Genomic DNA, 72089 nt, shown 5'->3' with positions numbered 1-72089 from the left:
GCATACGTTGAAATGCAAAATATTCACGATTCCATTCTACGAACACCGCGTTTCATCATGTATTCATACATTTATGACATTATCATATTCCGTCCATCCATAATTATAGCTTCTTCTTGTCCACCTACCCAATCTTCACGTGCAATTAACTCGCAAAATTTTTCTCATAAGAGATTTAAAGGTTTATTACATTCCCAAGATTATCATATATTTACCGATGGCGTAGGGGCAGCATTATTTCATCCCCAAACCCACACAAGTTTTAAATATCCGTTGCTGAATAGTCTAACTATATTTACAGCGGAACTCTATGCCATATACCAAGCACTTTTATATGTTCAACAACTGAATTATCGAAAAATAAATATTTCCCAAAGTGTGCTTCAAGCTCTACAATCTTTTTCACAAAGTTACAATATGTATGCATATGAGGTTAAATACCCCCTTTTTCAACTCGAGAGGTCTGGTGTTTCTATAACGTTACTTTGGATAAAAGGACATAGTAACCACGTGGGTAATGATACAGCCGATTTAGCAGCCAAAGAGGCAAGTACTGATATCGCACATTTATTGCAAATTAAAATCCCGGTTTCCGATTTCTTCTCACGTATTAAAAGGGATGCTCATCAAGCGTGGAATACACTATGGCGACTTTCTGCCGGTACGAAGGGACAACTCTATTATCAAATGCAGCCCACCATTCCGAAACAACCATGGTTTGTCAATGGTACGTACACGCGACGCCTTAATATTAATATTATAAGATTACGCTTTAATCATTCGCTCGCACCTATTTATCAATATCGATTTAACATAGCAAATAGCCCATCTTGTTCTTGTGGATATAATAATGGAGACAGTGATCATTTAATTTTTCAGTGTCCCCAATATGCGCCTCAACAGAGATTCTTAATGAGGAAATTAATCAGACTTCACGTACCTTTGCCAACGCGAGTTTCAGTCTTGCTATTCCAACCTTCACCACAAATCATCACTATTCTTAACGATTATCTTGATTCCACTCAAATAAAGTTGTAATTACGCTATAGTCGTTCAGTTGTTTCACGACTACCTGGAAGTGACACATCTATAAGTTGCCAGTGCATTCCTTACATCACCTTTTTGTAGGTCATATAGCGTTTTCTTCTATTACATGCTATTACGTAATTTAGTGTTTCTAAAGACTATTAGTGATGCGTGTGTAACCTAAAAGTGAATTAAGTGCAATATTAATAACGGCTTGTGACTGGGAGATAGAACATTCAATCCCAACCAACCTCCTCAAGAAAGAATCACCATCGAACTTTAGAGTGAATTCATGGCGTTCCAGATCCAGCCTCACAGTACGTTCGTGTGTCTCGTACGGTGCGGATCGTTCTTTGGTTGCAGTCTGGTGTTTGCCTGCGGTGACAAGTAGTGTGTGAACGTTTGGCGAGTGTGTGTCTGTGTAAGCTTTGGCGATGGATACTAATAGTGGAGGAGATGAGGCACCGGATCCCTCATCCAATGCCAATGTTGGTCGTGAAGAAAATGTACCGATGCAAACTGATTTGATTAATCTCACTTCAAATATGAATTCATTACAGCAACCTTTACAACCTCAACAGTCTAATGAAGATCAGCCACCTCCCCCACCTCCCCCACCATCCCCACCTCCTGAGGAGTTGGAGGTTTATCAACAGGCTCATTTTGGTCCATTTATTGTCTTTGTTGAATCAACTAAGTCGAAAAATATTGGTGGGCTACATCCCATGACGCTTGGGCGAATGTTTTACGATAATGATATTTTTGTGAAAGGTATAACGCCCAAAGGACGAAATAGATTATTGGTGGAATTTAGTTCCGCGATCCAAGCTAATTCTCTTCTATGTCATTCAATACTTGCAACTCACTCTCTGATTCTGACATTCTTAAATACCTCAAATCTGATATTCGGGTCAAATCAGTCAAGCGGCTTAACCGTAAGGTTGTGGAGCCCAGTGGAGAGACCTACGTTCCTACTGGAACAGTTAAGATTGTTTTTCGCTCTCAGACTCTTCCTCAATATGTCTCTTTGTTTCAAGTGCATTTAGAAGTTCACCCTTTTATATTCTCACCGATTATATGTTCAAAATGTCAGCGATATGAACACATGATTAAAAACTGTCAGGCTAAGTCACCCCAATGTGGGCATTGTGCGTTACATCACCTTACATCTGAGTGTCATGAAAATATTCGCCGATGTGTTCACTGTCATCAGGCACATTATACTGGCTCATCAAACTGCCCTACTCATCAACAGCAAACTGCCCTTAAAAAGCTTATATGTACAGAAAATCTATCCTTTTCCGAGGCGTCTGCTAGAATACACTCGACCCAATTTGACATGTCCAATAATACCCATCATTTCCACCTCTTTCTTCTACTAGTTCCTCTTCACCTGTGGAAACCTCCAGGAAACGTAAATTTACTCAGGTGGTTACGAAAGAGTCCCGTCCCATTCCACCACCTGGTTTTGATAAGTCTGGGTATCTTAATCTCATCAGACCCACTCCAGTGTCTTCCCATACCTCGGGCTTTCCATCCACTTCATCTTCATCCTCCCCGTCCCCTATTCCGTCTACGTCCCGTAATTCTCAGTGTTTACCTTCAGCTCCTTCTCAATCATCTAGTTTCCCTGTGCTACGCCAAAAGGTTCATCTCCAAAGTGGCATTCATCAACTACTTCTACAACTTATTCAATTATTAGGGGACCAGCCACATGTTGCACATACACTTTATAAGCTTCGTGACTGTGTGCACACTATGTTCTCTTTAGATGCTACGAATCCTGCAGTGGAATGCTAGGCGTATTCCTTCTAAACGGTATGAGTTACAATTTTTGATAAACGAAATTTCCCCTTTCATTATAGCATTACGGGAGACTTGATTTTCCCCATCCTCTGAGTTTTATTTAAATGGCTTTAATGTTGAGCGTTGCGATGGTTTTGGTTTCGGTGGTGTTGCTTTATTTATTCACCATAGTTTATCCTATCAACGTATTCATATCTACTATTGTATACCCCATACATTTGTTATCGGTATCTCATATAATCGCCTTTCAATTATTAACCTTTACTGCCCTCCAGATCTTTCTATTTCTCATATTCAATGGTGTCGATTCTTGCAGCAATTTTCTCATACCGAGTTTCTCCTCTTAGGGGACTTCAATATCCATCATTCTATGTGGGGAAGCAGTAGTGATACTTCCCTGGGTTCCTACTTCCTTACTGCTTCTCAATCGCACGACTTCGTCATTTTAAACGATGGTTCTCCCACGCTCCTCACTCCCCCCGGCTATCCTCGAAGTGCTGTGGATTTATCATTAAATCGTCCTGCAATGACTTCGGTTGTAACTTGGCATCGCCTTTCTGATACACATTCTAGCGAACATTTCCCTATTATTCTTACGTATGGTCTTGGTAGGTTTCCTAGTTCTTCTTCCACTCCTACATGTATTAGTAATGTTCGCTCCTTCCGTCACTTTGATAGAGTATCTTTTATTTCTCATGTTACCCATCGTATTGAGCTTATTTCGGATACTATTTTGTCCTTTTCTACTCTCTTTCTATTTATACAAGATTATCTCGATCTTTACCATCCCTATAACCCTCTTTCTTCTCACTCTGCTCGTCCCTCTTCCTTTTTACGATGGTGGGACTCAGAGTGCCATAATCTGGTTCTTAAACGACGCCGCTTATTTTGGATATATAGGAAAAATATTAGCCCTCGCATCATTATTTCCGTTTTAAACTATATATTGCTTACGCTAGACGAGTTTTTCTTTCTAAGCGCCGTGCTGCATGGCGATCCTTCGCTCATACTTCGTCTTCCCAATTATGGAGTGCAATTCGCTTACTTACCCGAGCTTCTCAATACATTCCACCCTCTGTCACCCCTCCCCAGATCCTATCTTTCTCAACTCACTCGCTTCTGATTATGTCGTGCCCGACTTTACTCTCCCCCTGTCTCCATGCTCTTCCCACTTTTCTGTATTACTCCAACCTATACACCTTTCTGAACCTGAGGCCACCTTGTGTAACGCAAAGAGTTCGTCTCCAGGCCCTGATTATATATCATACGATATGCTCCGGATCCTCCCTCTACGTGCTAAACAAGCTTTATTGGCTCTCTATAATAATATACTTTTCACTACTTCTGTTCCTCCCTCTTGGAATGAATTTTTTGTGCCTATCCGCAAACCTTGTCAACTTCACACTGACGCTAACAGCTTTCGAGGGATTGTCCTTGGTTCGTGTATCCGCAAGACGTTTTTAAAAATTCTCCTTCAACGACTCCTGTGGTCTCTTGAATATTATAATTTGGTTCCCAAATATCAATTCGCCTACTTTAAAGGTCGTTGTGCTCAAGATGCTATTAACATTTTAATTATAGACATCTTATTAGCACAAATTCGTAAGGATTGTCTTATTGCTATACTTTTGACGTAAGAGGAGCCTTTGACTCCATACCACTTCATCTTCTCTGGACTAATCTCGCACAGAAAGGTTTTCCTGCTCATTTTCTCCCTATCTTGCGTAATTTGTTTATGTATCAGAAACTTTCATTTAAATCCGCTTATTCTTCTCTTCCTTGTCGTCTGTCATCTGTCGGTGTTCCTCAGGGAGACATTTTAAGTGGTCTGCTGTTCGCCCTGTATATAAGTAATCTTGAACAATTGGTTACACAAAAAGCTCGCATTCTCTTTTATGCTGATGATATAGTTCTTTATTATTCTCATAGTATTGTCGATGTGTGTCGTCACCATATATATCAGCTAATGGCTTACTTTCCATGGTCTTCAACTTTCCACCTCCAAATGCTGTGCAAAGTTTTTTTACCTCTAAGCGTAGGTTTAATTCTGATCCATTTGTTTTCGATTCTCATGTCATTCCTTTTTGTTCCTCCCATAAATACCTTGGTGTCATGCTAGACCGCTCGTTATCTTGGAAACATCATATTACTCAGTTACGTAATTCTTCTGATATGCATATTAAAATTCTCCAAGCTGTTACTAGACGATCATGGGGTGCTGACCCTGGCACAGCTCAGTTGTTATATTCCGCTACTATTCGCTCTAGACTCGACTACTGTGCGCATGTTATAGATACTGCGCCGGATTCTTTTCTTAACCACTTAAATACACTGACTGACAGAGCAAGTGCAACACCAAGAAGGAGTGGTCAGAACTTTATGCCAATTGCAGGGTAGACTGACGTCACTGAGGTATGCTCATGATGTGAAATGCGCCGCTGTGCTGCGCACGTAGCGAACGATAAATGCGACACGGCGTTGGCGAATGGCCCACTTCGTACCGTGATTTCTCAGCCGACAGTCATTGTAGAACGTGTTGTCGTGTGCCACAGGACACGTGTATAGCTAAGAATGCCAGGCCGCCGTCAACGGAGGCATTTCCAGCAGACAGACGACTTTACGAGGGGTATGGTGATCGGGCTGAGAAGGGCAGGTTGGTCGCTTCGTCAAATCGCAGCCGATACCCATAAGGATGTGTCCACGGTGCAGCGCCTGTGGCGAAGATGGTTGGCGCAGGGACATGTGGCACGTGCAAGGGGTCCAGGCGCAGCCCGAGTGACGTCAGCACGCGAGGATCGGCTCATCGGCCGCCAAGCGGTGGCAGCCCCGCACGCCACGTCAACCGCCATTCTTCAGCATGTGCAAGACACCCTGGCTGTTCCAATATCGACCAGAACAATTTCCCGTCGATTGGTTGAAGGAGGCCTGCACTCCCGGCGTCCGCTCAGAAGACTACCATTGACTCCACAGCATAGACGTGCACGCCTGGCATGGTGCCGGGCTAGAGCGACTTGGATGAGGGAATGGTGGAACGTCGTGTTCTCCGATGAGTCACGCTTCTGTTCTGTCAGTGATAGTCACCGTAGACGAGTGTGGCGTCGGCGTGGAGAAAGGTCAAATCCGGCAGTAACTGTGGAGCGCCCTACCGCTAGACAACGCGGCATCATGGTTTGGGGCGCTATTGCGTATGATTCCACGTCACCTCTAGTGCGTATTCAAGGCACGTTAAATGCCCACCGCTACGTGCAGCATGTGCTGCGGTCGGTGGCACTCCCGTACCTTCAGGGGCTGCCCAATGCTCTGTTTCAGCAGGATAATGCCCGCCCACACACTGCTCGCATCTCTCAACAAGCTCTACGAGGTGTACAGATGCTTCCGTGGCCAGCGTACTCTCCGGATCTCTCACCAATCGAACACGTGTGGGATCTCATTGGACGCCTTTTGCAAACTCTGCCCCAGCCTCGTACGGACGACCAACTGTGGCAAATGGTTGACAGAGAATGGAGAACCATCTCTCAGGACACCATCCGCACTCTTATTGACTCTGTACCTCGACGTGTTTCTGCGTGCATCGCCGCTCGCGGTGGTCCTACATCCTACTGAGTCGATGCCGTGCGCATTGTGTAACCTGCATATCGGTTTGAAATAAACATCAATTATTCGTCCGTGCCGTCTCTGTTTTTTCCCCAACTTTCATCCCTTTCGAACCACTCCTTCTTGGTGTTGCATTTGCTTTGTCAGTCAGTGTACTATACAATTTAAAGCCATGAGAACTTGTGTTGTAGCATTGTTGTCTACCCATACTAATGCTCTCCTTGTCGAGACCGGTGAGCTCCCTCTTCCAATTCGCCGTAAAATGATAACATCTAAATATTTACTTAAAAGATTTGCCCTGGCTCAACACCCATTGCTTCCTGAATTGCAGTTATTAGATGAATACTCCCTTATTTCACAGGCTCGCCGTCGTAAGATTCCTGCTTGGTTGTATGCATATCAATTTCTTCTCTCCTATAAAAATACTATCTTACGCACTCCTTCTTCTCCCTTTTATACAGTACATTTTGACTGTTTATTTTTTGTCCCTTCTATCATTATCTCCCCTACATCTTCCTTTTCCTCTTCTATTCCTGGTTCTTCGTTAACTGGCCCTCCTTTTAAAAAACTACGTTTTGCTCTAAGTGAATCAGGCGTCATCATATGTACAGATGGCTCAAAAATCTTTTCTGGCGTTGGAGCAGCGTTCTATATTGTCAATACCAATGTTGCTGAACTCTATCGTTTACCCAGTGACTTTTCTATCTATACTGCGGAACGTTTTGCTATTCGTCAAGCTCTCATGTACATTAAGCATCATTCTATACCTAAAGCAGATATTTATACGGATTCTCTCAGTGCCTTTCAGTCGCTCATGTCCTGTCATCTTTCTTTTAACTGGTATTTGTATCATGTTAAAAGTCTCATTTATACCTTGTATCAATCTGGGGTGGTTCTCACTTTTGTCTGGATCCCTAGTCATATAGGTATCTATGGGAATGAACAGACGGATTTATTCGCTACGCGAGCTGCTCGTGATGGAAAATCCGTACTTCAACTTGCAGTTCCTCTACCCGATTTTTACGCTTATCGTCAGTGGCAAGAAGATTGGACTCGATCAGCTTCTTATAAAGGTCGCTATCAATACAATATCCAGCCTTGTATTCCTCCCTATCCTTGGTATTTGAAGGGTAATTATTCTCGCCGTCACATTACCAACATTATTCGTCTTCGCTTTAATCATGCCCTTACTCCTCTGTATAAACATCGCTTTAACTTCTCCCGCCACTCCTCCTTTATATGTGGTACTCCGAGTGCTGATGTAATTGGATGACTCTCATATTCATTTGTAAATTACTGTCTTTTTAATGTTCGCACGGTAACATACTCCTGCATCCACTGGTTTTTTTTTTTTTTGCTTTTACGCACTTCTTTTGTTATGTTTCGCGCTACTTTAGCTGTGTACATAGACATGATCCTCAACTCTGTTCTTGTGACCTTGGTAGTGCAACGAAGATATGTGTCGTAGTGAGACTAATTGCGTGTGATTTCGCATTATAAGTGTAATATCACGATAATAAGTGTTGTGGCTGGGTGAAATAATAGAGCCCATAAACCTCTCCAACCACAATAACAACAACAACAACAGATCCAGCCACCATGCAGGATGGATGACGCCTTCCGAAAGACTTCCTCCAGGCCACGAGGAAAGTTGGTCAACATGGAAGACGCTCAACAGGTTGCCAACATGAAAAAGTGGGGTTTTGTTTGTGACTCCACTCTATGTGAATGTGGTGAAGAACAGACGATGAGCCATGTTCTTATTTGTAACTTGTGTCAAACTACTTGCTCTCTACAGAATGTGATCAACGGTACCCAGGAAGCATGTAAATTAGCCGCTTATTGGTCAAACTACATTTAATTAATTTTGTATTTATGTAGAGTTTAAATCACATCATTACCTGCCATCATCAGAAATGATTAATGATTATAGTACCAGATTTGATATTGCCCTGTATAATTGTAAGTATAATGTATGTTTCTGATACGATTAAATAAACAAATAAATAGATATTGAAATACTTATTGTCCACACATCTGATGCAATTGGCTATACAAAGTCTACTACGGCCATCCTTTATAAGTTATTCATACAAAATACTAACTTGTTGAGGAAATAACTGGCTATATCTGCAAAACAAGATGAATTTATAAATAAACATGAATGTCTGCAGCAGATTTCTCCTATTTAAATATTGTGACCAATGCCTATTACTCCAGCTGTCCAAAAACCTGCAGTATGCATGAAATGTATGACACACTTCATCTTTTTCTTTCCCACTAATATATAAATATACATATATACTTTACTAATTGGATTTCCTTGGCAAATGCTTCATATATTTTATCTTTTGAGTTTACTTTGAGTTTTTTACTGACAAGTGAGCAATGGCATGTGGGTATTTTTTGTTATTTGTTTTATGATGTACTAACACAGGCAGGTCTTATGGTAATTGTACCGGGCGGTACACCTCTATGACGCAAGTTCAAATCTTGCGCCAATTGAAACTCCTCTACAGGAGAAGCTCTGAACTTTACAACTGAACTAATTCTACGTTTTATCAGAAGATGTCACTGACTGTTTTTGATTTGCTTTTGTTTTTCATGGATCAAGAAGTGTGGACATTCTCTAACAGATGTCTCTACCAAAAACTATGATAACACACTCTGGTGTAAAGGCATGTACCTTCTTGAAGAAATTTTGTATTCATAAGTTTTGTCTTTACTAAATTTTGTTCTGTGGTTTGTGGGTTGGCAGAATTAATCCTTTCTATCCGCCTGTTTTGAATTTAGCCAATCCCGAATTTCTTTAATTAATTCTCATCCAATCATGTATGTCTTCTTCGATATGGATATGTAGCTCTAAGCTATCCAACAAAGTTGAGAAGGTGTGTCTACTCATTCTTGAAAGGTCTCAAATTTTCCACGAGGGTATAAAAACTGCTGATTTTCTTGTCTCCGGGCCACTAGTATAACATCTAACTCAGTGTGTGAATATGTAGCAGGGGGCGGGAAGCGCCTCGTTCTTCAGATAGCAGATCTTCAACAAGGTAATGGCCTTTTAGCATCTTTATTTCTTGCTAGCTCAGCAGTCTAGCTCTCGGGGAGGGTTCGAAACCTTTAATATGTAACCTATTAAACATGTAAACCCTTTTCCTGGTAAACTTCAGTTTTCTTGAACTTTAATTCGGGGATAGAGAGCGCTTCACCCTCTCGAGCTCCTCTTCATTTTGAATTTGAGGTGACTATGTTTTCATAACGGTTTTTCTCTTCCTTCTTAATGTGTTAAATTTATCTTGTATACTACTCACCTCCATAGATTGGGATTAGCCCCTGTGTGATCGTCCTAGCGCCACTTAAGTTTTAAAATGTGTATTTAGGAGTGCAAGTTCACGCCTCCAGTCCTCTCCGTACCTTGGGCCAGTAACTTAACCTATTGTTTTTTGCTTTTTCTTCTTGCGAAGGCCCTGTAGGTTGGGTACAAGATACCCCTGTTTCACTGTACGTGTACCTTGAGGGCAGTTAGTGTTAAGTTAGTTTATGGCCTCTTAAATAGGCTTGAAAGATCGAGAGCGGGTCAGCTCTTTATGGTGTTGTGGTAAAAGTGCCTTAGCAAGGCTTGAGATGTAAAGTCGGGAGCTAATGCTCCATGTAATTAAGGGTTTTCTGCCCTTTGGGATTTTGTGATTGTGAGCTGAGAACTCAGAAATTATACTTGGTGCTCGAAGCCCAGATCGTGTAATAAACCCCTGAATAGTGTGATTTCTTTGTACCTGATTTTGGCTTGTTGTTGGCTTGTTAAGGTTTCAAATTCTATGTAAACTTTTGTTAACTCTTGTTGTCTATTGAAAATATAACCTTTATTTAACTTTTAAATTCATCTTTCGGACTTGTAGTTAGACCCATTCCAGCCCGCACCTTCTTTCACCTCTGCTGTTCCACAGATACCTCGAAACAGTAACAATGGGATAGGACCTGTTCGAGTCTGTGCGATATAAGACCAGAGCAAGATATTTTTAAAGAAGAAAATATTAGTCATAAATTGTTCTCTTTCTTTGCAGATGATTGGTGAAACTGCAAAGCAGCAGGCTGAGGCAGCAATGCTTATGACCAAGGCTCTCTACAGAGGCTGAAAATGGATGTTTACAAAACAAAATAACAGGGAGGCTAATTGCAGCAATTGAAAACCAGTCTGTAGTTATAGAGCGATTCATCAATGTTGTTGAAAAAATTGATAAATAACTAGACTAAAGTAATTATTTCTCTATTCTTTATGTACTCTCATTCAGAAGGACGTAGCAACTTTGTCTAAGGATTCTGGTGTGTAATATGGCTCTTAGAATACCTACGTTTTCACACTGCTTCCTTTCACTCTCTCTGTGAACTTGCATTTGGGAAATAACGGGTTCAAATCCTACTGTCGGCAGCCCTGAATATTGCTTTCCATGTGTTCCCATATTCTACACTAGGGAAAAGCTGAAGCTGTATCTTAATTAAGGGCCATGGTTGCCTCCTTCCCAGACCTAGTTCTGTCCTATACCATCATTGTTGCCATCTGTGTAGATGCAATGTAAAAAGCATAGCATTTTAGATTCTTGTATCTTTCAGTACCGGTACTAAGTTGGTAAAAACATGCAAATGAACTAGACACCTCTGTTTATAATTAGGATTGCGGTTTCATCTTCCAAGCTTGAAATCAGGCAGAGAGAAATCTTACATAACTTCCTCTCATCAGCGGTTACCAAATGACGAAGCATGTAAAATGTGGTTATAAATATCTATTAAATTTTAAAATTATTTATGTAACAAGGTTATTTTAGACGAAGGCCTAAAATGTAATCCACCGAGCAAGTGGGCGTGTGGTTAGGGTCGCGCAGCTGTGAGCTTGCATTCGGGAGATAGTGGGTTCGAACCCCACTGTCGGCAGCCCTGAAGATGGTTTTCCGGGGTTTCCCATTTTCACACTAGGCAAAAGCTGGGGCTGACCCTAATGAAGACCACGGCCGCTACCTTTAGAATCTCTCACCCTTCCGTCGCCGAAAACCTTCGATGTGTTAGTGCGACGTTAAAACAAACAGTACAAGAAAATGTAATGCCCAAATATCTATGAAACAATCCGTGACCCAAGTTCTTGCAACATAGAGTATTTAAGACAAAAATCTAATGCTAATTATGGAGAGCATCATCGCCGACTCCGTCCCCGTCATCCATCATCACATTTATGTGAAGAGATAAGTACGGAAAATAATTTATCATGTCTTGTCAAATATAAATGCAAACGCGTTCACAACAGATTGTCAATGTTGATTGATTTTAGTATATTGTGTCTTGTGGCAACTAGATGAAATTCTGGCAGTACATTTGTAAATAAATATTTTCCTCCTCTGATCCTATTAATGACTTCGCCATGCAAGTCGGTCGTGCTGTTAGGATCGCCTTGCTATGAGCTTGCATTCGGGAGATAGTGGATAAATTAATGTATTATTTGGGTCCACCTTTTCAATACAAAATGTAAATGGTTTAAATTACATAAATGATTAGGGACTAGTTTCGGCCTAGTACTAGGTCATCGTCAGCCTAAAGCAAAATTAAAACACAAAATATCGAAGAAATTAAACAATGTAAAGACACGTACGGTTTCGTAAAAGTGCATACCATGTGAGATATTATGCAGCAATATGTTAAAAAATAACTCTCTGAAAGAGATTCATAATAAGTCCAGTGCATATTTAAAAGGTGTTATGGAAAGGAATCCTTGAGTTGCTGGAATATGCTGGCTCCTTTAAGATGCAGGTATCCAATTGAAGAACCACTGAGCCAAAGTTACGTCGTTTATTTACAAATAAAGTCCAGTGCGCCGTATGGCATTAAAAAGTCCAGTGCGCACTAAAAAGATGTTAAAGAAATAATTCTTGAGTTGCTGGATAAGGAGATTAGAATATGCTGGCTCCTTTAAGATACTGGTATCCAACTGAAGAACCACTGAGCTGAAGTCACGTCGTTTATTTACGATTAAAGACCAGTGCGCCGTGTAGGATTAAAAAGTTGATAGGGATGGAAATTTTTCAGTTGTTGGTCAAGGAATTCAACATATGCTGGCTTCTTAAATTTGCTGCTGTATATTCGAAGAACAACTGAGATGAAGTTACGTCATTTTTTAAGATATTCATAGACGTAAAAACACATGGATGCTGGAAAGGCTCTTCAGTTTTTTGGAACTTGAAGGAAGGTAATTGTTGCGCGTGGAGGCTTAGGAATCCAAAGATGCCCTATATTATGTTAAAAAATAGAGATCCATAAAAAGGTCCCGTGCGCCGTATAAATGTAACAAGTTGTAAAAGTAATACTTATATTTTTCAATTATTTTATTAGGGTTGTTTATAGTCGCTTTAACTCCAAGGTCTTATCGTGACTCTTACATGTGATTACAGAATAATGCTAATAATAATAATAATAATAATAATAATAATAATAATAATAATAATAATAATAATAATAATAATAATAATGTAATTATAAAAATGTAAAGAAAAAAATAAGTATAATGTAATTACATTTTGGAGTGCAAGCCAGTGTCTTTGAGGAAGTTGATGACTTGATGACTTAGTGCTGGTGAAGACAGTGTCAGTTCCATTTCTTTAGGTATGTTGTGGTGTTGGCGCCAATGGTCATACAGTTGACATTCTGAGATGATATGCTTGACAGTGAGAGAGCAGTTACATTTGCTGCAGGTGGGAGGTTGTTACTTTTCTAGGAGATAGTTGTGGGTGATCTTCGTATGTCCTATCCTTAGTCGGGAGATTAAGACTTGTTCATGTCTGGCGAGGTATTGGAGAGGATATGTTCTCGTAGATATCATTTTAATTTTTTGGAGGTTGCTAGTGGAAGTTTTAAGCCAGTTCATTTTCCATTGTTCGTGTAGTTTGATTTTGATATAAGCGATGATACCAGAATGTGGCGTGGAAATTTGACGGTCGTTGATTGGAAGACTAGTAGCTTCTTTTGCTGCTTGATCAGCTGATTCATTGCCTGGTATTCCTCTGTGAGATGGTATCCACATAAAAATAACATTTTTTCCTGCAATCTTGATCTTGTGGTACAGCATTTGAATTTCTTTAACAAGTAGGTGTGTTCTTGATAGATTTTGTATTGATGATGTTAATGCACTTTTGGAATCAGAGAATATTGTGAATGAGTTATTGTAGCTTGCTTTTGAAATGTGAATCATGGCCTGTTTAAGAGCATACAGTTCACTTGTAAAAACTGTGAAAAGATCTGGTAGTCTGTATAGCTTACTATAGTCTTTATATTTCACTGCACAACCATTTCTCTCATTGAATTTTGATCCATCAGTATAAATTGCACTATATGATGAGTATCTATTACGAATTTCATTAAATAACTGTTGGAATTTTGCTGTGTCAGTTTGAGCTTTAAGATTGTTGTTCAATTCCCAGTTGACTGGAGGCAAATGAGTTTTCCATGGAGGGGTATCTAGTGAGTTGTGTGGAAATAAAATGGGTGGAAGGCTGAGGTTTATTTCTTTGAGAAGATTGGATATTCTGATGTTAAAGGGTTGGGGTTGAGATCCAGTTAGTTTTCCTTTGGGACCGGGCGAGTTGGCCGTGCGCGTAGAGGCGCGCGGCTGTGAGCTTGCATCCGGGAGATAGTAGGTTCGAATCCCACTATCGGCAGTCCTGAAGATGGTTTTCCGTTGTTTCCCATTTTCACACCAGGCAAATGCTGGGGCTGTACCTTAATTAAGGCCACGGCCGTTTCCTTCCAACTCCTAGGCCTTTCCTCTCCCATCGTCGCCATAAGACCTATCTGTGTCGGTGCGACGTAAAGCCGCTAGCAAAAAAAAAGTTTTCCTTTATGTCTCTTTGAAATTAGGTGTTTTTTCAAGTGTTGGTTATTTGTACCAGCTATCTTGATTGCGCATGTCAAACTCAGCTGTTTACGTCTGATTTCAAGTGGTGGTTCGTTGGCTTCAATCTCTATACTAGCTATGGGGCTGGTGCGGTGGGCTACTAGGGCAATTCGAAGAGCTGAAGATTGGATGGTATCAAGGATCTTAAGAGTAGATGGTCTGGCAGAACAATATACTATACTGCCATAATCCAGTTTGGCTCTGATTGTGGCTCTGTATGTGTTCATTAGGACATGGTAGCCTGCTCCCCAGTTTTTGCTGAGAGAATTTTCATGATATTCATTCTTCTTTGACACTCGTCTTTAAGATTTTTAAGGTATGGGGTCCAGGTGGTCTTGTTATCAAATAGAAGTCCTAGAATTTTAATAGTTTTAACTGATTCAATTTTATGGTCTTCCATATATAATTCAGGGTTAGCGATAGTATGTTTATTTTTGGAGAAGAGAATACATTTGGTTTTAGTTTTAGAAAGTTTGAATCCTGTGGTTTTAGTCCAGTTTTGAATATTTACAATTGATTCTTGTAATAGGAGTTGAGTCGTTGTAATGTTTTTCCCTGGGCAGAAGATTATCAAATCGTCAGCAAAAAGGCAACACTTAACTGGTGAGTGGATGTTAGAGACTATACCATTAATTGCCACAAGAAACAGTGTTACACTGATAACTGATCCTTGTGGGACTCCATTGTTGATTACTACTTCCTTTGACAGCATTCCATTTACTCTAACTTGAATTCGGCGCATCTGGAGAAAATTATAAATGAAATATAGGATATTTCCAGATATATAATGTGTCATTAGTACTTTGATTACATAGTCTTTCCATACCATGTCGTATGCCTTATTAATATCTATACTGACTGCTATTAGGTGTTGGTTATTGAGAAACGCTTCCTGTATTTCAGATTCCAGACTTATCAAAGTGTCTGTTGTGGAGTGTGCTTTACGGAACCTGTTTTGTACATTACTGAAACAATTTTTGTGCTCGAGATACCAGCGTAATCTTTTGTTGACTATTTTCTTTATGAGTTTACACATCGCATTAGTTAAAGGAATAGGGCGGTAATTTTCTGCAATTGAGTTGTCTTTCCCTGGTTTGGGTATTGGAACTTCAATGGCATTTCGCCATTGGTCAGGAAATGTCTTAGAGCTCCATATGTGGTTGAAAATGGCCAGAAGATAATTTATTGCACTTAGTGGAAGCTGTTTTAGAAATTCATAAGGGACCTATCTGGGCCAGGACTAGATTTGCCACATTTTTCAAGTTCAGTAATTATTTCCTGCAGTTGAAAAGCATCGTTTAGATTATAGTTGGGTTCCTTAGATCAACGGATTCACTAGATTTCTTTGTATGGAGAAATTCGGGATCATAATTTTTGTCACTAGAGATCTCGGCAAATGTGTCAGCTAATTTATCAGCGATGTTTTGAGGTTTGTTTATGAAGGTTCCATCAACAGAGTTTCTGAGGGAAGTAATGTAGAAGTGATTATATTTGCCATTTATTCTTTGAAGTGTATTCCACATTTCCTTTTGTGGGGTTTGGGAACTTAGCGAGGAGACAAATGATAGCCATGAATTCTTTTTGCTGAGTTTAATTTCTTTTCGAGCGATTGCTCTATATTTCTGAAATTGGGCTTTATTTTCAGGTGTGGGTTTCCTTTTGTAGAGGTAGAAAGCATGATTCTTATTCTTCTTTCTTGCTAGGGGCTTTACGTCGCACCGACACAGATAGGTCTTATGGCGACGATGGGATAGGAAAGGCCTAGGAGTTGGAAGGAAGCGGCCGTGGCCTTAATTAAGGTACAGCCCCAGCATTTGCCTGGTGTGAAAATGGGAAACCACGGAAAACCATTTTCAGGGCTGCCGATAGTGGGATTCGAACCTACTATCTCCCGGATGCAAGCTCACAGCCGCGCGCCTCTACGCGCACGGCCAACTCGCCCGGTGATTCTTATTCTTAATACCCTCCTTACAAGTGTCATTCCACCAAGGTACTGTTTTCTTAAAGGAATTTGAAGTTACTTTTGGAACACTCATGTCTGCAGATTTAACAAGAAATTCTGTGAAATCTTGAACAATGATATTTATGTGCTTAGATAGGGAAATCATTTGGGGGGGTTAAGTCTTTTAAGTGATTATTGACTGTCTGCCTAAATTTTGTCCAATCTGCCTTATTTAAGTTCCATTTAGAGTTGTTAATAAATGAGGAGTTGACAGAAGAATTTTCATTATTGATTAGTATTGGGAAGTGGTCACTATTTCCTTGGAGTTTTGAATAAACAGACCAGTTGAAAAGGGTTGCTACGTCCGGTGTGCAGATGGTTAGGTCTATACTACTACAGGTGCCGTGGGCTAAGTCAAAGCGAGTTGGAGCAGTAGAGTTCATTAGAATTAAATCAAATTCATCAAGTATCTTTTCTATCTCTTTTCCTCTTGCATCAGAACTATGGCTACCCCATAACGTGTTGTGGCTGTTGAAGTCGCCTACTAGGATGAATGGTTTAGGTAGTTGGTGGCTAAGGTTTCGTAGATCGTCACCTTGAAACAAATAACTGTTTGGAATATAAACATTGCAGATACATAGAGAAGGTGGTAGATGGACTGAAATTGCTACAGCTTCCAAATTAGTGTTAACAGTAATTTCTTTGGCATAGACATTGTTTTTGATATAAGTAGCTACTCCTCCACTCGCATGATTCACATTAGTTCTATTTTTGTGGTAGACACTGTAGAGTCTTAGATTGGCAGCAAAGTCGTTCTGAAAGTTTGTTTCTTGGAGACAGATAACAGATGGTTGGTGTTTGTTTATTAGGAGTTGTAGATATTCTAACTGTGATCGATAACTGTTAAGATTCCATTGGAGTAATGTTGCCATAATAATGATCAAAAGCAGAACGAGGTTTATCGCCATTGTTATACTGGGAAGGAATTGTCGTCACTGGAATAGTCTGTCGTTACATTGATATGCGTTGGGTCTTCACTTTGACTGGCGGATTTCTGTAGTTTTTTTTACTATTCGAGTGCTTTTGTTTTTTATGCTTTTATCGGTATAGTAAGGATAGAGTTTTTGAAGGGCTTTAGCAAGACCTTCTATGTCTTGTGTGTAGTTTGAAGCAATTTCTGATATGTCCTTGGCACCAACTGTATTTTCAAAGAGGGACTGGAGCTGTAGGTAGCTGAGGGGGAATATTGATGGGTCGGCTTCCAGAACTTGTTTTACTGGCAGGAGCACATCACTTATTGATTTTTGCGTGTCTGTCTTGGGTTTCTTGGAAGTGTGATTTGTCTTACGGTTTTCTATTTGTTCAGGAGAGGCCAGTATGGATTTGTTGCTATCAGGAGGATTTGGATTAGTTGTTTCACTGCTAGCTAGTGAAATTGGCCTTTTACATCCAGAAAAATTCACTGTTGTAGGGGTGGCGTGTGTTTCCATAGGTGCTGCAATTTCTCTCTCAATTTGAATTCTGGAGGAGGGAGGATCATTACAGACTTGGCTAAGTGCTAAGTCAGGGTTGGTCATTGAAGTGGCTTCTTGAGTAGGCCTATCTTTTGGGAGTGAGCTCGAAGAGCTAGAAGTACCGATGTCTGTTTTAGGGTTTTCGACCTGTGACTTTTGTGAAATCTCTTGGAGCTGAGGAAAATTATTCGAAGAGGATTCATCTTTTGGAAGTGATACGTTGTTAGGACAATCTTTGGCCAGATGTCCTTCGGTATGGCAAAGAAAATAAGTGGGTGAGTCGGATGATAGGTAAATCCAGTAGTTTGTACCATCGTATTCGAGATGAAGGGATTCGGGGAGTTTATCAAAGTCTTCATTCTGAATGTACATTTGTCTTCGAAAGCTTAAAATGTGGGAGAATCCTGGAATTGACAAACCTGCTCTGATTGGGGTAATCCTAGACATGATTTTCACACCGAGTTTTAACAATTCCTCTTCAATAACATAGTTTGGGATCACAGGACAGACGTCGGATAATATAATACTCTTGTTTTTTTGTTAAAAGGGGTCGTATTTCCAGTGATACATTGTTTATTAAGATCTTAGGGTTTGTCAATATTAGATCTTCGACATTTTTCCTACTAGAGAGAAAGATGCATATCCTTCCGTTCGATATACGTGAAACAATCCGAATGTTGCTAGGGGTTGTAAGTTTACCTATAGCTAGCACATAATCCTTGATACTGATCTCGTCATGAGATTCGATTACAATAGCTTGTTCTTTTTTTTTTTTGCTAGGGGCTTTACGTCGCACCGACACAGATAGGTCTTATGGCGACGATTAGCTTGTTCTTTGGAGGGGTACGACTGTATTGCAGCAGAATAGCTGAACCTTGAATTACGTTCGTTACTAGGCCTACTTGTGACGGTTGTCATTTGGTTACCTGATGCACTGTTAGGATGTGGAGGGTTATTTACGGTGTTGTTATTACTATTTGTTGGCTTGCATAGTGTCTGTTGAGGAAAAATATCATTGCTTTTTTCATTCACTGAATTCGATAAATGCCGACCTCTATCAACAGTGGTGGCCATTTTGAGTGGGTCAACAAAGGGTTTTAGGTTATCTGTATAGTTCTTCACTTCACACAAGGACCACGGAAATAATGTCAGGTATCTTACTTACAGGAATGTAGTAGGTGATCTAAATATTTATTTCTGATCACTCTTGCACTAATGTAACGATTACGAACATCTATTAAATACCAAAACTTGAGCAAGGTAATTACTCGCGAACATCATCAGTCACTGCCTTCTCGATCCTGAATACTTAAGCTGTTGCTCATAGAAATCGAAAAACGTTGGTTTCCAAGCGATGCTGCTGTTCATTCAGAGATCAATTGAAATTACAGTACTGTAACATTGTCTTGTCAAGATGTTTATAAACTTGAAATAAATGTCGATGCGAAGTAAGATGCTAGAAGAAAGCTCTTCTGTTTCTAGAATCTTGAAGGACGATGGATGTTAAGCGAGGAGGATTAACATATATGGAGTTAAATAAAGGTAGATAGAAATTCGCAGTTCAATGCGGACCATACATTTGACTCTGAATAAATGACGGCAAGGAAAGAAAGAAATTTGGTCAGGTGGAAGAAAATATTTAAATAAAATATGTCAAAAGGGAATTAACGCGTGTTGTAATAAGCTGAAGAGAGAAATGGGGGTAGGTAAGGTTCAAAGGAAATCTCAAATCTCAAAGGTAATTCTCAAAATTATGAATAAAGGACCCCTCCTTAACATAATAGAGAATTGCTTTATAAATCTAAACCAATATTTTAATCCAAACTTCAATCTTAATGACATTTCCGAAAAATCGAATATTCTTTTTGACCTGCTCATTCAGCTTTTCAGCCAATCAAAATCTAATATTAAAGGTCCGATTTTTCATTCTATTTATAGTACTTTTCTTAAACAATCTTCCATATTCTCACATCCCTCAGCCACACCTTAATATCCTCTCCCCCTCCCCTATTCTTCTCCTTCCGTTATTTTTCTCCCTTCACCTCCTCAAGATTTCCTTTAAACCTCACCTACCCCCATTTCTCTCTTCAGCTTATTACAACACGCGTTAATTCCCTTTTGACATATTTTGTTTAAATATTTTCTTCCACCTGACCAAATTTCTTTCTTTCCTTGCCGTCATTTATTCAGAGTCAAGTGTATGGTCCGCATTGAACTGCGAATTTCTATCTACCTTTATTTAACTCCATATATGTTAATCCTCCTCGCATAACATCCATCGTCCTTCAAGATTCTAGAAACAGAAGAGCTTTCTTCTAGCATCTTACTTCGCATCGACATTTATTTCAAGTTTATAAACATCTTGACAAGATAATGTTACAGTACTGTAATTGCAATTGATCTCTGAATGAACAACAGCATCGCTTGGAAACCAACGTTTTTCGATTTCCATGACCAACAACTTAAGTATTACTTTTACAACTTGTTACTTTTATACGGCGCACGGGACCTTTTTATGGATCTCTATTGTTTAACATAATATAGCGCATCTTTGGATTGCTAAGCCTCCATGCGCAACAAGTACCTTCCTTCAAGTTCCAAATACTGAAGAGCCTTTCCAGCATCCATGTGTTTTTACGTCTATGAATATCTTAAAAAATGACGTAACTTCATCTCAGTTGTTCTTCGAATATACAGCAGCAAATTTAAGAAGCCAGCATATGTTGAATTCCTTGACCAACAACTGAAAAATGTCTATCCCTATCAACTTTTTAATCCTACACGGCGCACTGGTCTTTAATCTAAATAAACGACGTGACTTCAGCTCAGTGGTTCTTCAATTGGATACCAGTATCTTAAAGGAGCCAGCATATTCTAATCTCCTTATCCAGAAACTCAAGAATTATTTCTTTAACATCTTTTTAGTGCGCACTGGGCTTTTTAATGCTATACGATGCACTGGACTTTATTCAAAAATAAACGACGTAACTTCGGCTCAGTGGTTCTTCAATTGGATACCTGCATCTTAAAGGAGCCAGCATATTCCAGCAACTCAAGGATTCCTTTCCATAACATCTTTTTAATATGCACTGGACTTATTATGAATCTCTTTCAGAGAGTTATTTTTTAACATATTGCTGCATAATATCTCACATGGTATGTACTTTTACGAAACCGTACGTGTCTTTACATTGTTTAATTTCTTCGATATTTTGTGTTTTAATTTTTCTTTAGGCTGACGATGACCTAGTACTAGGCCGAAACTAGTCCCTAATCATTTATGTAATTTAAACTATTTACATTTTGTATTGAAAAGGTGGACCCAAATAATACATTAATTTACTCTATTGTATTCACAGTTAAATACGGATCTATCATTATGAAACTCATTTCATTTAATTTCCGTGGTTTCCTATTTTCACACCAGACAAATTTCCCATATTTCCCATAAACCGAATATCTTGAGAATCCTTCATATTATGAATTAATGAACCAGCACATATAAATAAAAGAGCCTTAAATAATGCATGCGTTAAAAGATGAAAAAATGCTAATTTAGGAAACCCTATAGCTAAAATTCTTATCATTCTAATTAAATTTGGTCTAATAATCAAAAATATTATTGACAACACAAACATTAATACTAAAATAATAAATCGATTGATAGTCAAATCACCATGTATATATTCATCTCTATAAAAAATCACTAAAGCTGAAATAAACAATACAATGTACGTTAATTAAGGCCACGGTCGCTTCCTTCCCATTCCTAGCCCTTTCCTATTCCAACGTTGCCATCAGACCTATCCGTGTCGGTGTGACATAAAAAATATAAAAAGTAATCATGAATTTAGATTTTTTGCATAGTCCATATGAACGCCGAACATTGCTAACATAGAAATATTGTTCAGTCTTGTAAACTGGCGAAGGTGGTTGTTTTATTGCGATTTTCTTAAGGTGAACAACCGCGTTGCCATCAGCACAAGGGAAATTGTGAAGATGACTATCAAAATGAGAAAAATCACTAATGCTCGAAGAAAAAGAAAAAAAGAGCCTCTTTATACTGGATGCCCCAATATCACAGAATACCGAGCTCGATAGCTGCAGTCGCTTAATTGCGGCCAGTATCCAGTATTCGGGAGATAGTAGGTTCGAACCCCACTGTCGGCAGCCCTGAAAATGGTTTTCCGTGGTTTCCCATTTTCACACCAGGCAAATGCTGGGGCTGTACCTTAATTAAGGCCACGGCCGCTTCCTTCCCACTCCTAGCACTTTCCTGTCCCATCGTCGCCGTAAGACCTATCTGTGTCGGTGTGACTTAAAACAACTAGCAAAAAAAATCACAGAGTCTAAAGAAAACATGTTCTTTCTGAAAACGGACGAGACCCTGCGTGGCAATGTGCGCTCACGTCCACTTCGCAGTTTCGTAAGCTTCGCACTGTCCTGCTCTGCAGCCAACTGCTTCTCAATGTGTGCCCGGCTTTAGAGGCAGCCTTGCCCAGGGAGTGGCGCCCATGTCTATGTGAGTCCCAGAGGGGGTGTATAATTTCACTGTAAATTAACTTCTCCCCCCCTGAAAAATGTACATTTTAAATCTTTTTTTGAATTCTGTTTGTTACAACAAGAATGGTAAACATTAGAATGTTATTCCAATTGGATGAGAGGTTCATGAGAGACTATCCCTTTCTTAAGAAGGGTCAGACGAGGTGCGATTTATCCTGATTTATTGCCTTATTAGTGGAACCTTCCTCTACCAGAGTTATGTGCTGACTGAACAAATTTGTCAGTTTGTACACTCCTTAAGTGAACATTGTCGTATTGGCTACCTATAAGAAAAACAGTCTCCAATAAGTACAGAAGTGGTATAAACTCGAGCTACTTAGAGCGATGACGAGGGAGGAGGGCTTCAAGTAAGTTATATTTTTGCTCGGGTTTCAAATGCCAGAGTGAAACATGAACAATTGGCTGCAGGTGCGGAGTTGCGATCGCTACGTTATTTTATTGCTCAAGGTCTGGCAGTGAGAATGAACAGTTTGTTAGGGCTTGCAAGGTAAGAACGGGAGGGCAGCTCTGGTTAAGGTGTTCGATACTCTGCTCCTCTACACCACAGTCGTACACTGCTGAGCTGATCTAGCCCTGCTTGTGCTGGAACTAGTTGCAACAGCCATGTCCAGTCCTAAGCCTGTTGAGGGAGCACCAAAGAATTGTTCTTAAAATTACGATTTACTTTATGTTGCACACACACAGATAGGTCTTAAGGCAATGAAGGGCTAGGAATGGGAAGGAAGGAACTGTAGCCTAAAGTTACAGCCCCAGCATTTGTCTGGTGTGAAAATGGGAAACCATGGAAAAAATCTTACGGGCTGCCGACATAGGGGTTCGAACCCACTATCTCCCGAATGCCAGCTGACAGCTATATGGCCCAAATTGTGCAGCCACTTGCTAGGTACCAATGCTTTCTTCATCATCATTGTACAGTTCCAGTTTCCCGGGTGCTGTTAATGAGACTCTTCCACGTTTTCCTGTCCATATACAACTTGTCATGGAAATCATCATCCAATGTCCATCCTCTGGTAACTAGATCAACCTTGATCATGTCCATCCACTGGGTTTTAGGTCTTCCCGCAGGTCTTTTCCCCTCCACCTGTCTTTTCAAATTTATTTTGGACTAGCTGATGTACCCGTGCTTCGCTACGGGATTCTCTGAAAGACTGACTTGGCGGTTCTCCTAACTGAATTCAACATAGGTCATTACAAAAACGTCAGTAGGAATGTAGCGATTGAAAGAATGTTATCATACAAAATACTCGATCAAATGAAAAACCGCACACTTTCTCACTTTCAACGAACAGTACAACGGTGCCGACCTAACAGTCCAAAGTTTCAGAGCTGGAACAACCAGGTTGCAGACTGCCATGAACACTCCTCTGTCATTATTCCATTAAATATGCACACTACTCATTCCAATCAGTGCCTCAGAGTAGTGATTGAATAGCCCGAATGCTATGATGAACCAGTGTGTTACGTACCTGCAGTATCAAAAAATGTATGAACCAGAGGAGTGGCATGTTAAAGAAGAATGTTTTCCAACTAAATAGCTATTGCCCGCCAATGTTCAGTCAGGCTGTTATACTCGGTACGCAGTAGTAATCCCATCTATCGGAGTTGAGCGGTACGAAGAACATCACAACAAACAATGGTCAATGTAAAGTTATTGTTGATCAGTGTTATGCGCTTTGGATATTGTAGGCCTTCTGAAATACCACTCTTATCATAGTCGGTACTGTAAAACTGAATCGGAAAGTGTATTGTCTATAACTTTTGTTATGTAGTACCGTACTTTTCAATAGCACCAATAACATAGGTACCGGTATTTAAAAATTACATTTCAGGCGCCTTCCCCTAAACTACCATTTCATCTTGGGAAAATAAAATTATTTACAGCTTAGACTGTAGTTTCTTATTCCCCGACTCTATATAGCTGTTTTCATTAAATTCTGTTAACTCATTTTCTCGTGGCTCGGCGTTGATATGGACTTAGCAACAAAAATACAAATTCATTAATATCTGTGTTATCAGAGCCGGTACGGTAAAAATGTATAAGACATAAATGATTGGAAATTGAATTCTATATAACTTTAGTTATATAGTATTTATCGATAGGACTGCTAATAATATAAATATTCGATAATTAAATTTAAGGCCTTCCCCTAAACTACCATTTTACTCAGCGCGAATAAAATGATTTATAGCCTAGATTGTAGTGGTTCATCCCCCGACTTTACATACCGATTTTCATTAAATTCTCTTCAGCCGTTTTCCCGTGATGCGTGTACATACACACAGACAGACAGACAGACAGACAGACAGACAGACAGACAGACAGACAGACAGACAGACAGACAGACAGGCAGACAGACAGACAGACAGACAGACAGACAGACAGAAATTACGGAAAAGTAAAAAGTACATTTTCTTGTTACTATGGACATGACCTATACAGAAATACCATTATTTTCAAATTCTGAGCAATGTACAGACAAAACTCTTATTTTATATATATAGATATAGATGTTCTTGTAGGCTCCATCATCATCATCACATACCTGGAACACCGTAGTCTGGATGTGCTGATTCAGGGGTGTCTTTATTCCAGCTTCTTTCCTCGCCTCCTCATTTCTTAACTTGTCCATCTTGGTCTTCTGGATGGTGAATCTAAGAAATTTCATTTCTGATGCTTGCAGTCTTGATGAATCTCTTTTTATGAGGATTTCTTGGAAAGATTGATGACAATTTTGCTAGCATCCGTGTTTGTGCGAGAGACTGCCAGTTGCTGAGCCAATCGGGGGAACTTACATTTCTGCCTGAATGACATCTGGTTGAATTTTCGTTCAGCCTGTATAGCAGTAATGCAATCGAAAGACAACTACAACTCCTGTGAGAGAGTGTTGCTTAAAAGCAGGTTTATGTGAAACAACTCTCAGGAGACTGAGTCCAGATCCTTACGAGTGTGATGCACTCCCTCAATAACAAGAACCTTACTAGTGTGCTGATATATTCTCCTGGCCTTAGGAGTATTTAATGTGTGCTTCATCTCCACACAGTTGGGAATTATGTTATGGTCCCAGCATCTCAGTAAAAAGCATAAAGGAGAATGGATTTCTTTCTCCTTAATTTGCTGAGTTCAGAAGCCTTCCTAGAAATATCTAAAGATGCGGAGCACAGTTCTCTGCGAAACGTAAAGAGTTTCACCTTGTTTTCTTGACATGGCTAAGCCCAAAAGCCCATTATTATGTATAGAAATCAAATTGCTTGTCTGCGATTGTCAAATCTATAGCTGTCATTATCCACGTCATGAGGATCTTTCTCAGATTCATGAGGAGCACACATTATAAAGTTACACCCTGGTAAGAATTCGGGTCGCTGGGGTCACCTTCTCTGTTATATAACATTTCGAGTGTTCTTCTTCTCTCCATCAATCCAGTATAGTACTTTGAAGGATGATACAGCAAGGGAGTCATCACTCCTGATATAATAATATAATAGGCTATAATGACATAATAACTCTGATGTGCTTATTGAGAATATCGTCAGATTCACCCAATTTCCTGTCATTACATTTTTTCATTACTATTTCCACTTCCTCCATCTTACTTACTTTTTCCAGGCTCCTCAATTTTGACTGTCATATCTAACTTCACTTGGTATATTCTTGCTGTTTTCCAACTCCAACGGTATTAGAGCCTTTGAGGCCTAGAGAACCTTTTATTTTCACACCCTCAGCCTTTGCTTTTCTTTGGCTGATACCTTAATTTTTCGAAGTGTCAGATCCCTTCCATTTTTCTCTCTTATTAGTGTCATATAAAGGATGGTTGCCTAGTTGTACTTCTCTTAAAACAATACACCACCACCACCTCCTCCAAGGTGAATGGTTCTGTTCAGTGTCTCTAGATTCTAAAACATGGAGAAATGTGTCTCCCATGCATCTATACCAATAGCTCTTGGGAATTTTGGCAAATGTTGTTTCAAAATTGAGAAGGGCTCTCTTTCTGCCTGTTCTAATATTCTTCTTCTTGGTAAAATCTAGACTTGAACTCTTTGACAATAGTCTTGTACTGTTTTCTCTTTTCTACATCTTCTAGTAAAGCTTGTCAAGTTTTATGGAAGGCTATGATACTTTCTTTCCTGCCTGTGTAGCATACTGAGTCAAATCATGATTTTGCTTCCATGTGATGTTAATTCCAAGGTACATTTAAGTCCTTAATAATATGCTATACCTGCACCACTAATTTATTTATGCCATCCATCTCTCCCTCTCTCTCTCAAAATTCCTGGTAATTTCTGTATGAGATTTTCCAGCCTATCTTTACCTAATCTCTTGGATATAGCTTTATTAATATTGTACTGAGGAAATTCAGAGTCCAAGGTTAAGATCAGTCAGCTCTATTGTAAGGTGTTTCCTGATAGTGACATTTCATAGGCTTTCAGTTTTGCATGACCTTACTCCTTTTAGGTTGCTAAAGCAAATGTCATTGGTGCTGCTACTCCTTTGATAGATGTATGCCTTCTTTAAGACTGAGTAATGAGAACTTTGCTCTCAAGGTAGTTTAGAAGTATCTCAGATTTTTGTCAGTCCTGCATTTTAGAACTCTTCCAATTATTATAACCTGTGAGGGAGAAAGTATTTTACTCAGACTATGTATCACCTCAACATCCTGCAGTTTTAGTCGTATATACAGTAAAATCACATTAATACGTTTCTGCAGGGGACAAGGGAAAAATAATGCATTAAGTGAGAAAACGTTCTACTGAATATACGTATAAAAACCATCCATCAGGGACATGGTAACACTGGATACAATTTTTTCCAACATGAGAGCATTTTACGCCGTGTACCCGCGAGTAAAGTGAAAATTATATCTAGGCCTTACCACTTCTAAAGATGAGAGGAAAGTATTAAAAGATGTGAAAAACATGAGAGAACAAATATGAAAACCTTTTCCGCTGGGGCTTATAAAATAACAACAGTGCACTGAAAGGTTTGAAAAACAGACAACAAATATGAAAACATGTGCACAGGGTCCAATAAAAATATCAAAGTATTATTGCAGAACACACTTTCTCAAAACAAATTTTAGTAGGAGCCTTTTATTTCGGACCAGTGGGTTATTAAACATTATTTTCTGCTCACACTCTTAGATAATAAATTGTAAGTTATAGTACACTCGACCTATATAGCCTGTACACACTGGCCGCCATTTTAAATCCAAGAAAACTTTGACCAACTCAAGTGATCGAGTTGAAACTTGAAGGTGCGAGTTTGAACATTCGCGATCTATGCGTGCTTGAAGATGCAGATGCAGTCCACTTTCTGAAAGATTTTAATTTTGTCTACATCAGTAAGGAATTTCACGACTTTTTCCTTATCCATACCTAGTCTATATCAAAACAAATATGCAGTATGCCAGTCAACTTCACATGATAATGTTCCTAATCCAGATATTCGCTACACTTCACCGTACCACTCAACACAAAATAAATTTATAACATCTGAATGGAGTGCGAAATACAAGCACAACCACATTCACTGCATTATTCAGCAATCTTGCTGCTAACTGGCAAGCAAAACTGAACATTCCTAAAGCTTGCTCCCCAAAGGTGCAACTTATCCTGTGATGTTCAGAAATTCAAGGCCTTCTCTCATAATCATGCAACTATGGTGACAGCTCTGACCTGAGTTGGAAATAAGATTTTTTCACAAGGGAAGACAAATAACATTTTCAGGGCTAGGAAAAGTGTGATCGTACTAAGCGGTAGTAGCGAAATCTCGTAATGCAATAAGTGAGGTATTTTTGTAGAGATTACTAAGATGAGAACTGGAACTTTGGGTTCACGATGTGCTAAGAACGAAAACCTGTTAATAAGCAACACATTAACAAGGTTTCACTGTATATATACAGTTGAACTTAGTTATAACAACATCGGTTTCAGCAACAGCTCGTCTGTAATGTCATGTTTTCTGTGGTACGGACACATTCCTCATAAGAAATGTGTTCTTCAGCCTTGCTTAATACAATAAACATATAGGCGTATACCTCCCATATAACGCCATTTTCATCCTCAGTTTGGAATAAGATTTTCTAAGAACTGAAGTATGTTAAGAAATATTTTGTTGAAATCTAGCAACCTAGCAAATTATTTCCTGTCCCCTTTTGTCATAGACCTCAGAATGTAGCCAGATTCCCCACCCCACTGTAACCCATCTGAATTCTTGCAGTATTAACTGTACCTACGTGCGGTCAGTTTCGACTGGAAGTTTCCTCTAAGTGCACACATTTTAATGCAGTATGGCTATGAAAAGAAAAGTTTTAACATTGGAAGAAAAAGTTAAAATGATTCACCAAACTGAGAACGGAATTGAAAAAGCTGATGTGTGTTGAGAGTTTGGCCTTGTTAATTCCACAGTCCAAACAAAGAGCAAGGATAAAATTGTTGCTGCATTTGAATAGAATGGTTTGAATATTAAGTGGCTACAAAAACCTGAACGGAGCAACATGGATGAAGAGCGTTTTAAGAGGTTTAAGCAACAGAGAGGCTACAAGGTACCCATTAGTGGACCTCTCCTGATGATGAAAGCAGAAGAATTTGCCAAGAAATTAAAAGATGAAGATTTGTGTGCAGCAGTGGCTGGATTGACAGATTCAAGCAGCGTCAGAACATTAGTTTTCGCGAAGTGAGAGGCGAAGCATATAGTATGAATGCCGAAACAACCCAAGAATGGCTTACTACCGTGTGGCCTAAGTTGTGCAAAAGATATGCCGATTACAACATCTTTAATGACTGACACCTTAATTTTTCAAAGTATCGGATCCCTTCTATTTTTTCTCTCTAATTAGTGTTATATAAAGTGTACCGGGTGGTACACCTCCACGCCGCTAATTTAAAATGTGCGCCAGTTGAAACTCCTCTGCTGGAGGAAGTCTGAACCTTATTGACGGTATAAATTTTCAAGTTTCTCAGAAGATGTCACTACCTGGAAATTTTGGAGTTTTTGAACTGTGTCATTTTCGACGTATTTTTGTTTTGCTTGTAGTAAGAAGTGTGAACTTTCTCTTCTAGAGGACACTACTGAAGATCAACAATAGTGCACCCTAGTGCGGAGTGAAAGAACTGTTTTTCGGATAAATTTTTATTTCAAAAGTTTGTTTCTTGTTAGATTTCTTTCTGTTATTGTTTAAGTTGGCTGTATACCCCTCTCTTTCCCCTTGTTTTGTATTTAGCCAATCCCGAATTTCTTTTATTAATTTCTGACCAATCGGATGTATCTTCCCCCAACTGGAATATGTTGCTGTATCCTACCCAATAAAGTGCTTGTGGGAGGGTGTTTTCATTCCCCTAACGCCTCGAACCTTCCGCGAGAGTATATAAGCTGCTGATTTCTGGGTCTCTGGGCCACTTCTGTTCCATCTTTTCGTGTGTAAAGTACATAGCAGGGGGCGGGAAGCGCCTCTTTCTTCGGCGGCAGTCAACAACCAGGTAATGGCCGATTAATTACTTCTTTTCTTGCTTGCTCAGCAGTTTAACTCTCGGGGCGGGTCCGAAGTTTTTCCATTATGTAACCTTCCTTAAAATGTAAAGAAACTTGTATCTATTCCATCTTTTAAACTGCATATCGGGATAGAGAGTGCTTAACCCTCTCGAGCTCCCAATCATTTTGTTTTGAGGTGAACTTATTTGTCTCAACCTATTCTTCGTTAACGTAAAGCAAATTGTTCTTTTCTTTGGGATTAGCCCTTGTATTAACGGCCTAGTGCCAAGTAGGTTTTAAACAAAGTGTATTAGGAGTGCAGTTCGCCTCCTCTCAAATTGTTATTTTAGAGGTCATGTAATTACCCCTTTTCATTTAATAGACCTCAGTAGGTTGGCTATGTTACCCCTGTGTCTATGTCCTGAGAGGACAACTTGAAGGTGGAGTTTGGTGTGGCCTTTGAGAGGCTTAAAGTTTGAGAGCGTGTGGCTCTTTCTTGAAAATTAAGTGTTGTATGCCTCGAGGAGGCTTTTCTGTGTAATTTGGAGCAAGTGCTCTTGAACATGAATGGGGTTTTCTGCCCCTCTGGTAAAACCCATTTTGGAGTAAAGTTGGGCTATTGCCCTATAAGTGTGAAGTCGGGGCGCGAAGCCCAAATCCAGTAAATATTGTAACTACATTTTGTTGACTTGCTACTCTGTACCTGCCGTACTTGTTATTTCTTACGTTTGAAAAGAAAATATAACCTTGTTAAATTTTAAATTAATTTTACTTTCGTAGCTTGAGACCTGTTCACCACCCCGCACCTTCTTTCACGCATAACTACCACAAAAACACGGTAACAAGTGGTAGCAGAGCGTGGTTGAATGGGTCTCAATTTAGCCCCTTTTGACGGCTAAACCTTGCTTTGATTCAAACTCTAACAATTTTCTCAGTTGCTGGAATTTTCTGATTATTTTTTTAAATTGTTCTGTCATCATGCCCGGCCCTCGCGATGTTCTCCATCTTAACTATTTGCGCAAGGAGGAGTTGATCTATGAATTGACTATTAGAAATGTGCAATCTGGAGGCACGGTTGTGGTAGACACAAACAAGCTTAGAGAGTCCCTTGATTTGCCCATTTCCATCCCCACCTTGGGAGAGAAAGAAATTGACGACTCTCTTTCCACGATCGTCGAGAATATTACTGGGCTAGCATATGTAGTTAGTTTTTTTGATGAAAATGATCCTTCTCCTAATCAAATTAAGCGTGTGCAAGCCAGGCTGTTTCATTTTTCAAATAGAGTTAACGATCTGTTGTCTCTAAAGTTGAATGACGTTCAGAAGAAGGAAGCTAGTACGCTGCTTGAAAATATTTCTGAATTATCTAGCAAGGTCACTCAATTGTTAACTGGGGAGGTTCCTCCCAAAAGCGATCTACCCACCACAGTGAATGTAGGTATCGAGGAAGAGCCTCCTAAGGGAGAAGTAAATAGGAAAACCATCGCTGCTCAAACAACCTCAGCCCCATTGGACGAGTCTGAACGCCGTGCATCGTTGAATAATATACGTTCGGAATTAACTTCCTTGCCATTGAAACCTTTACCTACTATGTCACCAGGATTTAGCAGCTTGCCTCATCCATTGGCAATGTTGCTCAGAGGTACCTCTAAGTTTTCCGTTAATACCACCAGTGACGTAATTTCATTTTTAAGATTTTTAGTCGAATTTCAGGATCATGCCCTTGTTTTTTCTCTTTCCCCATGTCAGATTTTGCAAATCATCTATCCCTATGCAATTGGTATTCTCTCAGACAAAATAGTTAGATCCATTGCCGAGCAATCATCAATTGAAGACTTCCACGCCCACTTGCTACCTAACTTCATCCCGGCTAGGGCAAGGTCCTCCCTTATTCAGAAGTACTATTATCGTGTACAGCGTTTGGATGAAAATTTGGCTGATTTCATACAAGACATTAAATTCTATACTAAGGTGTTTGCTCTTCATTTTCCTGAAGACCAGATTGTACAGGCTATTGTAGAAGGAATTTCACCACCCTATAGGTCATATTTGTGTTTCGCGGCGTGCCCGCAAACTTTCTCTGAACTTGAAGCGTTGGCCGTCTCAGCGGAAGAAGTGAGATACGCCGATTCCTTGCGTGTCGCGAAAGAACCCCCGCCTTCTTTTAGTAATACTCGGCCTCCACCTCGCCGATCAGTCACACCTCGTAAATGTTATGCTTGCGGGTCGCCCGACCATCTTCGCAATAAGTGTCCACTGATCAAGTCTAGTAGGGCAAATAATGGAGCTGGTTCAGCACAAGGCTGTTTTAAATGTGGGGCTTTCTCACATATCGCCAAGAATTGCCCAAACCCAAATAGCACCCCCTCCTGCTCAACTTCTGGTGCAAATTCCACCAATGCCAATAATAAAATGTGACTAGCGGCTTCGGCTGAGTCGACTAATTCTGCTTCCCAAGGCTCAGCCCCTGGCAAAAAGGTCGTGAATTCAGGGAACGTTCAATTTGTAAATCCATCTTTCGAATGCCCCAAAGAATGTCTTAGGATTGCGGCGGATACCCCCGCACCTGTTCCTTTTCTTAAGATTGAGTTAAATAACGAGCCTATAACCGCTCTATTAGATTCAGGCAGTGTTTGTTCAATTATTTCGGACCAATGGTATTCAAAATTGAAGTCTGTTTGTAAATTACCTGACTATGACGCATCTCCTGTTCAATATGTTTCGGCTAATTCATCCCCATTAGAAATTCTAGGTTCTGTAAATGCCAAAATTCGTATTTTTAAATTTACATGGAAAATCAAACTGTTTGTGGCTAAGCACTTGTCTTGCCCCATCATACTGGGAGCGGATTTCATTTCTCACACTGGTCTTGTGCTCGATCTCCAGAGTAGGTCGTGCACATTCAAATTTGCGTCCAATTGTAAAATTCCCTTGTTAAAGTGTAATTCTGTATCATGTTCACCTATTTCGCCTACCCAGGATGAGATGTTGTTAGACCTTAGACATCTACCTGAGGAGCAGGCTGAGAGTATTCGTAAGTTGTGTCAGTCGTTTCCAGAGGTGTTCTCTGATACTCTTGGTGTTACTGACCTTATCGAATACAAAATTGAGGTCACGGATTCGATTCCTGTCCGTTTTCCACCATATAGGCTATCTCCACCTAAAATGAAGGCATTGAAAGAAATCATCGATCAAATGTTGAAGGATGGTATTATTAGGCCCTCTAAGTCGGCGTATTCTTCGCCTATTTTTCTAGTCCCGAAACCCCAAGGAGGCTTCAGGCCTGTCATTGATTATAGGTCTCTCAATCGGAAGGTGGTGTTGCAATCTGTGCCCCTTCCTGACCTTCATTCTTGTTTTTCGTGGTTTCGTAAGGCCAAGTTCTTTACTATCTTGGACTTGAATCAAGCCTACAATCAAATTCCTCTAGGCGAAGAGTCTAAACATCTTACTGCGTTTGCCACGGACTGGAATTTATACGAATACAACCGCGTGCCTTTCGGGCTCCCCACGGGAGCAGCTGTACTCACTAGGCTGCTAGATAGGGTCTTCTCCGACATCAAATTTGAGTACTTATATCACTACTTGGATGATGTCTTCGTATTTTCGGAGACCTTTCAAGAACATCTAGATCATCTGCGAGAAGTTCTCAATCGCCTTCGTAAGGCTGGGCTAACTGTCAAGTTGTCCAAGGTTGCCTTTGCTAAGCCCTCTATGTCATTCCTAGGGCATATTGTGTCACCTGATGGTGTAGCAGTCGATCATTCTAGAACACAGGCCATCCGTGATTTTAAACCTCCCAAGGACATTAAAGGTATCGCCAGGTTCATTGGTATGGTGAATTTCTTCAGGAAGTTTATTCCTAACTTCGCTAATAGAGCGGCGCCCTTAAACCTTCTTCGTAGGAAAGGCATCAAATTCGAGTGGGGACCTTCTCAACAAGCCGCCTTTGAAGATCTTAAATTAGCTCTCTGTAATGCCCCTGTCCTTGCTATGCCTGATTTCTCAAAGAAATTCATCGTCCAAACCGACGCGTCGTCGTCAGCAGTAGCTGCAGTCCTTCTTGAAGAGACTGAACTAGGGAGGCGACCCATCGCCTATGCATCTAGGACTCTGTCGGCTCAAGAAGCCAAGTATTCCATCTATGAGCTCGAAGGTTTGGCAGTCTTATTTGCCTTGGAAAAGTTCCGTCTCTATCTGGAACATGTCAAATTCGACTTGGACACAGATAATCAAGCCTTAAGCTGGGTCTGAGGTAGGCCGCGTCGTACTGGTCGTATAGCCCGTTGGGCCATCCGTATTTCTGCCTTCCAATTCGATGTCAGGCATATCAGAGGTACCGAAAATATTGTTGCTGATGGACTCAGCCGTATGTTTTCCAACGACGTCGAGACCCACGAACCGGTCGACAGTTCATCACCTCCCGAGTCCATACTATCTGGTGTTAATGCCATCTTAACAGATGCTCCCATGCTCTTTAGGGATATCGAGAAATACCAACGTGAAGATCCGACGCTGGCTCCGATAATGGAAACCCTTTCTTCTGGGGAACATGTTGTCCCTTATGTTCTGAGGAATGGTGTTTTATGTTGCCCTTCGAGGCATGATAAGATGATGAAGGTTGTCGTTCCAGCTGTTCTTGTACCTATGATCTTCAAGTATTATCATGAGACCCCATTAGGAGGGCATCTTGGTATCTTTAAAACTCGTGAGAAGATTCGTGAAATGTTCATCTGGAAAGGTATGGACGGTGAAATCCGTGAACTAGTAAAAGCTTGTAAATCTTGTTTGCTCAGTAAACCCACCATGTCCACCAAGGTAGGCCTTTTGTCTTCGCATCAAGCGTCGCGCCCCATGGAACGCCTGTATATTGATTATGTAGGACCCTTCCCCCAGTCGAAGGGAAATGCCAACAAGTTCATCTTTGTATGTGTAGATGGCTTTACTAGATTTGCCTGGTTATTTCCGACTAAGCTGGCTACCGCGCAGTCCACCATTACTTGCCTAAATTCTATTTTTGCTTCTTTTGTTCCGTGCCAATATATTGTATCTGATAATGCTAAGGCTTTTACATCATTTATTTCGTAAATTCTGCTTTGACCTGTCCATCTCTCATGTGACATCTTCTGCTTATTACCCTCAACCATCTCTGGCTGAACGGGTTAATCGTAATCTCAGGTCCGCGCTTATTGCCTATCATCATGAAGATCATTCCAGGTGGGACACGTCCCTGCATTGGTTAGCTTTTGCTTTGAATTCGGCGGTTCATGTATCTCACAAGTTTACTCCAGCCTCTTTGATGTTCAAGTTCGTTCCCAACACGCCGCTCTCTAACCTCTGGTCTCTGAGTGACATTCTACCCGAGACAATAGATCCGGATAATATTAAAAATCTTTGGAAGAAGGCTAAAGCCAATCTTAAAGTCTCTCATGAAAAGGTTAGGGAAAGATATGATCGTGGACGGAGACCCACCCATTTGAAGGTAGGTGACCAGGTGATGGTCAAGAATTTTGTTCCCGCGGGCAAGCTTGCCCCCAGATTTCATGGGCCGTGTATCATTCTAGATTTCCTTACGCCGGTCACATTATTATTAAGCAATCCAGCCACCGAGAGGATATTTAGGGTTCACCTGTCACAGGTGAAACCGGTATAATTTCTGTGGTAACTTGCTTCATATAATCGTGAAAGGAATATGAAGGTTATATTTTTTTTTTGAGTTTTCACTTTGAAGGCATTCTGCCCCTTCTATAATATTTTGTTTCATATGTAAGTTTTTGTAAACCTTCCCTGCGCGGTTAAACTGCCGTCCTATCCTTGCAACGGCCATTACCACGCTCCCGTCTCCTGCTCCACTATACACAGTGGCTCGCATATGAAATGAATTTCTGCACGCCGCTGGCCCCTCAACCTCTCCACAAAGCCTGTGCCCTCAAAAAATGATGATGGTCCAACAATTCTGCCGCCTAGCTTTAATGTTTCAGTGCCCCCGCAGCCGCGCGGCGCCGTGCTGCGATTGGGTTAGAGGAAGGGCCCCCTCTTCCCCAGCGAGGACCACATGTACACGGCGAGCCGGAGCTCTCCTCCCGGCCAAGGCTGATGTGCGGCGCACGACCTGCTACTTGCCCGCAGCCTGTATATGTTCACCGCGGGCGCGGCGTGCTTCAACACCTCTGCTCCCCTCATAGTGCGGGCGAGCGGTATCTCAGGGTACTTGAGGGGTCCGAGCGGCCTCCTCTGGACGCAAGCTGCAACGGCCGGTCTGGCCATCCAACTTAATCAACATCAACTACATGGACAGTTACTATCAGCAATGACTACACTTGGGAATTCAACAACAAAATCTGGTGGACTTAGAAAATGTTTCCTCAACCTTAAAACTAAAGTTTTCCTTCTCAATTCAACCTTCTACAAACATTAAGACAGTTCTTCCGCTGTTACTAAAATAAATTTTGAAACTGAATCAAACTAAATTTCAGCCATTTCGATAAATGCTTCTGCAATCAATCTTCATATCCACATCATAACTTGGACCTTGTTTCAAACAGATTTCATGTGTCACCCCTGGAGGAACTTTTGGGGGGGGGGAGGTCTGTACCGGGTGGTACACCTCCACGCCGCTAATTTAAAATGTGCGCCAGTTGAAACTCCTCTGCTGGAGGAAGTCTGAACCTTATTGACGGTATAAATTTTCAAGTTTCTCAGAAGATGTCACTACCTGGAAATTTTGGTGTTTTTGAACTGTGTCATTTTCGACGTATTTTCGTTTTGCTTGTAGTAAGAAGTGTGAACTTTCTCTTCTAGAGGACAATACTGAAGATCAACAATAGTGCACCCTAGTGCGGAGTGAAAGAACTGTTTTTTTGGAGAAATTTTTATTTCAAAAGTTTGTTTCTTGTTAGATTTCTTTCTGTTATTGTTTAAGTTGGCTGTATACCCCTCTCTTTCCCCTTGTTTTGTATTTAGCCAATCCCGAATTTCTTTTATTAATTTCTGACCAATCGGATGTATCTTCCCCCAACTTGAATATGTTGCTGTATCCTACCCAATAAAGTGCTTGTGGGAGGGTGTTTTCATTCCCCTAACGCCTCGAACCTTCCGCGAGAGTATATAAGCTGCTGATTTCTGGGTCTCCGGGCCACTTCTGTTCCATCTTTTCGTGTGTAAAGTACATAGCAGGGGGCGGGAAGCGCCTCTTTCTTCGGCGGCAGTCAACAACCAGGTAATGGTCGATTAATTACTTCTTTTCTTGCTTGCTCAGCAGTTTAACTCTCGGGGCGGGTCCGAAGTTTTTCCATTATGTAACCTTCCTTAAAATGTAAAGAAACTTGTATCTATTCCATCTTTTAAACTGCATATCGGGATAGAGAGTGCTTAACCCTCTCGAGCTCCCAATCATTTTGTTTTGAGGTGAACTTATTTGTCTCAACCTATTCTTCGTTAACGTAAAGCAAATTGTTCTTTTCTTTGGGATTAGCCCTTGTATTAACGGCCTAGTGCCAAGTAGGTTTTAAACAAAGTGTATTAGGAGTGCAGTTCGCCTCCTCTCAAATTGTTATTTTAGAGGTCATGTCATTACCCCTTTTCATTTAATAGACCTCAGTAGGTTGGGTATGTTACCCCTGTGTCTATGTCCTGAGAGGACAACTTGAAGGTGGAGTTTAGTGTGGCCTTTGAGAGGCTTAAAGTTTGAGAGCGTGTGGCTCTTTCTTGAAAATTAAGTGTTGTATGCCTCGAGGAGGCTTTTCTGTGTAATTTGGAGCAAGTGCTCTTGAACATGAATGGGGTTTTCTGCCCCTCTGGTAAAACCCATTTTGGAGTAAAGTTGGGCTATTGCCCTATAAGTGTGAAGTCGGGGCGCGAAGCCCAAATCCAGTAAATATTGTAACTACATTTTGTTGACTTGCTACTCTGTACCTGCCGTACTTGTTATTTCTTACTTTTGAAAAGAAAATATAACCTTGTTAAATTTTAAATTAATTTTACTTTCGTAGCTTGAGACCTGTTCACCACCCCGCACCTTCTTTCACGCATAACTACCACAAAAACACGGTAACATAAAGGATGGTTGCCTAATTGTACTAAGCATTTTTTTCAGACTGACACCAGACAAAACTCTGGATTTGAAAGATGATAAATGTGTTGGTGGCAAGTTATCATCTAAATAAGAGCGAATAACAGTTCTAGTTTATGCTAATGCAAATGGAACTGAGAAAACTGTTCATGAATGGGAAGTTAAAAAAATTCTGAGATGCTTTAGGCATGTAAAATATCTGCCAGTATACTACAGTGCTAATAACAAGTCCTGGACGACTTCTAAGTTGTTCGAAGCTTAAATGAGACGTTGAAATCGGAAGTTTGGAATTCAGAAAAGAAAGATCCTGGTTCTTGTTGACAACTGTCCAGCGCACCTGTAATCTCACGTCTGGAGAATATTAAGCTTGTTTTTCTTCCTGCAAATACAAAAAGCATATTGCAGTCGATGGGTCAAGGAGTAATTAGGTCTAAAATGCCACTATCGTAAGCTGATATTGTTGAAAATGACAGAATCCATTGAGAAAATGCAGGATTATTCTATTACACTGATAGATGCGATCAGATGCAATAAATGCCGCCAAAACTAAAGATACGTTCAATGACAGTGATGATCTGCTGTTATCTGCATTTCTGCGAGAAACTAATTGTGATATGCTTAATCAGTGTGACTATGAAAGGTATGCAACAATAGATAATGACCTAGTTACAACCAAAGTGCAAACTGAAGACGAAATTGTAAATGAATTGAAAAATAACATTCACAGTGACAATGAAGTGAAGGAAGGAGATGATAAAGAAGAAGAAAAGATGAATATGAAGAACAAGAACAAAAAGAAGAGGAGGAAGAAGAAATGACTGAAGTGCCTGTCCCTAAACTGAGTGACACTTTAGAAGCCATTAGAATTGTGAACATGTTCTATGAAGCTAGGCGAGGTGGTGGTGGTGTTTACTGTTTTAAGAGGAAGTATTGTATAACTAGGCAACCATCATATATAACACTAATCAAAAAGAAAAAAATGGAAGGGGCCCGACACTTCAAAAAATATAGGTATCGGTCAAAGAAAGACAAGGGCTACGAAGGGCATGAAAATGAAAGACTCCCTAGGACTTGAATGCTCTAATACGGTCAGGGTTGGAAAAGAACAAGAGTTGACCAAGAGAGGTCGGATAGGATAGATGAAAGTGAGCAACTTGATACAGGTAAGTGGAAGCAATGCCAGGACTCAGCTAAGTGCACCATGGTTACCAACCCGCAGCCCCAAGTTAAGAGTCCCTAGGGCCCCCTGTAGTTGCCTCTTATGACAGACAGAGGATACCATGGGTGTTATTCTACTGCCTACACCCACAGGGGTATGAAGCTAGGGAAGGGAGTAGTGAAATTACTAATGAAATAATGACCATAGAATGTAATTTAGAAAAGGTGTATTGGGCAAGTAGGAGACAATAGAGCACGATGACTGATTACTTCACACCTAAGTAAAGAAGTTTGGTGAGTACTGGACGAACTGTTTTAATACAGAATATTGTATTTATAATGGTACATGTATTTTATCATGTTCATGGATTGCTTAAAAGTGAATATATAAATCTAAAATAAGCCTAATTAAGTTTATGTTACTGTATTTTTCATTTTCCACCTCACTAGACTGATAATACGAATCTCGGTTACAATGACACTATTTTTTTCAGGTCTCTTGGATGTCATCATAACCAAATTCTACTGTATATAATATTAGATTAGGAAATGAAGACTTAAAGGAAGTAAATTAATACTGTTACTTGGATAGTAAAATAACTAATGATTGCAGAAGTAAGAAGGACACAAAATACAGACTTGCACAAGCAAGGAAGGCCTTTCTTAAAAAAACAAATATCTTCACTTTGAACATTGATATAGGAATTAGGAAGATGTTTTTGAAGACTTTCTTCTGGAGCATGGCATTGTATAGAAGTGAAACATGGACGATAACTAGCTCACAAAGAAAGCAAATAGGTTTTGAAATGTGGTGTTACAGAGGAATGCTGAAGGTGAGATGGATAGATCGAGTTAGCTAAATTTGACAAGAAGAAGAGATAGAATGATAGGACACATTTCAAGACACCTAGAACTTGTTCAGTTGTTTTTAGAGGGAAGTGTAGGCAGTAAGATCAAGGTATGTATACGATAAGCAGATTAGAGCAGATGTAGGATGTAGCAGTTACATATGAATGAAAAAGAACAGGACCTGGTGGCATGGAGAGCTGCATCAAACCAGTGTACGGACTGATGACTCAAATAAAAACAACAAGAATGCATGGTACAGTGTGCATGGCATTTTCTAGAGTCAAGAGGCCAAGCACATTACCACAGGAGAATCCACTTCATTCGCGCAATATAGTATAGAGAGAGGTGTTAGATTACAATGTTTATTAACATTTTTCATAATTAAGATTGTACTTCTTAAAAGCAAAATAATTATATTTCTTATTCAAAAGTTATAATAAGGATGTAATTATATATGAATTATATTTTGTTTTCATGATCCTTTCTTACTGTTCATCAAATATAAATAAAAGTTCACAATGAATTCGAGCACAGCCCGGTCAACTAGGAACTAAACCTAAAGAAGGAAGTACAAACTCTCTTCTATTTGACTTGGAGAATGTTATCGCTGCTTGCATGCACATACATACATACATACATACATACATACATACATACATACATACATACATACATACATACATACATACATACATACATACATACATACATACATACATACATACATACATACATACATACATACATACATACATACATACATACATACATACATACATACATACATACATACATACATACATACATACATACATACATACATACATACATACATACATACATACATACATACATACATACATACATACATACATATCCCACGTCGTTCCATCTTAAGCGATGGGTCGGCGAACGAGGTTTCTCCACCAGTTGCGGTCTCTGAACTTCTTTCCTTCTTTGATGCTTTCCAAAGTATGTCCTCGCTGTTGAATGTCAATCTTCACCATGTCCTTGTACCTGAGCCTTGGTCGCCCTATTGGTCTTTTGTCTTCAAGTTTTAGATCATACATTTTTTTCGGTAATCTGTTATCTCCCATGCGTCGCATATGTCCATACCATCTCAGTCGCTGCACTGTTATTCTGTCCTGCAGTCTTACAACTTGAGCCTGCTTGCAAATTTCCTCATTACGGACTCTGTCCCTCTGTGTTTTACCGATCATGCTACGGACAAATCTCATTTCTACTGCCTGGATTCTACTAACATCTTTATTTCTCATGGTCCATGTTTCGTAACCATAAGTCAGGATTGGTATGTAATAGGTTTCATATATGACTCACTTACATTTTGTTGGTATTTTCTTGTTCCATATTGTGTCTTTAACTATTTTGTAAAAGTTGCTACCTACCTGAATTACAAAATAGTAATAATCACTGGTGACAAGCACTGATACTCAGGAAAAAGGAAACCCTTTTGTTAAAATATATAATTTATCTTGCAAATCTCTTCTACTTTATCAGTGTAACAACATTTTTACAACTCGTATCACGGATAATATATCTACTCTTATAGACCATATTCTGGAAAATGATTCAGTCTGCATTCATTGTTAATAATACAGTAGAACCTTGATAATTCGAAATCCTGCCTAATTTGAAGCAGCTCTCGTTCCCGGAAATATGAGGTATGGTTTTGCACATTATTTAAATTGTTTAATTCGAAATACGGATAATTCGCAATTCGAAGAACAATTCCTTTCTTTGTCTCCTGAACCCGAAGGTTGGTGGGCAGCATGATCTCCCAATGACTTCCGCTCTTGAGCCAGGTATTTAATTAGCTGGTAGGGGCGTCTTCTTTTTACGTCATGTAGAAATTCTGTTCTTGGTCACCCTCCTTTTGGTCTCCCTTCCACTTTTCCTTTGATCAGTGAGATGCACCAGGATGAATGACGCAATAGATGACGAACTCAGCTGTTCAGTCGATTTTCAAGTTATAACAATGAGCATTTCTCTTCTAACTCTATTCAAAACTTCATCATTTGTTACCTTACTTGTCCATAGTATTCATAGGATTCAACGCCAATACCACATTTTGAAAACCCTTATTCTTGCCGTGTCCCTCTTCAACAAAGTCCAAGTTTCTGAGGCGTAGGTTGCAATGCTCCAAAGCTTTTAGTAAAATGTTTCTTCACTGAAAGTGAGGTAGTCTTTGATGTTAGTAGACTTCTCTTCTCATTGAAGGCTTCTTTAGCCTGAGCAATATGAGAGCGGTCATCATTTTTACATCTTACATCCGGCGAGATGAGACTTCCCAAGTATTTAAGCTGTTTCACTTGGGTAAGTCTTTCTCCATCCAAGCATTGCAGCAGACTGATTTCCATCATGTGTGCACAACATTATCTTTGCTTTTAATGTTTATTTTCATGTTGCTGATGCTTCCTAAGAGGTCATTCAATTTCTTTAGAGAGTTCTCTAGATCTTGTTCATTTTCTGCAATCAGAACAATGTCATCAGCAAAGCGTATTGTTTTATATGATGGTCCCATTACCAAAATTCAGACATTTAATTCAAACTTCCTTTACATTTTGAAAATAACAGTATTTTACCAAGTAATTTAAATTCAAAATTTATCCCCATCATGATAGAACTCATCTTCTGGAACGTGCAGGGGTAGCTTTCTGCACTTTCACTCACTTCGGTGTGTCTACAGTGTGCTTCATATTTGCTAAGTTCAAGTAAAATCTCAATTTTTTGTATTCAGTGTTTTAAGGAATGCCACAACATCACGTAGCAGGCAGGCAGTGTGCGGAGAAGCAGAATCCGCAAACACTGGTGATGCCGACAGTTGGCAAAAATGCGTGGCTCATATAAGCAATTCATACGCACCAAACAATATTGTCAATGCCTAAGAAACTGCATTTTTTTTAAACACAAAGCTTATGGTTTTAAAGGAGAGCAGTGCCAGCTGGGAAATCGTACAAGGGTGGGGGTCATTGTACTGTATTGCAATGCACACAAAAGAAAGAGACTTTCTCCCCTTGTCATAAAAAAAGTTTGATAAGCCACGATGTTTTAAGGGCGTCGGGCACTTTCCGTGCAAGTACAAGGCATGCAAAAAATGCAAACAGTACAGTAAACAAAAAAATAAATACATTTGCACAGGGGAACCAGAATCTGTTGTCCTCTTCTTTGAATCGTGTGTTTTTTCTTTTGTTTTGCGAGGTTATGTGTGCTAGTGCATTATTTGAATAATATAAATGCCCCTTGTTGGATACATTTTGGAAATAGCTTTTTCCCATGGCATCTGAAAGATTTAAACAGTGAATCAAGATGATTTCATGTATTAATGGGTCTTAGAATACTTTGAGACGCGGCAAGGGTTGGCATCTTAGAATTACGAAAGAAGTGCCATGGCACATAACAAGACAAACATGAATGGTAAGAGGTTGAAGAGATTGATAGAGTTGTGTGAGAAATTCACCTTGAATATCATGCCCAAGTTCTGCCCCTTGGTTGAATCTTGTATACGGGTCAAGTTGGGCTTATAGCTCAAGAATTGTGTGTCTGGCTCTCGGAAGCCAAATCCTGTAACCACTGTAATTGTACATTCTCGATTTGTTGCTAGGATACTAAGTACCTGTTATATTTGTTATTTCTTGATCTTGAAAAGAAAATATAACCTTGTTAAATTTTAAATTAACTTTAATTTCGTAGATTGAGACCTATTCATCCCAGCACCTTCTTTCACCTCTGCTGATCCACCAAACCACGGTAACACTTATAATTTTTCAAAATCTGTTGTTCAATTTTTGTGATCTTTTTTCTGTTTTGCAATATATATCATTGTACTCTACTGTATTTTGTAATGTCTGTTGTAGTTGAAGTGCAACTCTGTTACTGGTTACAGACATGTGTCAAATAAATAAATAATCCTTCATAAGAAAAGTGTTACTACTTAAATATGTTGGAGGAATAGGGATCTTCTGTCTGTCAACGGGTTTTTGGATTCCCAAAAAATTATACTAGCCTGTAAAAAAACACGTTTTTTTTGTGCGGCACAAACTAAATTATTGGGTTTTATTAATTCCAAATGCTGAATTCAAAAATGAATTTTGTTTTGCCGTATCACGTCTGGTTAAATGGCAATTGTACAAAACATTATTTTGTCATATAAAATTTTTGATATCTAGTATTGATTGAATTATGCATGCAGAGTAGAGAGACAAAACATATAAACTAAACAAGTTAGCAAGCAAAGTAAATGATATGTAAAATCAAAGCTTACTCAGTAGTATTTTTCCGTTTCCCATAGAATTTGCGTATTTTTGAAGTTCGCGAGTGCCATCTGGAAGGGTTGTTACTTGAATTGGCCATGGCATTTATATCCCAACATCCTTGGTAGTGTCATTCTGCATCTTTGAGATCCTGGTGGAACTTTTCACCTTGCTTTTCAGGTATGGCTCCTAAATATGGAGGGAAGTAGTCCAGATGTGACGCTAAGAAAGTATGCTTTAGGCTCAAATTACAACAGGGTTTGTATAAAGGTTACTTGATGTTGCCTAGGAATTTTGTCACTACTTTGAATGCGGTCCATGTATCTTTGTCAATTTTGGTCATTGTTTCTGTGAAATTTTTGTCTATCAACTGCTTATGAATCTGTGGTCCATCAAATACTCCTTTGATTTTTGCATCTTATAATGCGGAAAATTTCATGCATAAACTTTTGAAGCATGGACTATTTTGGTCTAATACAACGAGCTAGAATAACATAGAGGGGCTGTATACCTGACATCAGCGCTCCCTGCTTGAAGCAAGTTAATAAGGGGCAGCCATGTTAACGGTTGTCAAAACAAAGCGAATTGGCGCGAGAGCATATGTTGAGGTGACAGGGAGATCGCGCATGCCAATTTAATTCCCTAAGTTTTAAGAAGTGAAAACATAGATTCTCGCTTTCAAGAATGCCAGCCGTAAGCTCAGCGTATGGTTGTACTAATCGGAGTAATAAAACCAAGGATATATCGTACTTTAAGTAAGTATTACTGAATTATAGCCGAGATTTCTTTTTGTAATTAAATCCATTTTATTGTTTACTTAGCGAAAGTACGGATAGCCACGGTAATTATTTGTCGAATTTTGTTCCAGATTTCGTTTAAAGAACAAGGAATTAACCGAACAATGCGTTGTGAGGGCGAAAAGAGATAAATGGTATCCCACTCAATTCAGTTGCTTATGCTCTGTACATTTCCAGCCCTATTTAATTTTCATTCACATTTACAAATAAAGGAAATGGAGCGCCCACCACCAAGAAAACGTAACCACAAAAAAATCACTTATTTCGTTCAAACGTACACTAAGTATGGTAAATACAGCATTTTACTGCTATTTTTGAAATGTATACAGCCTTTATTGTAGATGTCTGTTGCCACACTTCATAATGGACAATTTTCAAGCTTACCTTTCAGCTAGTAATCTCAGTATGATATGGTAATGTGAGAAACATGATATCCCCCCTATATTATAATAAAGTGATATTCCGTGGTTTCCCACTTCTCCTCCAGGCAAATGCCGGGATGGTACCTAACTTAAGGCCACGGCCGCTTCCTTCTCCCCCCCCCCGCCACAAGGTCCCTGTTCAGCATAGCAGGTGCAGCCCTCCCTCACAGTTGTATCACCCGACCCAATGTCTCACGTTCCAGAACACTGTCCTTGAGGTGGTAGAGGTGGGATCCGTGGGAAAAACCAACCCTGGAGGGTAAACAGATTAAGAAAGGAACACAGTACTCATGAGGATGCAATAATTTTTTTGCTAGGGGCTTTACGTCGCGCCGACACAGATAGGTCTTATGGCGACGATGGGATAGGATAGGCCTAGGAGTTGGAAGGAAGCGGCCGTGGCCTTAATTAAGGTACAGCCCCAGCATTTGCCTGGTGTGAAAATGGGAAACCACGGAAAACCATTTTCAGGGCTGCCGATAGCGGGATTCGAACCTACTATCTCCCGGATGCAAGCTCACAGCCGCGCGCCTCTACGCGCACGGCCAACTCGCCCGGTACAATAATTTTAAAAATATGAACAGAATGAGGTTGTAACCTATTGTAGGTCCCTATGATTTTAAGCCTTCCTGTCATAAATATTCATGTCCATCGTTTTTATTCTAATTTACGCTTAACCACAACAGCCAAGCAGGGTAACGCTCTTGTTCCGATTTCGAGGCCTATTCGTATGTCACTGTGCGATGATTTCGAACTACCCTACAATCAACTGATCGTGATGTTGGCCTCGTGCCGCAATATGATGAAGTGGCGGTATTCGCTTTAATGCTTCAAGCTTTCGGCAACGGTCTTTAATTCTCCCCCAGTGATTCTAAAATGCGCATTTTCTACATTTTTCGTCATTTAAAGGCCATGCCCCCTTGCTTGTGTGACCACAGGAAACATGGCGGAAGTTCGTTCAATTAGGTTCACCCAGGCAGCGTTTCCGCCTCTCTATGTTATTCTAGCTCGTTGGTCTAATATCTTAACATACTGTTTTGTCATTCCCAATTTGATGTGCAAGGAAGGAAGTAATATTTTTTTTAGTCAACAAGACTTACATTTAAGACATTTTTGGATCCTGGTTGAAGTTGCTCCCTTTCAGGCCAAGGCATAGTATATCAATGTTTATTCCATGCCCTGCTATCCCGTTCACATGTCCGGCTCCGCGGTGTAGGGGACCATATTTTACTGTGTTTAACTTATTAAGTGTTTTATACTGTGCTTTATGTATTTTAATATGTTTAATGTACTCAGGATGTCCAATGTACACTCAATAGGTTTAGTTTACTGTAGCCTTCATTACCACATTAATCATAGATATTTTAACCCCACATAGACAAAACACTACTACAATATATTTTATTTTCATCCCCATTAGACATCCGGATGATCTAAACATAATAACATCTTTGTGATATTGTCTAATGGCTGTAATGTACTAGCTGATGATGGCCGTGGAAGGCCGAAAACAGTACTAATGAAAATCCATTTTATAATAAAAAAGTATTGATAGGTGGAACACATTTCTTCCCTGTATAGTGTAGGGGGCAATGCGTCCGCCTGTCAACCGGCGGCCCCAGGTTCGATTCCTGGCCGGGTCAGGGGTTTTTAATTCTAAATTATAAATATCCCTGGCCTGGGGACTGGGTGTTTGTGTAGTCCTTAACGTTCCTTTCCTCACATTCAACACCTACACACCTACACTTCCGCAATTACAATCACATGCAGGTTCATATCATATGGTGCAAGTAGTGGCAAAAGATCTACAGAGGTCGACGCCATGAACAAATATAATTTTTTTTAAATCCCATTCACATGGGAAACAGCGAAATTTTGTGTAGCCTTTTTGTTGCCCCAGCAATCCAATGACTTTCAAATCACTGCTTATTGGCCACTCATGCTTTGATATTTAATTATTTCATGCACAAACTTCAATGTTTTTCATGTTTCAGACAGCTTTATGGAGTATGCAAGTAGTATGGAATCCAGAACGTTGCAGTTATGAAGCAAAACAGCCTAAGACTTCTTTGGGAAGAGTCAATAAACAGGTGCCAGTGGCTTGGATCACACTCTTTCTCTCCCAATTGATGCACAAGATTTTGAACATCCGAACAAAATACAAGTTGATCTTGTGTATAATATTTTTGAAGTTCTTTCTCAGGATCTTCCTTGACTCCTTTAAGCCAGTTAGTTTGCGTCTTCTTGCTCTCCAGAATTCTCTTGGCTGTTCTCTCTGTTGGCATTCTTTTAACGTGTCCATAGAAGCAAAGTCTTCTTTTATTAAAGGATGTTGTGATTTTCTCGCTCCTTTCGTATAGTTCCTCATTTGGTCGCAGTCTAAATTCTTGTCCCACTTTCCTAGGCCCTAGTATCTTCCTCAAGATTTTTCTCTCTTTTTTCTCAATGTTCTCTAGTAATCCTTTCCTGTTCAATGGAATGCATTCAATTGCATACAAACTTCCTGGCTGTATCACAGTGTTGTAATGTCTGAGTTTTGCAGTGATTGAAATTGATTTTTTGTTACAGACATTTTGACATAAATGGTACGCTGTTACCATCTTTCTTGCCCTGTTCCGTAATGCTATTCCTGGTAGTCCTGTTGGGGTTATCCACTCTCCTAGGTACTTAAACTTCTGCACTCTTTTAACCATTCCATACTTAGTGACAATAGTCTTTGTTGGGTCATTAGTGCTCTTAATCATGAGTTTTTTCAAACGATATCTGAAGTCCTGTCTTTACAGCAATCTTTTGAAGCGTTTCAATCTTTGGCGTAGCAGTTTCTGCGTCTTTTGCCAGAATTGCCATATCATCTGCGAACGCTGGACAGTCAATTTTGATTCCAGATCTCCCCAGTATTATTTTTTCACCCCTAATTCTGTCAATCTTTTCCTCCACTCTCTGACAACCTTGAACAGGAGTGGTGATATCCTGATATCCTGTCCCCTTGTCAGACACCTGTTTCAATTTTAAACGGTTTTGACAACGTACCCATAAACTTTACTTGTGATGTAGTGTCAGTGATGGTTTCCTTGATTAAATTTTTAGTTTTCTCATCTACCCCAAATTCCTCCAAAGTGCTTGTCGAGGTTGTTCTGTCAACCGAATCATACGCTTTCTTGAAGTCAATAAATACAGTCACTAAGTTCTTGGCTGTGAGTGCGCACAGTTGTATTATGGAGTTCAAATTGAAAATTTGTTCACTGCATGATCTTCCTTTCCAGAATCCTTCCTGGTATTCGCCCAGTTCTCTTTTAAATATCTCCTCAATCCTATTTTGTAATGCATTAGATAAGATCTTAGAAGCGACTGGTGGTAATGATATTCCTCTGTAATTATTAACATTGGTTCTGTCTCCTTTTTTGTGTAGTGGGTGTATTAATGCCGTTTTCAATTCTTTTGGGATACTCTCTGTCCGCCAAATTTCCTCAAACGGTGCTTCTAGTTGAGTTACTAGGTGATCTCCAACATACTTCAATAACTCTGCAACTATTGAATCATCACCTGACGTCTTGTTGTTTTTCAGTCCTTTTATTATTCCCCTGATTTAATCTTTGTTGGGTGATTTTGAGTCCAATATTTTGTTCTTGGGTTTCTCAAATGTCAGGTTTTTTCCAGGTTTTTTCCAGGTTTTTTACAGTTCAGAAGTTTCTGGAAATAATTTGCAAGGTACTGATAATTCCCTTCATTTCCAGTGATTAGATTTCCTTTGTCATTTTTGAAGCATACAGTTGGTGGTTGCTATTTTGTTTATTGGCTTCTGAATGTTTGGTAGAAATTACGTGTATTATTTTTCATGAAATCATCTATTTTCTTTAGTTGTTGTGTATCGTAGTATTTCCTTTCGCCTCTTATAATTCTGGAAGTTGTTCTTCCTTGAGCTTTGAATGCCTCCCAGTCTTCAGTCTTTTTTGTTGAATTCCATTTCTTCCATGTTTGAGCTCTTTTTTGTAGAGTTTCCTCTCAAACTTCGTTCCACCACGAATGTTTCTTCATTTTAATTTGTAAGATCATTTGTTCCACAACTTCTTGTATTGATGTTGTCATGTCAGACCAACTGTGGCTTTGAATCCTGTTTATTCTTGAGAATTAACACTGTAGTTAAAGTTCAGGCTTCCTCCAGTAGAGGAGTTTCAACTGGCGCAATGTTTGAATTAGTGGCGTGGAGGTGTACCGCCCGGTACAATAAGAAACAAATTTCGAAGAAAAAATGACAAAAACATCAATAGGTTATGTACAGATCAGGATTACATAGTGCTGCAATTACTGGCTCCTGATTACATAAGTGGGAAGAACTAAAACTTTATGTGCAGGCACACACATGTGTGAACAGGTCAGGTGCATGACTAAGAGTGTAAAAATAATATCTCTAAGTTTATAGACGATTGAATTCCATTTGTATTATTCACAAAGAGATAGTGTAATGATTTCTATTTCTTTTTTATGAGATGCTATTTGTGAAGATTTTTTAAGTATATTCACTAAAGAAAATCACTAGACATTTTTTGAAGTCTGTTAGGGACATTGAGAGATCTGTCGTGGTTTTTGAACAAACCATTAAACGTACTACACATCCTTACTAATAACGTAGAGTTTGAGGGATGTTCCACCATTCAACATATTGCAAAAATATGTTCAATTATAAGAAGACCGATTTTGACTCCCTTGGAGTCATCATCAGTTCTTGGTGAAAATTAAATTAAGGGGAATCTGATAACAATCATTACAACGAAAAGCCATGTACCTATAGGCGATTGCATGGAAGGACATCATTGAGTTGATAGACAGTACCTTGAAATGCATCGTACACTTGGCAAGCAGAACTTGGAGCTTAGAAAGTTCCCAGTTCTGGATCTAACAGTCTTGTGTTCATAGAACATGCAACACTGGAATTACATGTACTGGTTGAAAATATTTACAAAACACAATAAGGACACTTATAATGGTGTGGAAACTTGGCTCTCTAAGAGCATTCTTGGATTTTACAGTCCTGTTTCTGTCTGAAAAAGATTAGATGAAATACACACAATGAAACAAAATGTACAAAGACATAGTTCTAGCCTAAACTGTCCCGCATTCATGTACACGGAACACAAGGAACACATGCATTGTTTGAGAACACACACATTTGAATGAAAACACTTATAACCATATGAAATATTGGCGTTACAAGAACGTTTATGGTTTTGACTGTCCTACTTGAACAGATCACAACCCACTCTTCAAACGGCTGGTCAGCGCGAGAGGATACAGTACACCTTCAATGCACATTTCCATAAGCCAAGGCCATACCATCACCATTCTACAACAACAATAGTCGACGACAGTTACAACTACAATAGCAAGTATTCCATATTGAAGGATGTTCCCCCAGCTCTTCAACCAACTTAAATCTACTAATAAGTTCATTCCATCTATCCTAAAACACTGCAAGCTCATGTAAACTAAAATCAGCAAGTAGTTTGAATCAGGACCGACAATCAAGTTCTGTATTCCACTAACACATGGTAACAATTCCAATTTAGACCCAAGATCTCTCTTAAATACTAAGCATCTCAGGCCAGTGTATAATTTCAGCTGTTTACCAAACGTTTCATGTGATGTTTGGTTGTAATAGTCAACAAGACTTTGTTTTTTTAAAAAGGTTCACATATTCCGGTTGATTGTGACAAGACCGCTTGACAAGTCTATGCCAAGTTGTATAAACATACGACGGCATTTTTACTCAGATCCAAAAACATTAAAGTTCCATTGGTATATAAACTTTCATTCAATGAATTCGACTGTGTTAATGCATTAGTTTCCAGTAGATAGAAGCAGGACCAGCATTCTATTCTGTGTTCCATAAACACATGACAATTTTTAAAACAAAAAACCAGAGCTTTCAAATACCAAGTGGTTTATCTTTGTGCATTCAATGTATATATACACTGACTGACAGAGCAAATGCAACACCAAGAAGGAGTGGTCAGAACTTTATGCCAATTGCAGGGTAGACTGACGTCACTGAGGTATGCTCATGATGTGAATTGCGCCGCTGTGCTGCGCACGTAGCGAACGATAAATGGGACACGGCGTTGGCGAATGGCCCACTTCGTACCGTGATTTCTCAGCCGACAGTCATTGTAGAACGTGTTGTCGTGTGCCACAGGACACGTGTATAGCTAAGAATGCCAGGCCGCCGTCAACGGAGGCATTTCCAGCAGACAGACGACTTTACGAGGGGTATGGTGATCGGGCTGAGAAGGGCAGGTTGGTCGCTTCGTCAAATCGCAGCCGATACCCATAGGGATGTGTCCACGGTGCAGCGCCTGTGACGAAGATGGTTGGCGCAGGGACATGTGGCACGTGCGAGGGGTCCAGGCGCAGCCCGAGTGACGTCAGCACGCGAGGATCGGCTCATCCGCCGCCAAGCGGTGGCAGCCCCGCACGCCACGTCAACCGCCATTCTTCAGCATGTGCAAGACACCCTGGCTGTTCCAATATCGACCAGAACAATTTCCCGTCGATTGGTTGAAGGTGGTCTGCACTCCCGGCGTCCGCTCAGAAGACTACCATTGACTCCACAGCATAGACGTGCACGCCTGGCATGGTGCTGGGCTAGAGCGACTTGGATGAGGGAATGGCGGAACGTCGTGTTCTCCGATGAGTCACGCTTCTGTTCTGTCAGTGATAGTTACCACAGACGAGTGTGGCGTCGGCGTGGAGAAAGGTCAAATCCGGCAGTAACTGTGGAGCGCCCTACCGCTAGACAACGCGGCATCATGGTTTGGGGCGCTATTGCGTATGATTCCACGTCACCTCTAGTGCGTATTCAAGGCACGTTAAATGCCCACCGCTACGTGCAGCATGTGCTGCGGCCGGTGGCACTCCCGTACCTTCAGGGACTGCCCAATGCTCTGTTTCAGCAGGATAATGCCCGCCCACACACTGCTCGCATCTCCCAACAGGCTCTACGAGGTGTACAGATGCTTCCGTGGCCAGCGTACTCTCCGGATCTCTCACCAATCGAACACGTGTGGGATCTCATTGGACGCCGTTTGCAAACTCTGCCTCAGCCTCGTACGGACGACCAACTGTGTCAAATGGTTGACAGAGAATGGAGAACCATCCCTCAGGACACCATCCGCACTCTTATTGACTCTGTACCTCGACGTGTTTCTGCGTGCATCGCCGCTCGCGGTGTTCCTACATCCTACTGAGTCGATGCCGTGCGCATTGTGTAACCTGCATATCGGTTTGAAATAAACATCAATTATTCGTCCGTGCCGTCTCTGTTTTTTCCCCAACTTTCATCCCTTTCGAACCACTCCTCTTTGGTGTTGCATTGTCACTGTCAGTCAGTGTATATTTCACTAGTTTAGTCAGGGGAAGCAGGACAGTCAAACCCATAAACATTCTTGTAACGCCAATATTTCATATGGTTATAAGTGTTTTCATTCAAATGTGTGTGTTCTCAAACAATGCATGTGTTCCTTGTGTTCCGTGTACATGAATGCGGGACAGTTTAGGCTAGAACTATGTCTTTGTACATTTTGTTTCATTGTGTGTATTTCATCCAATCTTTTTCAGACAGAAACAGGACTGTCAAATCCAAGAATGCTCTTAGAGAGCCAAGTTTCCACACCATTATAAGTGTCCTTATTGTGTTTTGTAAATATTTTCAACCAGTACATGTAATTCTAGTGTTTTGTGTTCTATGAACACATGACTGTTAGAGCCAGAACTGGGAACTTTCTAAGCTCCAAGTTCTGCTTGCCAAGTGTACGTTGCATTTCAAGATAATGTCTATCAACTCAATGATGTCTTTCCACGCAATCACCTATAGGTATATGGATTTTCATTATGATGATTGTTATCAGATTCCCCTTAATTTAATTTTCACCAAAACTGATGATGACTCCAAGCGAGTCGAAACCAGTCTTCTTATAATTTAATATATTTTTGCAATGTGTTGAATGGTGAAACATCCCTTAAACTCTACATTATTAATCAAACATCAACACGGAAATGAAGATCATAACTTACCACAACCCTACTAATGGCGAATTTTTATGAATTAATATCAATCAATCAATCAATCAATCAATCAATCAATCAATCAATCAATCAATCAATCAATCAATCAATCAATACTGATCTGATTCAGGGCAGTCGCCCAGGTGGCAGATTACCTATCTGTTGTTTACCTAGCCTTTTCTTAAATGATTGCAAAGATATTGGAAATTTATTCAACATCTCCCTTGATAAGTTATTCCAATCCCTAACTCCCCTTCCTATAAACGAATATTTGCCCCAATTTGTCGTCTTGAATTCCAATTTTATCTTCATATTGTGATCTTTCCTACTTTTAAAGACACCATCCAAATTTATTCGTCTACTGATGTCCTCCCACGTCATCTCTCCACTGACAGCTAAGAACATACCACTTATAATACCAATATAAATGGTCCGTTATTGGACATTATAAATTTTCCAGCTAACTCATTCCTTGTTGCCAGCGTTTCGCCCCCGTGTGCTAGGCTGGGCTCATTAGGTGGTACCTAGCACACCTACCAAGACGCTGGCTAGTGCATACCGTGGAGGCCACTGCGTAGGCTAATTGTAGACACCGGCAGTGCCAATGCACTATGAGAGACTTTGTCTCGTTACCAAAAATTGATGCCTGCTTGGCCATCAGATGATATAGATGTTGATTCCCATAGGGAATATGAAATATATGTTCCGAATGAGTAAATTTATAATACCAATATAAATGGTCCGTTATTGGACATTATAAATTTTCCAGCTAAAGTCATTCCTGGTTGCCAGCGTTTCGCCCCCGTGTGCTAGACTGGGCTCATCTGTTGGTACCTAGCACACCTACCAAGACGCTGGCTAGTGCATACCGTGGAGGCCACTGTGTAGGCTAATTGTAGCCACCGGCAGTGCCAATGCACTATGAGAGACTTTGTCTCGTTACCAAAAACTGATGACTGCTTGGCCATCAGATGATACTGATATTGATTCCCATAGGGAATATGAAATATGTGATCCGAATGAGTAAATTTATAATACCACTATAAATAGTCCGTTCATCATCATCATCATTTCCCTTTATCCAGATGTAGCCGGGTAGGGGCAAATATAGTTCCTCTCCACTTTCTTCGGTCTTTCCACCACTCCTCCTCCAACACTGTGTCCCAGTCCAGGTTTCTTTCTATAATGCTTTGTTGGATGGTATTCTTCCACCTCAATCGTGATCGTCCACGGCCTCTCCTTCCTTGGATTTGCATTTCCATCACCTTTTTTGGCATTCTTTCGTCGCTCATTCGCCTTATGTGCCCAAACCACCTTAGTCGGCTCTTCTCTATTCTATCATTCATTTTTTCCACTAAAATTTCTTCCCGGATTTTCTCATTCCTTAATTTGACTCTTTTACTCTTCTGTATCATACTCCTCAAGAACTTCATTTCGGCTGCCTGTATTCGACTCTCATCCTTTTTTGTCATTGTCCAAGTTTCTGCTCCGTAAGTTGTTATGGGTACGTAATACATCTTGTACATAATTTCCTTTGCTTCCATTGGCACATCTTTGTCCCATAACATGTTTTTTACACTATGATAGAAACAACTTCCAGCTTGAATCCTTTTACTAATCTCAGCATCCAGTCGAGCATTCTCCATTAATTCACTCCCCAGGTATTTAAACATTTCCACTACTTCCAGGGGCTTGTCTGCAAGTCTAATCTGACCTTTCCCTTCTTTCTCCCCTCTAGTCATAACAAGAGTTTTACACTTTTCTACACTTATTTTCAATCCACATTCTTCGATCTTCCCATTCGCCACATTCAACTGTTCTTGAACCTTCCTGTCGTCTTCTCCCCAAATCAATTAATCTGCAATAACATCATGTTCATTTCACTTCCTCCATATGCTGCTTTTGCTGTTCTCATGATGTCATCCATTACTATTGTAAACAGGATTGGTGACAGAACACTTCCCTGTCTCAGCCCACTAGTTATTTTGAACCAACTCGTCCTGCCAACTTGTGTTTGCACGCAACTACAACATTCCTTATACAATGCCATGATCATTTTTATTAATCCCTGTCCAATTCATTTTTGCACCAGACTGTCCCAAACTTTCGTCCTAGGGACACTGTCATATGCCTTTTCAATATCAATGAATGTCATCACCATATCATTCCCGTACTCCCAATGCTTTTCCATTAGTTGTCTCATCATGAAAATGGGCTCTATTGTTGACCTTCCACTTCTGAAACCAAACTGATTTTCCTGTATTTGATTCTCAACCCTCAACCTTATTCTACTTTTCAGTATCCTTTCCATTATCTTAGCAACATGGGATATTAGAGTAATTCCCCTGTAGTTCTTCAAAACGTTCTTATCACCTTTCTTGAAAATTGGGATGATTATTCCTTTTTGCCAATCCTCAGGGACCTCCTTATTCTCCCAGACATTCCTGAGAACCCGATATGTCCACTGCAGACCTACAGCTCCAGCTGCCTTTATCATCTCCACTGAAATTTCATCTATTCCAGAAGTTTTTCCATTCATCTTTCTTACTGCCATTTCAATTTCATTCATTGTAATTTCTTTATCCATTTCTTCATCAACTAATTGCCTTTCCTGGTCGTCCATTGAATGACTGTCATCCGTTCTTATGTTCAACAGCTTCTGAAAATACTCTCTCCATCTATTTCTTATTTCTTCTGGCTTTGTTAAAATTATGCCACCTTCATCCTTCACAAATCTGGTGTTTACTTGATCTCTCTTTTTTGTTTCTTAAGATACCATACAGTAATTTCTTGCTGATCTGTGAATCATCTCTCAATTTCTGTGTGAATAAGGCCCAGCTTTTCCTCTTTTTTTTCCTCACTACTTTCTTGGCCAAATTCTTTGCCTCCACATATTTTCTTCTACTTTCTTCAGTTTTAGATGTTTTCCATGCCATTTTCTTTTCCTTCACTTTAATCTTTACCCTATCATTCCACCAGTGTGTTTCTATGTCTTTCACCTTTCCTGATGTTCTACCACACACCTTTTCTGCACATCCAACCAGTGCTTCCTTAAATCTTTTCCATTCCTCTTCAACATTCCCCACCTCTGTCCTGGGTACCAAGGGTATTATTTTCCTTTGAAATTCTTCTTGTATGCTTTTCTCCTTCAACTTCCATACTTTAATTCTTTTCTCTCTTCTTAATTGGGGTTTTTCAATCTTTCCAACTTTCAATTTTCCTATCACAACACTATGATCTCCACCAAAGGCCTCTTCAGGCATGGCTGTTACATCTACAAGGTTCTTCCGGTGTTCTTTCTCTATGATTATATAATCAATCATGGTCTTTTTTCGTCTGTCTCCCCAACCATACCTTGTAATCTTCTGACTGTTCGTCTTCCTAAATTAGGTGTTTCCAACAATCATTTGATTCCTCATGCAAAAATCCACCAACAACTCACCTTCTGGATATACATTTCCATATCCAAAGGGCCCTACAACATCTTCCTTTCCTTGTCTTTCCATTCCAAATTGTGCATTTAGATCTCCCATCAATAGTACTTCCTTATCTTCTATCTGTCTCTCCACTTCCTCTAAGAAGTCCTCTAGATGTTCATCTATGCAACCAGTTTGTGGGGCATACAACTGAAATAGATCCTTCACGCCATTTTTAAACTGGAGTCTCATCATCATCATCCTATCGCTGACGTACTTTGTATATTCCACAAATTCTTGGATTTCTCTTCTAAGTATGATGGCCACTCCATTTTTTGCTTCAGGTCCTCCGCTGTAATACAGCCTGTATCCTTATCTCAGAGGGATCTCCCCTGTACCACTCTTCTTGGTTTCGCACAGTCCAAGTATGGCTATATCTTTTTCTATCATGAAGTCAACTAGTTCTTCTGTCTTTCCCGTCAGAGTCAGTACATTTACTGTTGCAATTTTGATGTAGTTTGGTGCTGGTTGCCCATTTTTTACAGTTCCCCCAGCACCTGAAGAGCTGTGCGTCGCTTTTAGCAGGGCACGCCCTACCCTTTTCCGAGGCACCATATCTGCTTTGTCCATATAGGCTATTGTTACGATGGGCTCGCCACACCCAAAGGCATTTTATACCTACTGCCAGTTTCAAAATTAGGCCACCCTTAACATGGAGACAGACGCCTTTCGTAGCCGCTCCTCTGGAGTACAGACGCTATGGGTATGCCCCTTCCGCCATCTCCGCCGTACCTAAGTACACCTTCTGTGCCGTAGATGCCGTTGAGGTCTTAACTCGTAACCCTGAGCTGGGACCAATACCAGATGTTACACGCCAGGTCGGTGTGCTCTGGGATCAGTGTGCTCTGTCCGTTATTGGACATTATAAATTTTCCAGCTATCTCATTCCTGGTTGCCAGCGTTTCGCCCCCGTGTGCTAGGCTGGGCTCATCAGTTGGTACCTAGCACACCTACCAAGACGCTGGCTAATGCATACCGTGGAGGCCACTGCGTAGGCTAATTGTATCCACCGGCAGTGCCAATGCACTATGAGAGACTTTGTCTCGTTATCAAAAATTGATGCCTGCTTGGCCATCAGATAATATAGATGTTGATTTCCATAGGGAATATGAAATATATGTTCCGAATGAGTAAATTTATAATACCAATATAAATGGTTCGTTATTGGACATTATAAATTTTCCAGCTAACTCATTCCTAGTTGCCAGCAATTCGCCTCCGTGTGCTAGGCTGGGCTCATCAGTTGGTACCTAGCACACCTACCAAGACGCTGGCTAATGCATACCGTGGAGGCCACTGCGTAGGCTAATTGTATCCACCGGCAGTGCCAATGCACTATGAGAGACTTTGTCTCGTTATCAAAAATTGATGCCTGCTTGGCCATCAGATGATATAGATGTTGATTGCCATAGGGAATATGAAATATATGTTCCGAATGAGTAAATTTATAATACCAATATAAATGGTCCGTTATTGGACATTATAAATTTTCCAGCTAAAGTCTTTCCTGGTTGCCAGCGTTTCGCCCCCGTGTGCTAGACTGGGCTCATCTGTTGGTACCTAGCACACCTATCAAGACGTTGGCTAGTGCATACCGTGGAGGCCACTGCGTAGGCTAATTGTAGCCACCGACAGTGCCAATGCACTATGAGAGACTTTGTCTCGTTAACCAAAATTGATGCCTGCTTGGCCATCAGATGATAAGAATCTAAAACTCAGAAAGAGTTAAAAACACTATTAAGAAACGCAACTTTTATTTTGAATGAACAGGACGTCCAAAAATTAATAAACATGAATTCCGGCCTTCCAACAGCAAAAGCTTTACAGAAGTTACATACAGAAGGAATTCCCATAAGACCAATAATAAACTTCCGCAACAGTCCTACTTATAAAACATCGCAATACGTACACACTTTCCTAACCAAACATTACGTTTTTCACAACAAGACACCAATAAAAAATTCCATAGATTTTTGCAAAGTACTCAAAAATTTTAAGTTAACACCACATCAAGTAACAAGTTTCTTCGATATCAAGGACATGTACACAAACGTTCCAGTGGACGAAACAATAAAAATCATCAGAAAGAATCTCAGAGAACATAATCAATTCGGCATTCCAGAAGTAGAGGATTTCATTAACATACTCAAATTCATTACGAAACACAATTACTTCACTTTCAATAACAAAATATATAAACAAGAAGGCCTCCCAATGGGTGCTCCTGCTTCGGGCATTTAAGCCAATATTTATCTCGACTACCTAGAACATACCAAAATAATAGGACAAATAGAAGGTCTTAATTTTTGGATACGCTTCGTAGACGACATTTTTGCCGTAATAGATCAAAAAGAGAATAACAGTGACGATATCCTCAATAAATTAAATACAATTCATTCCAGAATAAAGTTCACACTAGAAGAAGAAAAAGAACACTCAATAAATTTTTTAGACATAAATGTATCGCGAAAAAAGGAAGAGTTCGTCTTCAAGATACATAGAAAACCTACTTTCACTCGCATCACAATAAAGAACTACTCATTGCACCCAGAATCGCAAAAAATGTCAGCTTATTACAGTTACATATACAGAGCGTTTAACATACCCCTTACACACACAGAAAGAGAAAAAGAACTGCTCTTTATTCGCAAACAAGCCCAATATAACGGTTTCGAACCGAAGATAATAAACAAAATAATTGGTAAATTCAAACAAAAATTACAAACCAATCTAACACCCGAAACAAAAAAGAAAGCAAATACGCTAAGTTCACATTCAACAACCCCAATCTATACACAGCAATCAATTTATTCAGAAAACATAATTATAAGATCGCATTTTCAACCAGCAACAACACGAAGCAAAATTTTTTAAATCACAACAGTGTCAATTCCCTAGATAAAAACAAACCCTCTGAATCAGGGGTTTATAAATTAAAGTGCCATCAATGTGAAAAAAGTTATGTCGGACAAACTGGGCGCAGTTTTACTGTAAGATACCAAGAACATGTCAATGCCGAAAGACATAAAAAAATTTCCGCGATGGGCCAGCACATGAGTTTAACGGGACATCAATTTACAACTATAGAGCAGGAATTCACTATATTACATAAAATAAACAAAGGAGCTCTTCTTAATACTTTAGAAAATCTATATATTTATTTATAACAAAAAAGTAATCAAGACAATAACCTCAATGAAACTATTGATAATAGAAACCCTTTCTTTGAAGGGATATTATCAAGTCTCGAAGCTTAGGCAAAAAACACAATACAAATAGTAGAAGGATAAACAAGACAGAGCCTTCGCCATTTTGAACATCCCCTCTACCCATCCCTCCCAAAGTTGATGCCGTGACTGTAACCGACACGCTCCCTCCCCTCTCCGCAGCACCACCTCCCCGTAGGGAGGAGCATACAACGGAATACACACACCATTACTTCACCAGACGCAGAGCAGCATCAAACGTCCCTCCAGGGTCACAGTAGAATCGGAATTCAGCTATAGTAAGGTAAAGGAACTTTTTTATACATTCTATTATTACGCAAAGACACATGCTTTCGAACAAATTCCCACTACCGTATTTTATTTTATTTCAGAAATTTGAAACGAGGCTCCCTTCACATTAATAGATCAGCAATCAGCTCCAAAGTTTCCACATTAGACTCAATCAAAAGCACTATAAGCAAGCACACAACATACAACAACTTACCTGGAAGGAAAGGAAGAAAAACTTTCAACAATTCGAACAATGTAATGAAGTTAAACATTTTTTAAAAAATTTTCATTTTATGCAGACTTTTTATGTAACAAAGTGAAAATTTTTTTGAACAACTATTCTAATGAATAGACATAGTTTTAAGTCAATCAACCATGTAATCATCTACTCTCATACCAGTAACACACTAACCCCACATTGTTTTTTATATCATCTATATTAATTCGTATTTAGTTTTTAAGTGCATCAATGTATTTGTAAATCTAGGTGTTTAAAATCTTAACCATTCACCTAAGCCACTATAACAGCTGAGGATGTTCCCAAATAGGGAACGAAACATGTACTGTTGACATATAAATAAAAAATTTGCCAAAAGGCAAAATAAAGTATCAAAACGGTGGAAGAATCTCAATAGTGTAAAATTTAGAGCCCTCATATACCAAAAATCATCGTCTGTGGCACTTCTGCAGTGAATGACGGAATTTGTCACTTCCACTACGCAGTACTTGTCCCGAAGAGAGTTACTAAAAGGTGTACGTTTATTTTTTCGAAATACATGTTCAACGGTGAAATTAAGTGTGGAAACTGTAAAGACGACAAACCACCTCTTTTTCTAATATGAACATTTCTGAGACCTCTGTTAGACAACATTGCTTTGAGCCACTCAAGTAGAAGAGAGAAAGTTTTGAAACTTGATAAGAAGCCCCTCAAAAGGAAAGTTTTGAAACTTCAATGACATATCCAAGCCAATGCAGCACCGCTCTATAAATAAAGTACTGTCAATACTCGCAAAAACATTCAGTTCTTTTTATTTAGGATATACTTTACTTATTGACATATACGGCCATGCGAATACAAGACCGCGATCCTAGCGGCTGAATGGTGAACTAGGAAGCAACCCGTTTCCATGAGTGCATTTCAAGGCCTTGTATTATAGCGTAGGCAACGGTATATACGTAGCTCTTGCCATAATTTTCAAAAAGAAGAAAGGAAAAAAGACATATTTTCTAGAAAGAGATGGACGAAGAACTGGCTAATGAAATGAAATGAATTTTTGCACACAAACTTACTGAGTGAATTGAGGTTAGAACCAGGGGACTGGTATAATTACTTGCACATGGATGAAGATACGTATTTGACTCTTCTTAATAAGATAACTCCTCGAATTAGAAAATCCGACACAGTCATGAGACAAGCAATTACTCCACACGAAAGGCTCACTATAACACTCCGTTTCTTGGACACTGGAAGGAATTATGAGGATCTGAAGTTCTCTGCAGCTATTTCTAGTCAGGCCCTTGGAGTAATTATTCCGGAAATATGCAGAGCAATTTATGAGGAGCTAAAGGAAGAATACTGCAAGTTATGATTTATTTAATAATTTATTTAAATTGATGAGTAATACAAATGTATAATTATAAAAATATAAGCATCGGTAGGAAATAAATGTCATCGTTATTTGGAACTCGTGCACGTGCGCAGCTCTTCACAGATCATTTTCTGCTATTTTATTTTTCAGTTCCCGTCAAGCGAGAAAGAGTGGTTACAAATTGCAGTAGAATTTGAAGAGAGATGGCAATTCCCACATTACATGGGGGCTGTTGACGGGAAACACATAAAAATAATCCCTCCTGGTGGAAGTGGATCGTTCTTTTGGAATTACAAGGGATCAAACAGTTTGGTGTTAATGGCTATTGTGAATGCAAATTATGAATATATTTACTGTGACATTGGAACTAATGGACGAATTTCAGATGGAGGAATATTAGAAAACACAAGGTTCTACCAAAAATTAGTGGGTGGTCATCTCCAGTCGCCGAAACCAAGATGTCCACAAAATAGCACAATCGAACTTCCGTTTGTGTTTGTAGGAGATGAAGCGTTCGCCTTGCGCAGAGACTTTTTAAAGCCCTTCGGTCAAAAGGATCTCACTCCAGAACGAAAAGTGTTTAACTACCGGTTTTCACGAGCAAGAAGGGTAGTGGAAAATGTTTTCCGAATAATGGCCTCACGATTTAGAATTTTTCACACAGAAATTAATTTAAGATTAGATCGTATAGAAACTATTGTTTTGGTTTGTTGCTGTTTGCATAATTATTTACGTCGTCAATCTATGTCGTACTGGTCTCCACAACCTTTCAGTCATGAAGAAATCAACGCGGTGGATACAGAGCTAGCCGATAATGTGTTCATTCCACTACAAAGAGGATTCAATAGGAATTATGGTCAAGAGGCGAAGGAACTAAGATATATGTTCATGCAATTCTTTAATAACGAAGGCAGGGTAGAATGGCAGGACCGAATGATCGATTAAGTGTAACAGTGATTTTCAAAACGTTATGCTATTACTTACTTGAAAACTTGACAGGTATTCTCCAGTGACACTGCTTGAGGAAGTCTGTGAGTTTCCGTAGTGTATGTCGTCCTCCGTCCGGATGTACACAACTGACTGTGGGTGGGATGACACTCCCTGCATCACTACTGTTGATGTTCGGTTAAGTGTCCCCATCTGAGCCTAAAAAATTGCATCGTTGATGACTTCCTTGCAGAATGTTGCCATGTTGTCATCAAGTGCAGCCAAATCTTCTGCAATGTTCCTGCCAAATGTCACATACTTCCCTCCTCCTGTGACTTGAGTTTTTTTGCAACAATCTGCAGTACCTCATCAGCTGGGTCGGGATTTTTACTTCTCTTTGGACGCCTTGAAGAAGAGGACGCAGAAGATGGAGCTGACGGTGATATCACTTTTTCTATTTCAACCTCATCAATATTGTCGTCATCGTTCTGGAAACAATAATTTAACTTGCATGTAAAAGAAAGGCTTCCATATGTTTTGAACTAGATAGATAATAATTATATCACAATAATATCTCTAAATATATTTTTACCTTACCTGATTTATTATGTCATCCTCTTGCATTCATTCCTGCATTGTACACACACATGACCTTGGAGTTTCTTGATCTGCCAAAAATAACAATTCATCAAAATGCCACAGCATAGGATGATAAACTTCATCAGTGCCAATTCCTGATCTCTTTGAGTCTCTCACTTTCTTTAGCTCCTTAAGAAAGCAGGTTCGAAGCAAGTTCATTTTTAATAACTCTTATCTTTATTTGCTTCGGAATCAAACTCTTTGAGTTTTTCTATTAACAAATCGTAAGCAATGTTTTTCTTATTCCGATCTGAATATTCCTTTGATATAATTTTCCACAGACTAGTATTCTGTCTGTAAATATCAATGAACTCAGATAAGAATGTATGCGGTAACACACGTAAATCACACATTTCCATACACAGTTTTAACTCAAGTTGAAACTGAACGCAATCGGTCACCACACACGCTACAACTTGCACGGCGTCTTGCTTGTACACGCGGGGAATTTCAAGCAGCTGCAGACTTCTGTCATGCCATGCCAGTAGTATAATAGGCGGATTCTGCCGCCACCTCCTCCTCCGGCTCTCCGGAGAGGCCTCCACCTCCCGCGGGAAATTTAAATTTTGGCGGGAAATTTGAATTTTGGCGGGAGATTTGATTTTGTAAACAAAGCCACGTGATTTTTGAATACTGTCATCGACAACAACGCATCGCTAACCTCACTGCTGCCATCTTGACGGGCCTAAACATCAGTGGTACCAACTTAACCTAACTAGCGCGAGATTTAAATCGGTAAACAAATCCACGTGTTTTTTGACAGCCACGTGCTTTTTGACAGACAACAACGCATCGCTAACCTCACTGCTGCCATCTTGACGGGCATAAACCTCAGTAGTACCAACTTAACCAAACTAGCGCGAGATTTGCATCGGTAAACAAATCCACGTATTTTTTGACAGCCACGTGCTTTTTGACAGAAAACAACGTATCGCAAACCTCAGTGCAGCCGTCTTGATGGGCCTAAACCTCAGTGCTACCAACTTAACCTCACTAGCGCGAGATTTGAATTTGTAAACAAATCCACGTTTTTTGACAGCTGTCATCCGCGATCTTTAAACGACAGAGCACCGTGCTGCCCGCTTTATCGCAGTAGCTGCAAATTCGTCACCTGTCATCCGCAGTGCTGCCATCTTAACGGGCTTAAACCTCAGTGCTACCAACTTAACCTCACTAGCGCGAGATTTGAATCGGTAAACAAATCCACGTGCTTTCTTGACAGATGTCATCCGCCATATTTAATCCATACAGCACAGTGCTGCCCTCTTTAGCTACTTACCTTTGAAATGTGGCGGCGGATAATTTGAAAAATCCTTTTTGACGGCAGCCATCTTTAATCCAGAGAGCACCGTGCTGCCCTCTTTGTGGCGGTGACAAATTCCACGTGCACTTGTTTGGAAACAAACTCACGTGCTTTTTTCTGACAGCTGTCATCCGCCATCTTGCATCACAAACCTCAGTGCTGCACTCTTTAGCTAGATACCTTTGAAATGTGGTGGCGGCAATTTGAAAAATTCCATGTGCTCTTGTTTGTAAACAAAGCCACGTGCTTTTTTGACAGCTGTCATCCACCATCTTTAATCAATAGAGCACTGTGCTGCTATCATGCGGGCAATTTCGTCAGCTGCCATCCGCCATCTTTAATCTACAGACCACCGTGTTGCCCTCCGTAGTAGCGGGCAATTTGAAAAGTTCTGTTAGCTGTCATCCGCCATCTTTAATCAAGAGAGCACCGTGCTGCCATCTTTAGCTAGATACCTTTGAAATGTGGTGGCGGCATATTGAAAAATTCCACGTGCTCTTATTTAGTAAACAAACTCACGCGCTTTTTGTCAGCTGTCATCCGCCATCTTACATCGCAAACCTAAGTGCTACACTCTTTAGGTACATACCTTTGAAATATGGTGGCGGATAATTTAAAAAGAAAAATCTACAGCAGCCATCTCTCGACGCTAATTACACAAGATGGTGGCTATACATGACTCCTTAAAGGTGCTTATGCAAGATGGCTACAATACATAGGTTCTTATGAGACGCCCTTGGGATGCTTGCGCAAGATAGCGGTTATACAAGGCTCCTTATGAGACTCCCTAGAGATGCTTGCGCAAGATGGCGGTTGCTCTTATGAGGCGGCTTAAGGGTCCTTGCACAAGATGGCTAGAGACACCCTAAGGATGCTTGCGCAAGATGGCGGACGCAAGATGGCGGCTATACACGACTCCTTATGAGACGCCTTAAGGGTGCTTGCGCAAGATGGCTGCTGCTCTTATGAAGAAAGCTAGCTTAGAGGCTAACGTGTCGTGCTAGTTCGATTCATTAAATTTGGGGCTTAAATGCAAAATGTTAAATATCTCGAAAACGGTGCGTCGTAGAGCAAAACGAACAAAATTTTTCTACCTTTAACCTCGGTTCGCAGTATGGGGAACATGATATCATAAGAAAAACATAGCCTACTGATGAGATCAACGGTTCGGTTCCTCTTAGGCCCTTTGGCATTCGCTCTGTTTTAGCTTGTATTGAAGCAAGTCTTCGTAATATGATCAGGTCTAGCTATGGTAGAGAGTATAACGTGCCGTGCAGGTTCGATTCATTAAATTTGGGGCTTAAATGCAAAATGTTAAATATCTCGAAAACGGACAAAAAAATTTCTACCGAATACCTAGGTTTGCAGTATCAGGAACATGATAGCATAAGAAAAACATAGTCTAATGATGAGATCGACGGTTCGATTCCTACTTAGGCCCTTTGGCATTGGCAGCTATCTAATTCTACAAGATGGCGGCTATACATAGCTTCTTATGAGACAGCTTAAGAGCGCTCGCACAAGATGGCTGCTGCTGTTATGAGACACCCTAGGGGTGCTTGCGCAAGGTAGCAGCGACAAGACGGTGACTATACACAGCTCCTTATGATACGGCCTAGAGGTGCTCACACAAGATGGTTGCTGCTCTGATGAAGAAAGCTAGCCTTGCATCGTGCAGGTATCTTTACAGCACTAAACCTCATACATTTGAAATGTGGTGGCGGGTAATTGAAAAATTCTACGTGCTTTTTCTTAACAGCAGCTATCTTTAAACAATAGCGGCTATACATAAGCTGTTAAGGCCTCCTCTTATGTCAAGGCATAGCTCTATCGAACAAGTTTAAACCTGCATCGGGATAGCTAGAGTAAGCACGTGCTGCAGTGATGACGTCATTATGCATGTTTAGACTTGCAAATCACAAAAGAAACATAACAAGACTAGAATCGAACACTGCACTCTATGCCGTTAACTTTATCATGTGATCGGAACATTGATTGAAATGTTTAGAACACTAAATAAGTGATCAAGACTAAAGTAGAACACTGTACTCGATACAACATGTGTTTAGAACATGTCAGGGGATACCTTTAATCTAAGAAGATTAGATTACCGCACATTCCTTGTAGGGCTAATAGGCTAAAGGTCTAATGGGCAAAAGGGCGAAAGGGCTAATGGGCTAATGGGCAAAAGGGCTGAAGGGATAAAGGGCTAAAGGGCTAATTGGCTAAAGGGCTAGGGTGCCTCTCCTCTCTTTATCCGGGCTTGAGACCGGCTCTACAACTAGAGGCGGAGTTAACACCCTAAGGAAGGGAGAATTTTGGGAAATAATCTATACGAATATAGCTACTCGATCGACTATATACTACAGATGGATGACTTAGGTGAGGGTAAGCGCTTACTTAATAATACCTACACGACGTAATTCATGGTCTATTTCAAAAATATCTTCTTTGTACTGTGTGTAACCAGCATCATGATAGGCTCTTAGCAGTTGTAAACGTTTTACGAGTACGTTGGGGTCTTTACAGTATCTTATATCTACATAGGGTAACAGAGGCTTGTTGTGAACTTTGAGTCTATATGCAGACAGTTGATGTGTAGGGACTTGTTTTGATGTAATACGTGCTTCAGCAGTAGCGTTTCTAGGCACAAACTTAACTTGTTTCGATAGCGATGAAGCGTTGAAATTTCCTTCTTCTTTACCTTGTATCTCTTCTTGAGATGTTTGCACTGCGACAGAACGTGTAGTAGGCCTAGGAAATTAAGTAAAATCATCAAGCTGTAATGGCAATGAAACATTAAGATTTTCTTCTTCTTCTACTTTCCATTTACTACTGTTTCGATCAACATCATTATCCTTATTACCATAATCATTGTTACGGGGTAACCCGTGGACGAGCAGAGGTGAAAGAAGGTGCTGGGTGGAATATGTCTCAACTTACGAAATTAAAGTTAAGATAAAATTTAACAAAGGTTATATTTTCTTTTCAAAATCAAGAAATAACAAGAATAAAAGGAACACAGTTGAAAATCAACAAGTTAAGAATGTACAATTACAGTTTTTACAGGATTTGCTCTTCGAGCCCCGGACTCACAATTCTTGAGCAATTAGCCCGACTTTACCCAAATACGAGATTCGACAAAGGGGCAGAAGACCCCAATCATGCCCAGGAGCACTTGCTCCCAATTACCTAATAAAGCCTCCTCGAGGCACTTTAAGAAAGAGCAATCCGCTCTCAAAGTTCAAGCCTATCAAAGGCCACACCAAACTCCACATTCAAGCTGTCCTCCAAGGACATACACACAGGGGTAAAAAATACCCAACCTACTGAGGCCTATTCAGTGAATAAAGAGGACAATTACATGGCCTCCAAAAATACCAACTTTAGAGGAGGAGAAACTGCACTCCCAATACACCTTATTAAAACATACTTGGCACTAGGCCGCTAATGCAAGGGCTAATCCCATACTAAAGAGGTGACTTATATAAGAAATGATTTACATTACACTAGAAGGGAAGAAACGGTTGTGAAAATAAGTTCAACTCAAAGCAATAGGAGTGGGAGCTCGAGAGGGTTAAGCACTTTCTATCCCAATTTGTAGTTTAAAAAGATAGAATTGATACCAAGTGTCTTTACATTTTAAAGGAAAGGTAGATGATAAAAGTCTTCGGACCTGCCCCGAGAGTTAAACTGCTGAGCTAGCAAGAAAAGAAGTTATTAAAAGGCCATTACCTGGTGGTTGAACTGCTGCCCGAAGAAAGAGGCGCTTCCCGCCCCCTGCTGCATAATTTACACAATGATAGGTGTTACTGAAGTGGCGCAGAGACCCGAAAATCAGCAGTTTATATACCCTCGCGGAATATTCGAGACCTTTCAGGAATGATAACACCCGCCCCCAATCATTTTATTGTATAATGGCAAAAACAACAACACTAGACGAAGAAGTAACACTTTATTGGTGGAAAATTAATTACAGAAATTCCTTATTGGTCAAATTCAAAACTGGCGGAAAGTAAGGGTTAATATTGCCAACTTAAACAATGACTGAAAGAAATTTAACAAAGGACAAACTTATGAACCCAAAATTTCTCCAAAAACACAGTTCTTTCACTTCGCACTAGGGTGCATAATTGTAGTCCTTTAGTAGTGCCATCTAGAAGAGAATGTCCACACTTCTTACTAAAGGCAAAACAAAAATACATCGAAAACGACACAGTTCATAAAACTGCAAAATTTACAAGTAGGGACATCTTCTGAGAAACTTGAGAATTAACACTGTAGTTAAAGTTCAGGCTTCCTCCAGTAGAGGAGGTTCAACTGGCGCAATGTTTTAATTAGCGGAGCGGAGGTGTACCGCCCGGTACAGACCTCCCCCCCAAAAGTCCCTCCAAGGGGTAACACAGGAGAACATAAACTTTTGTTTTAAAATAAGGTCCAAGTTATGTTGATATAGAAGTTAATTGCAGACGTATTTACAACCAATTTTCTTAAATGATTGGATCCAGGTCAAAAATTCTTTGTGGTTACTATTGATGTAATGTCTTTATGCTTGTAGAAGTTGAATTCAGAAGGAAAACCTTTATATTCTTGAAAGTGAAGAAAAAATTTCTATGTCCACCAGATATTGTCGTTGAATTCAAAAATGTAGTAATTGTTGATATTAAATGTCCCTGTAGCTGATTAAGTACATTCAATGTTGATAAAGTTGGACGGCCAGACCGGCCGCTGCTTCTTGTGTTCAGAGGGGGCCGCTCGGACCTCTCAAGTACCCTGAGATACCGCTCGCCCGCACTATGAGAGGAGTAGTGGTGTTGAAGCACGCCGCTCCCGCGGCGAACGTATACAGGCCGTGGGCAAGTAGCAGGTTGTGCGCCGCACATCAGCCTTGGACGGGAGGAGGACTCCGGCTCGCCGTACCCTGGTTGGCCTCACTGGAGAGGGGCGGGCCCATACCCCACCTCAGTGGCGGTACGGAGCCGCGCTGCTGCGGGGCACTGAAACATTAAGATCTCGGCGGCAGAGTTTTTTTGGACCGGATAATTTTAGGGTACAGTCTTTGTGGTGAGGTTGATGGGCCAGCGGCGTGGAGGTTTGTTTTTCATTAGCCACTGTTTTATGTTAGCAGGAGACGAGGGCATGGTAATGGCTATGGCAAGTACAGGATGGCAGTTTAGCTGGTCGGGGAAGGTTTTACAATAAATACTAAAATACAAGGAACATGATTCAAAATGCCGAAGGACTCAAACTGAAATCCCCCCAAAAAATATAACCTTCCTAATTCTTTCAAGATTATACACAAAGCAAGTTAGCATAGACATTACACCGGGTCCACCTGTGACAGGTGAACCGTAAATATTCTCTCAGTGGCTGGATTGCTTAATAACAATGTGACCGGCGTAAGAAAATCTAGAATTACGCACGGCCCATGAAATCTGGGGGCAAGCTCCCCCGCGGGAACAAAATTCTTGACCATCACCTGGTCACCTACCTTCAAATGGGTGGGTCTCCGTCCACGATCATATCTTTCCCTAACTTTTTCATGAGACACTTTAAGATTGGCTTTAGCCTTCTTCCAAAGATCTTTAATATTATCTGGATCTATTGTCTCGGGTAGAAAGTCACTCAGAGACCAGAGGTTAGAGAGCGGCGTGTTGAACATAAAAGAAGCTGGAGTAAACTTATGAGATTCATGAACCGCCGAATTCAAAGCAAAAGCTAAACAATGCAAGGACGTGTCCCACCTAGAATGATCTTCATGATGATAGGCAATAAGGGCCGACCTGAGATTACGATTGACTCTTTCGGCAAGAGATGGTTGGGGATAATAAGCAGAAGTAGTCACATGAGATATGGACAGATCAAAACAGAATTTACGAAATAGATTGGATGTGAAAGCCTTGGCATTGTCAGACACAATATATTGACACGGACCAAAAGAAGCAAAGATTGAATTTAAACAAGTAATGGTGGACTGAGCGGTAGCCAGCTTAGTCGGAAATAACCAGGAAAATCTAGTAAAACCATCTACACATACAAAGATGAACTTGTTGGCATTTCCCTTTGACTGTGGGAAGGGTCCTACATAATCAATATACAGGCGTTCCATTGGGCGCGACGCTTGATGAGAAGACAAAAGGCCTACCTTGGTGGACATAGTTGGTTTACAAAGCAAACAAGATTTACAAGTCTTTACAAGTTCACAGATTTCACCGTCCATACCTTTCCAGATGAACCTTTCACGAATCATTTCACGAGTTTTAAAGATGCCTAGATGCCCCCCTAATGGGGTCTCATGATAGTACTTGATGATCATAGGTACAAGAACAGCTGGAACGACAACTTTCATCATCTTATCATGCTTCGAAGGGCAACATAAAACACCATTCCTCAGTACATAAGGGACGACGTGTTCCCCAGAAGAAAGGGTTTCCATTATCGGAGCCAGCGTCGGATCTTCACGTTGATATTTCTGAATATCCCTAAAGAGCATGGGAGCGTCTGTTTTGAGATGGCATTAACCTCAGGTAGTATGGACTCGGAAGGTGATGAACTATCGACCGGTTCATGGGTCTCAACGTCATTGGAAAACATACGGCTGAGTCCGTCTGTGACAACATTTTCAGTACCTCTGATATGCCTAACGTCAAATTGGAAGGCAGAAATTCGGATAGCCCACCGGGCTATTCGACCAGTACGGCGCGGCCTACCTAAGACCCAGCTTAAGGCTTGATTATCAGTCTCCAAGTCGAATTTGACATGTTCCAGATAGAGATGGAACTTTTCTAAGGCAAATAAGACTGCCAAACCTTCGAGCTCATAGATGGAATACTTGGCTTCTTGAGCCGATAGAGTCCTAGATGCATAGGCGATGGGTCGCCTCCCTAGTTCAGACTCTTGAGGAAGGATTTCAGCTACCGCCGACGACGACGCGTCAGTTTGGACAATGAATTTCTTAGACAAATCGGGCATAGCAAGGACAGGGGCATTACAAGGTGCTAATTTCAGGTCTTCAAAAGCGGCTTGTTGCGAAGGCCCCCACTGGAACTTGATGCCTTTCCTACGAAGAAGGTTTAAGGGTGCCGCTGTATTAGCGAAGTTAGGGATAAACGTCCTGAAGAAATTCACCATACCAATGAACCTGGCAATATCTTTGATGTCCTTGGGAGGTTTAAAATCACGGATGGCCTGT

This window comes from Anabrus simplex, chromosome 5 (assembly GCF_040414725.1).
Source record: "Anabrus simplex isolate iqAnaSimp1 chromosome 5, ASM4041472v1, whole genome shotgun sequence".
Taxonomy (NCBI): Eukaryota; Metazoa; Arthropoda; class Insecta; order Orthoptera; family Tettigoniidae; genus Anabrus; species Anabrus simplex.
Note: the sequence above shows the minus strand (reverse complement) of the source record.